This window comes from Euphorbia lathyris, chromosome 4 (assembly GCF_963576675.1).
Source record: "Euphorbia lathyris chromosome 4, ddEupLath1.1, whole genome shotgun sequence".
Taxonomy (NCBI): domain Eukaryota; kingdom Viridiplantae; phylum Streptophyta; class Magnoliopsida; order Malpighiales; family Euphorbiaceae; genus Euphorbia; species Euphorbia lathyris.
Window position 1 is genome coordinate 68,103,059 of NC_088913.1, and position 72,089 is coordinate 68,175,147.

Genomic DNA, 72,089 nt, shown 5'->3' on the forward strand with positions numbered 1-72,089 from the left:
CAGCTGGCTTTGAGACTCTAGTCCAGGCATACTTAAATCCAAATGCTCATTCGAGTCCTCTGGCTCCTATCCATCCTCTAGAGATAAGACTCCGAATCTTGACCCTGAACTGGAAGCAGCCTCCCCCCCAGCACCCTTCTCAATGTCTGGCGGCTTAACCTTGAATTCAGGAGCAATACGAAGAGAGTTCATCTATTTACTGATATCTGGCGAATGATTCCGAGCATTATTTGCACGTGGCCTCCTTCTGATCAACCTTTTGGCCAGCATCCAAGGGCCAAAATTCTTCCCTTCCCCTTGATTCTCCTCATCTTTGCCTATGTTAGGCACCATCACTTCCTCAACCACATTCCTTCTCTTGGGACAGCCATCATAAGTGTGGCCAAACATACCACACTCATAGCAGAAATTGAAGATACCTTCGTATTCAATATGAAAGACTTGATTCTGAATACAGAATTTAGACAGAAGAGGTTTCGCAAGATCAATATCAATACATACCCTGGAAAACTTGCCTCTCTCTGCCCCAATGGTAATTTTGTCTATGTGATGAACTTTCCCAACAAGGCCTCCAATTTTATTGAGGAATCTCTTGTTGTAGTATTCAATGGGCAAACCCGAGAATCTAACCCAAGTAAGGATCCTATTAACCGAGCAGTCATGAGGGTTAAAGTTTGGAACCCATGGCCTTATTGCCAAAACATGGTTGGAAATGATGTAAGGACCACCATTCACAACAACATTAAAGTCCTCTGCACTTGTAAACTTAATGACATAATAATCATTCTCCAGGTCTGTAATCGACACCTTCCCTGTCTTCGTCCATTGAGCCTGGATCATCTGGGAAAAGTAGTTAAAGCTAATCCTTTTCCCCAGAACAGTGACAATTAATGCCAATTTCCACTTGGATCTTAGGACGCGCTTATCCTCAGAGGAAAGACGAATCTTAGGACACAGCGGGTCCTCTTGATCCCCATCTTCAATATCAGAGTCGGAAAAGACTTCCTCCGAATCCTCCTCGATATTATCTTCTTCCAACATGGGTTCCTCCTCGACCACCCCCATCAACTTATCTCTCCAGGAAGAATTCCCCCAGTCATTCTTAAAGTTAAGGTTAACATTTTTAATCGCAGTTTGATTTGGGCCCGGGATGGCACTAGAGCTAGGCATCCCTTCTTGCGCGATATGCAGAGCCTGCATGGCTTGCGCGGGCTGCACGGCCTGCGCGGCCTGCTCGGCTTGCGCTGCCTGCGCGGCCTGCGTGGCCTGAAAGTCTAGCATGGCCTGCGAGCTAGGAGGCCGTACCTCCTTAATCCCCTCATCGGAGCCCCCTTTCTGCCCACCTGCAAAGGAACCCGACACACCACAATATCCAGCCACCACCTGGCCTCCTCCCCCTAACCCGAGCACCGGAGCCCAAACTTTCCGCTCCCGGCCTCCTTCCGCCCCCATCTCCCCTCCTCCTACCAAGCTCCCCGCCAGATCCGGCACCTCTTCCCCTTCCCTAACCGACCGATCCCGCTCCCTGGATCTCTCCCTCACCCGATCCCCACTCCTTCGCCTGTCCCGCGGTGAGATCACTGATCTCCCTTCCCCATCCGCCGATCTACCTTCCCCATCCGCCACCAGCTCGTCCGGCCCTGGATCCGAGTCCAGCTTCCTCTCCGCCGTCTGATCCATCCATCCCTTCTCCAGTCGGCTGCCCGCACCACCTCTTCCCGACGTCGCCGATCTCCCATCCTCTTTCGCCTTAGGTTTTATAAAATAATAAATTAATTTTTTTATAATTGTTTTATAAATTTTATTTTTTTTAATTTTTTTTAATATTTATTGGGGCAATGGCGTGAAGCCACTGGCCCATTTGTGGACATTCCTGTCCACTAGTTCATTAAAAAATTTCAAAAAAATACCATATTTAACCATAGTTAAAAAAACAGCCCATTTAATGAAAATAAATTTCAACTATAATCAACCATGTAATAATCTCTACTTTTGGCCCCAAACAAAGATTTAATCCGTTATTGTGACTATGATATTACTGCATGCAATCGTCCAAGATTTAATTCTTGATGATTTTATGTGGTACTGTTAGTTTTCTCTGTTTTTATTTATTTTGGGGTGTTGGTCCTTTGTAATATATATTACAAAATTGTTTAATATTTTAATTTTAATTTGCAAAGATTATTCGACCTTAACTTTCAATCCACGATTAATATATATTTTAGTAAAAAAGTATAAAAATACACTTTTAGGTTAGACGATTTGTAAAGACAGTTCTTGTGGTTTAAAAGATTGCAAATATGGATCCGTACTTTGTGAATTTTGCAATTAAATGATATGAATCAATTTACCGGTAAAACAATACTCGTGTCTTAGTTAATTTGCAAAGTTCGTTTTCATTGTGTCAAATCAGTCTTTTTTGGAGTAAATAGTCATAGTAACAATTTTTGAAGGAATAATCGAATTTGTAAACTGTAAAAAAACATAGAATACTGTTTGCGAACTTTTAACAACGAAGATTGTCTTTGCAAATCGGTCAAACTACAAAGTTTATTTTATACATTTTCTTATATTTTATGAATTAGTTAAAATTTTCCTTAAAAATTGAAAAGAAAACATAAATATGAGAGGACTTAAATAAAAAAAATTACAAGCAAATACTACATTAATTATTTGAAAATTAAATTTTCATAAGATTTTTCTCAAAAACTGGGCTAAAAGCTATTCTCTTTCTTATATACAATGTTTTCTTAACAAATCTAGATTCTATTTATTTGAAAAGTTTTTAGATTTTCGGGTCAAATACATAAATATTATAATTAAATATAAATTTATAACTAAATCATATCACCAAACTTAATTCTTAATATATCATTAATTTTTATATATTATAATTTTACATCATCATTTAAAAATTCTAGATCCTAATTCATAAATCATAAACCCTATAAAATATATTCTAGACTACTAATTTAGAAATTCTAATCCTTAAAATATATTAAAAGTACCGATTTTATTTGTTTGACATAATTCAAAATCATTACTTAACATAATTGTAGATAGTCTTTTAGATGTGAATTTATATGTAAATTTTCCTACATTTTAATCGACTTTTTTATTTATTTTACTATTAGATTAGAATTTAAAGAATTTATAAATTCACTTTTTAGAATTAATTAAATTTAAGTTTGCTGTATTAAACAATTTAAAGTTTTCTAAAACAAGAGTAATTTAATCTTAATCACTCAATTATATCCTAAATTTTAATAAGCAATTTTACATATATGTAAAAGGGTTGGAAGTGAGAAGGATAGGGTTGTAGAGAGAGAGGTTTTTTCTTGGGTCAATTACATGAATATCATAATGTCACGACCCATCCCACGGACCGTGACCGGCGCTAGGGAACGGGTAAGCTTAAGCTACCGGAACCCGTAGCAAGCCTAAATTAACTTAGTTAATCGATTACATAAATTCATTTTTAAATAAAATATTTAAAAGTATTAAACATTAAGTCATTGCCCAATATAATTTAATAATTACTCGTATATCTGGTACCGCGGTCTAGAATTAGAATTTCATATTAGCTAGAAGGATTAACTAAATAAAAATAAGTGTGCTGCCCGGAAGAAAGATCATGGGCTGCAGCAGACTTCTAGTCACCTGAAAAATTAAAAGAGTCAAACCTCCCATAGTGAATTAATTATATGCAATGCATGAGTAATTTAACATTTATGTTACACACAATAATAATAATCGTAATATATAATATAAATGATCACACAATATGCTTTTTCATAAAATTGTCTTATAAATAAATAGATAGGTGGTTTAATACGTGTGTTGGACCCTAAACCTCAATACACAATCTAATAATCCACCAATAATCACCATTTCACTCATATCCAATAACTGGGGGACCGATAATAACTCAACCGACCACACGCCCAGTTAGCTGGAGGACCGAGAATAACTCAACCGATTCTGTACCCAGCCTCACTTAAATCCAAAATCCACATATCATATAGCCCGAGAATATCTCAACCGAGCTTATCCATATATCACAACATTCACAACATTAGTATCATCAATATCCAATAACCCGATAGTACCTGTGCGCACAAGGTCCTGATGCCGCTCACCAGGAAGCATGTCCATAACACGTATTTATCCACAAATAATTACGTATAAATTATTATAAACAATAACACTTTTATAAGTAAAAATAGTACTTTACTTGAAATACCATGAAATCATTTATTATGAATGCAAATGCAAAATTAAAAATGCATAACATATAATTAACTCACAAATTGCTCATAGCCGACTGTCCTAATTTTCAGGTACTGCTGCTCCTCCTACTGGTTGAGTATCTAAAAGAGATAACACTATTTTTTAGAATTTATATAAGTTTAGGGAAATATTAAAATTTATTTTGTCTCGTTTTACGGACTGTCTACCGAAAATTCGGCAGAGTCTCCCCTATAAAACGAACATCCTCTTAGTAACAACTAGGGTCAACCCTGCAATAAAATACACTTCTATATTCAAAAATATCCAAAGTCCAAACCGGTACCCATAGACTGCAATTATCAACCCGGTTGGACATCAATCATCCGACAGTTCCATAACTGTCAGTAATTCCAATACTTTACTTCCAAAATTACTCATAATCAAATAACATATAAACATATATACTTATAATTCATTTTCATAATACCTATATCAACCAAATTAACTAACCAATAATCTTAAGAGCATAATTAATTAATTATGCTTAGTCCAATCTCCCTTCAACCTTTATTTTTAAAATTATATATTCTGAAATTTATTTAAATAAGGATCCAAAAATCATTTTTAACCCAACTTAATTTATTTTCTTTAATTTCACCCAAATATATACTTTTGTAATTTATAGAAACTAAATGGTAAGGAATTTGACCAAGGTCCAAGAATTAATGTTGCTCCAAATAATATTTAGAATATTCTGGAGTTAACAAAATAATTTTTCTGCACTTATTTCATATATCACCGAAAAATATCACCGGTGGTCGGATCCGCCTATCGGAAAAATTAAAGTTGATTATTTTGAGAAATTAATTAGATCACTTTGTTTCTTATGATTCTAGGAGTCTAGAATCACTCTCAAAACACTCAAATTCGACCGGAAAATTAAACTTTGGTTAGATTTCTTACTTTTTCTAGTGTAGCTCCGATTACACCTCAAAACTCATTGCATGCATCAAAATCTAGTGTATCCATAGGTAAATCGACCCCCTGAGTCCATTTTTGGTGTTAGAATTGCAAAATAATGAACATACACTACAAAAAAAAGAATTATAGGGGACAAGTCTTAGGCATAATTTAAAGTAATTGTCCTTAATTGTATATTTGCAATTACTAATAGGGACTAATTTTAAAAATGTCCCCTTTGCTATTTTAATTTATAATAGGAGACGGAAAAATATATAAAAATATATCATATTAAATTTATAATTTTGATATTAATATTTTGGAGACAAATTAGATAGGAAGTCCTACGCTTTCATTCTAACGGGTTTATTTAATGATCTTTGGGGACAAATCCCTTAATTAATCGAATCTGCAGTGGCTTTTTTATTTCCCTCTTTCTCTTAAAACGTAAAGGAATAAAGGAGGGTTAGGGGATGGCTTTGGAATCAATGACATCAAATCACTTCTTTTGGACTTTCTGGAGTTTGATTCATTGTGCAAAAAACCTCAACAAGCTTTACCTCGATAGTCTATCTAGACTATCTTCTTTCTGTATCAAATGGTTCCCCTGAAGCAAAGATTTGATTTTTTCTTATTATTAGGTCTCGCCTCCTTGGTTTCCTAGATCGATTTTGCAGGTACGAGAATCTGAAATTTTTCATCTCAGTTGTCTTTGCAATCTTAGGGTTTGTGACGAAATCGGTAACACCGAAGGGATTTCAAAGTTAGTTCTTGCTTTAGCGCCTCGTAGTTTCCTCGCGGCTGCCTTCATAAGCACGCGCGGCTTCCTCTGCAGTATCAAAAGTACCTAGCCAGTGTCTGCACCGCCCTATACAGTCACGTATTTCAGCTGACCACCTTCCCCAGGGTCTCTTTCTCACTCCTCTGTCGGTCTTCTGCAATCCAAGACCGCCTCCACCTTCCCGTTTTGCTGCCTTGGATCGGATTCGTTCAGTTTTGTTTCTTTTTAAAGAAGCGGCGGAAGTGGTTCCGAACAAGACGTGTTCGCCAACAACGACGGCGATGCCGTCCAGAACAGGTGGTGTTTGGATTTGAGCCAGAGAATAGGTGGAAATAGTGTTGTAGTGGTAGGCGAGAAGAGAAGAAGAGAAAGGATGTTGTATGGGTGTGTAATTGTAAAGCCACGTCGTGATAGGAAGGAAGTCCAAGGTATCAGTAAATAGAGATGTTTCGGGGTTGTGAAAGAAGGGTAGTGAGAGGAAGTTTTGGTTGTCCATGTGAAGGAATGCTTTTGGAAAAATAATGGAAGGTCTTGTGGAATTAGGACATGACGTTGTGAGGTTGAGTAGTAATTGAAGAGATAAACCAAGTTGGTGGTACAGGGACGTGATTTTCTAATTACAAGAACGTGGCAACAAAGGTGATTTTACTAAATTATATTTTGCTATTAAAAACCTTTATTTTTTTGGAGGAAATAATAATTTGGAGGGAAATTTATCTATTACAGTTATTTCTACCGCCAAAACTTCTATGTCCATCCTTAAAAGGCTCTCTGAAATACAAGTTCAATTTTTGGAGGAGGCTGAGTGCGCAAAGGTTTATCAAACATATCTGCCAATTCATTCAGGTTAGTGCACCAATATAATTTTGGTTATCTGGGTTATTGAATTTGCATCATTATGGTTATATGGTTTCAGATATTAATGCACAATTATCTAATGATTTATTTTGTTTGCCTTTTTTTTCTCTGTTTAACAGAGTATTCTGTATTGAATATTATAAATTTGTTTTGTTTTCATAATCAAGAATGATGGTAACACCTATAGGATTCACATTAAACCAAAGCCAAAGCCAAAGCCTTAGTAGTAAAAGCCAAATGGGTATTACTTGCTCTCACCATATACAGGTAACAATTAAGCCCCCATTATAATGAAATCAGCAGCAATGGAGTATTAGATTGTTTTTATATGGTGTATTAGATCAATGACAATGTTTGTCCCTTATGGTTTAAACCATATTATCATTAATCAATATAACATGGAGTGCATATCTACACAAGGTAAATTAGCTGAAACATTCATCAATGTCTCTTCAGCATTCTAATTATCCATTTTGTCTATGATGCATACCTTAGTGAAAGCCTTTGCCTCTAGTCTTTGTAAAAGAACATTAACAGGACTTGAGATAAGGCCTGCAAAGTAGCACAAACGTTTCTAAGTTCCCTCACAAAATCTGAAAAATTAGAGTATTAAGCCACAAGAAAATGATCCTACAACTTGATTTTGAAGCTTCGTAGAGCTTAAATTACTATCTTTCTTAGTAATGTATCCATGTTTTCAATCAATTATTTCAATTTATCACTTCAAAATCTACCAAAAGTTGCAAAAATAGAAGTTGGGATTGAAGAATCTCCTAGTTGCAAACTAAAAAGTCACTTCCTGGAAAATTGATTTTGTAGTTACTCAAACTAGATAAGGAAGAACAAAACCAGCAATTTTGAATTCATACAAAATGGACATCATTAAGAAGCAACAAAAATTAAAGATGAGTCTGAAACTAGCAGATAGCTAACACTCTTATTGATTCCAAAACTCTTTCAATGAAAAAGCAAGGGAGAAGAAGGGAGAGCAGTTAAGAGAGGGTTGATTAATTATATAAAAATAGTACAGGGACTCCATTGCTGATTTGAGTAGAATGAGGGTTTAATTGATTTTTAGTTCATAGTTTAGGGGCTCAAATGGGATTTATGCCTAACTAATTCAAGAGTAATACTTAATAATGATTGTAAGCCTACTGTTTCTGAAGCTAACTCTCAATAACAGCTTGAGTTGTTGTTTTGTTTTACTAACTGTATTTGGGAATTCACAACTCCGGCTATGAATTGTATTGCTCACAACTTTGAGTTAGGAGTCTTATGTTTCTTGTGTCAGTCATTTTAAATCTACTGGTTCGCTGCCAGTTAACGAGTCAACATGGTAAAGGTGATTATAGTTTTGGAATATAGTTGAGTGATTTCATTTTGTTCATGGAAAATAGGGTCCAAAAACTCATAAGGTGCATTGATTAATTAAGTGATGATTATATTAAAATGTAATGGTTTCTTTTCATTGAATTGTTGAATACGCGATTATTTATTTCAATTGGAAACTTGATTTGACAGATAATGGCAGGCGTTTATACACGCGCAAAGAAGAATAAGAGATTACCTCCAATGTTTAGAGGTCGCCCACCTATCCTTAATGACTATTCTGAGGATGAAACACTTCCACCATCAGAATCTCAAGATTTGAGTAATATGGATGCACCTCAAGGTATTACTATTGAATTACAAAACTATTTACATATTGTTCCTTTTAATATCTATTATATACACTTAAATAATGTTTAACAGTGGGATGGAGATGTATTTCAAGGGAGAACAGTCTTAATGATGAAACTAGAGCTAAAAATACTCTCACACCTACTTCTAGACCATTGCTAGCTGGTATTTTTATATCAAATATTTATTTATCTTATATACTTTATCGGTTACAATATGCATCATATTAAATGGATTAACTTTTTTAATATTTCAGATTTAAGAAATAAAAGAATTAGAGCAAGCATCCTACAAGTACCTGTTCCTAATGCTTCTTTACACCATTGTTCTCATCCATCTGCTTTTGGTATCATTTTTTTATTTAATTTAATAATCATTTTATTTAATGTTATGTATACAAATGTGTAAATTGGTGGTATTTAAATCTTATATTAATTGTGTTAAATTAGATGACATGACGCAAAATTTGAGGAAATCCAATATGTTTGAGACGATTGATGACACTGGTACTCGGCAGTTACAAAAGTCTCGTTCTCTACCACCTACTCTTAATGAGAACAATCAATTTGATGACCCTCGCCAATTAGACATTGAGGCAAATCATTTTAATTCAGGTGATGTTCAATGTTAGTACAACATATAATTGTTTTATAGAGTACGTTGGACCCTTTCTTTTTCTTTATAATTGTTAGTTGTGTTTTGGCATATTCTTTAGGCAGTTCTATTCCGGCAAGGGGGCTATACAAGGGAGCGAATCTTGACAAACTCACAAATAATCGTAAGGATAAGTTAATTGTGTTTATCCCTCCTGGGAAATCTTTTAGACCAATTGGACAACACGAGAGAAAGTTAGCATCATGGTTGGGGTATTGTGCTCGATCTATTAGTGAGTCGTGGGATCAAAATTTAGCCAAGCATAGGCCTCGTTTATGGAACATGATTAAGGTAATCCTATACGTTCTTTTAGATTTGTTCAAAAAATTTAGTAGTTGAATTATTTGATTGTTAGCAATATACGTAATGCCTTTAATTTTTGTTTAGGACTATTTTGATGTTAGTCCTGAGAGTCCTAACAAATGGAAGAGGCTTGAGGAGTTAGGAAAGGTGGAGCAGGATACACCTGAAATGAAAAGATCGAAATTTGAATCTTATTGTTTCTCTGTGATGCGAGTCTTATTTCGCAAGTGGAAACACGAGTTACATAATAAATATAAACAACATTCTAGTGATGAGGAACGACTGAAACATGTTCCTAGAGGCCTTTCTCCAAATGATTGGAAGGACCTGGTGACGTTGTTTGGGAGTAAAGATTTTAAGGTTCAAGTTTATCTATTATGTGATATTTATTTTCAAGTTCTTTTTTCATAACGCAATAAGGTTCTTTAACAATATTTACTTTTCAGGCATGGAGTTCAATTAATTCTGATAATCGTAAATGTCAAAAAGTTGTTGCTTCATCTGGTCCCACCCCTTTTGCACAAGTGGAGTATGATTTGGTAAAAATACATCAACACTGTTAAATATTTTTAAAAGTTGTTGGATAGGTAATGTTCTATAGTTCTTTGATTGATGTTGCAGATCGATGAGGAGACAGGGGAATTGCCAGATGCTTCTGATGTGTGGATGGCCACTCATTCAATATTGGATGAAGAAGGTCAAAATCACTTTCGCGATTCGGAATCAAGAAGGCTATATGTAAGTACATAATTTAAACAATATAGAGTTATTATACAATATTTTAAAGAAATTAGAATTGCATTTTATGTTTTACTAATTGTATGATTTTAATTATCTTTTTATGGCTCATAATTAATAGTAATTTTCCACATATTTTAGGAAGAAATGAAAAGGATTGAGAATGAACCAAGAAATGAAAATGAGTCGGATCCTACACCAGATGATGTTCTACAACAGGTATTTGGAGTTAGGTCCGGATATGTTCGTGGAAAAGGAATGGGATATAAAGCAAGTACTAAGGGAATGGTATGTAGCGCTAGAAAGGATGATGTAGACGAGCTGAAAAATGAGGTGGCAATATTAACGGAGAAATTAAAGGCACAAGAAGAGCGTGAAAAAGCACAAAAAGAGCGGGAACAGGCTCTAGAAGACCGCTTTCAATCATATTTTAAAGTGATGGATGCCATAGCAGCACAAAATAGTTTGGGTACACAAAGTCAGAATTTAGAAAGGAGTTCGCAAAATGGCTCGGTAATAATTCGAAATTACAAATAATTAATACTTACATTTAAATATATCATATTATTGATTGATTGGTTTTGATTTCTACTTTATAGGAGGATTAATATAAATTATGGAACCGTAAAGATTGCCGATTGGAGTGGATGATGAAGAAGGATAATTCAAGCTTTATAAAACTAAAACCGATGAAGGAGAGATTTGCTATGTTCCAAGTATCATTTTATTATTATTCGCATGTGTTTAGGATATTGAATGGTTGCATTATGTTCTTTTTATTCCAAAACTCGTTCTCCCTTCAATTAATACTGTGAAACTATACCAACGCCAGAAAAACAGAATAACACCTTTGTTTTCAAATTCTGTGGTGCCGCCACATCTCATACTCGAGCTATTTAGGCTTAATTTTCCATCCCAAAACTCTGTTCTCCCTTCAATATTGTGAAACTATACCAACACCAGAAAAACTTCAATTTAATTGCTCGGTGGATCCACAATCTGTGAAGAGGATATTCCAGCGGTATTTGACAATCTTCCAACTCTTGTTGAAATTCAGGTTAGTTAATTTTCTTTTCAATAAATTGAACTTTAAATTTGGGGATTATCAATTCAGGACTGTGGGAAACGATGTCAACATTGTGTGAAACCATTTCAACATAATCGGAAATTCATTACTGCGTGAAACGATTTCAACAAGGGGAAATTCAATTCCAACTGCCCAATACTTTATCTGTGGGTTACAATAATTAATTGGGTTAATTTCAAATATAACCCCAGTGGCTAAATTAAATCAAATATATATTTTTAGCATGTATGCATTATGTAGCTGAAAGTGTTAATCTATATTTTTTAGTTTTTTAATTTTTTGATATACCAAAACTTCTCATGTCTAAGCTAGTTAGAAAAAATTTGGCCAAAAATTGATATTGGTATGGGGTTATCCACCTGTATACGAAATGTAATTCATTAGATATGGGGTTATCCATTCTGAATGTCAAGAGAAACTCGGAACATGTTACCTTTTTGCTTTTCCATAGGATCTATTTGATCGATTTGAAGCTGTAAAACATGTTTGGGCTCCGTATTACACTTTCCATAAGGTTAAATTCTGGTTTCAAAAGCTTCAAAAGAGAAAAATTGTTTCTGTTGTGTTTAAAGTTTTAACCTTTCTCATTTCTTAATTTGGCAGATTGGATCAATATATGTTTGTTGATAATGTTCAAGCTTTAAAAATGATGAAATTGATGGTTGATTACTTTTACAACCGTGTTCAGAATGTTGTAACCAAGCACACTATAGAAAGACATTTTCTTTCACTTGGCGGGATGAATGGTGTTATTTATAAGTTATTCAACATAACAATAAGTGATCTAATCAACATAGTTCCCCTAGCTCTTGTTTTATACCTTTTTATAGCAGCTCGTGTGAGTGGTTGGTCTTCCTATCGAATCAATTATTGGGTTAATGTCTAATGAGTCGAACCACAATCCAACCCAGAAAATTTCTTGTCAACACAATCGGGTTTCAGTCAGTTTCATGATCGTGAATCACATGTAATTTGACTACCTCATCCGAGTATAATTTTTACAAGTTTCATTGAGTTTGCATTTTCCCATTGGCAAGATTGAGTCATGTGATAATCTTACATGTAAAATTATCTTGTTTCATGATCTTCATCGTCTGATAAGAGCCACTCTATGCACAGAGATCCAAATCATTTGATATTGCCTTACCTTTTTGACAAGCCATGCTTCCTTGGTTTGCTTGCAGTTCAGGTAATTAATTTGGTTTGCTTGCAGTCGTAAAATTGTGTTATGTTGTCTATATGATCCATGTCATTATGTATTATATAAATGCAACGAAAATAATAATAGTGTCATGTCAATTGGGTTGTCTCTATAAATCATGTTATCCTATCAGAAATTAAAGTAATATTTCTAATTTGTGCATGATATTTGCTCAGGCTGATGACATATCGGGTTTCCATGCCAATACACATATTCTAGTTGTGATGGGGTCACGGATGCTATATGAAATCACTGGTGATTCACTTTATAAGGTATATAGTTTATGTCAATTATGGATCATCTAGCAGGAACTGTGTAATTTCTTGTATTTTTATGATAATTAATGTGTTTTTTTTCAATCGAAATATCATATGCCAAGAAATAGGGACATTTTTTTTAACATTGTTAACAGTTCTCACAGCTATGATACTGGAGGGATGTCAGCGCACAAGTTCTGGTATTTTTCAATAATCTCATTAGAACATTTATATGGTTTTAATTATTATTTTACAAAATTCTGTTTGTGCCTTTTCTATGTTGTTTTGACTTATTTGCTTTGACGTGTGAATAGGTCAGACACGAAACGTTGAGCTGACACATTATCAACAGAGAATGAAGAATCATGCATAACTTATAATATGCTCAAGGTATGATCCCTCTACTTTCTGTTCATGAATGGTGCCAAATAAATTAAGGTTACTTAGATTGTGTTTTGTTCGGATTTTCAGAAAGACTTAACTTAGACAGTGGTTTATCATTGAATACTGATATGAATATTGATCTCTCTGTATTCACATTACAATTTTGATAGCATAAAGCTTGAAACAATTTTGAATATGCAGGTCTCTCATCACCTATTTCCACGGACTAAACAAACGGCATGTATAGACTATTACGAGCGAGCCCTCACAAATGGTGTATTAGGCATTCAAAGAGGAAGTGAATCTGGAAATATGATTTACATGCTTCCACTAAACCCCGAAAGTTCCAAGGCTACAAGTTACGATAGATGGGGAACACCATTTGACTCTTTCTGATGTTGCTAAGGGACAGGTGATTTAATACTTGTGCTGTTATTTATTTTTGCAAGATGTTGAATCATACTTGGTCGAAGTGGAAGAGTGCTACGGGTTTCCTTTGTGATCCCGGCATGCCTAATAGATTGAAGGGAAAATTCTACCGGACGGCAATTAGACCAGCATTGTTATATGGTACGGAGTGTTGGGCAGTGAAACACTGCCACATCCATAAGATGTCGGTGGCGGAGATGCGTATGTTGAGATGGATGTGTGGTCACACGAGAAAGGACCGGGTGCGTAGGGGTCACATCTATTGAGAATAAAATGAGAGAAAACCGACTAAGGTGGTTTGGCCATGTGAGACGTAGAGCGCTTGATGCGCCGGTTAGGAGAACCGAAGAGTGGCAAAGGGATGTAGTGGTGAGGGGTAGGGGAAGACCTAAGCAAACTTGGAGGAGGGTGATCGAGAGTGATATGAGTTTATTGGGAATTGAGGAAAATATGGTAGTGGATAGGACGGAGTGGAGGGAGCGAATCTGTGTCGCTGACACGACTTGATTTTCACGGTTTTATATGATGGTTCATGTTAGCCGACCCCGAATCATTTCGGGACTAAGGCTTTGTTGTTGTTGTTGTTGAATCATACTGAACTATTTCTCACGAGAAGTGTACATGCACATTGCGTTCATTTCCAAGCATGCATTGTTTGTTCTACTTAATTGTCATCTTGTTAATTGAAAATTGGTTGTTTCCTTTCAAGATATGTTTGGAACCATGAAGGCACAGAATAGGTACCAACACTTGTTATCCTCAGGCTAAACCGTACTGCACTTTGTGTGCAATGGAGTCCAAAAAGGTACTGTTATGTAATTAAGATTTTTCTTTTGCCTTCTCACACTGCACAACATTATATTATGACTAATATTTCCATCTGTAACTAGTCAACAATGTCTCTTAAATCATAGTGATCTAATCACATCAATATTTGATGTCGCTCAGTTGGACACAAAGCTCTTTTTTTTTGTTTTTAAGATCTAGTTGTGTAATTGCGTATTTATTAGGAGATAATATTGATATGTCATCTATATTTTCGTTGAGTATGTTCAATTAATTAAGTGACTGATATTGTTGATTCTCTTTTTAATTGTTTTCTTTAAGAACGCCATGGTGATATTTTGTGTTCATTATAAATGTTAATACAAGCTTATGCATTATTGCTTAAAGTATAATTTTATTGGAATTTATGGATTTCTTCTTGACATCTTAACAAAGTAATCTACTTACAAGCATAATACTTATTTATTTTTTCAAAATATTCCCAGAGAATAAGTTTGCTGTTGGAAGTGGGGCTAAAACTGCTTGTATATGCTACTATGAACAAGACAACAACTGGTAAGTACAATATAGCTTGCTACTTCCTTAGCTTATGGGTTTTATGTTTTGACCATTTGATCATATTTTGCTTCAATTCTTCTGGGAAAGAGATTCTGTGCAATAACTTGTATTTCTCTGTCTAATTTCAAGGTTGAATTATTAACTTAATCTAGTTTGTCTAGATTGGCCAGCGAATTGGCTATTATGATTTGGATATGAGTTGCAGGTTAAACAATTCTTTTGTGGTTTTATCTATAAGCATTATGTCTAAACATACTCTAGTTTTCTTTATGAACACACAGTTTCAGTGCTTCTTCTAGTCTCCTCGGCATTTCTTTATGAACATACTCTAGTATTTCTTTTATGTTTTGACCATTTGATCGTATTTTGCTTCAATTCTTATGGGAAAGAGATTCTGTGCAATAGCCTGTATTTCTATCATGTCTAATTTCAAGGCTGAGTTATTAACTTAATCTAGTTTGTCTAGATTGGCATGCGAATCGGCTATTATGATTCGGATAGGAGTTGTAGGTTAAACAATTCTTTTGCGGTTTTATCTATAAGCATTATGAATTGTTCTTAGTTACAAAATCTTAGAGTCCGTGTCTGTTTTATGATCAATTTTATGTGAACTTATAGAAAGAAATTTTATGTTCAGGAAGAAATTTTTTTTATTAATTATATAGAGTTTAGGCCATACGAATAGGGACAAATGTCATCTCCTATTCATGGGGATGACAATTGTCCTTTTAATTGGAGACTAAAAAATGTCCCTTAAGAATAAGGACATAAGTCGTCTCCTATTCATGGGGACGACAATCGTCCCTTTAATTCGAGACAGAATAACGTCCTTTAAGAATAGGGACAAAAGTCGTCTCATTTTTATAGAGACGACAACTGTCCCTTTGTTAGGAGACAAAAAAATGTCCCTTAAGAATAGGGACAGAAGTCGTCTCTTTTGCATAGGGACGACAAATGTCCTTCTTTTTGGAGACAAAAAATGGTCTCTTAAGAATAGAGACAGAAGTTGTCTCTTATGCATAAGGACGACAGATGTCCCTTTTTCGGAGACAAAAAAATCGTCTTTTAAGAATAAGGACAAAAATCATCTCCTTTACATAGGGACGACAATCGTCCTTCAAAACAGGGACGACAATCGTCCTTCGAAATAGGGACGATATTTGCCTCCCTTGTTTGGGACGACAATCGTCTCACAAAATAGGGACGACATCATCCTTTTCGTCCCCTATAGAATCGGGTACGCTCGCATAGGGGACATAACATAGGGACAAAAAAAATTGTCCCCAAAAGTATAGGGGACAATTTTTCTTATTTATGGGGACAATTTTAACCGTCCTCAAAAGTCATTTTTTTTGTAGTAGGACCGAGTAATGGAGAGAATAGCAAAATTGACGAATTTTCTCTCTCTAAACAATTTTTAAAAACTCAAAATCTCACAATAAAACTTACATGTATGCGTAGCTGGAGTTGAGAGCTTCGTTTCGGTGTAAAAATCGTGAGAAATGGTGAAGAAATGAGGAAGAATAGTTTTGATGTTGTTTATATGAAATGAAGAAGAAGAGCTCCTTCACCTTTCAACAATGGAGTCTGTGTATGCATTTCCATTTGTTTAATTTAATATTGTCAAAATTTTCCTATTAGTCCCTACATTTATAATAGCTTTTAAATTTTTTCCCAAAAGTAATTATACTTTAGCCTTAACTCCTTCTAACTAATTCATTTTAGCAAATAGATTAAATATATATAATTTGGGTATTACAATTCCCCCCCCCCCCCCCCCCCCCCCTAAGGTAATTCGTCCTCGAATTTAAAAATTGAAGGACTAACCTTATGTTTGAAATAGATAGGAATAATTGTTCTTCATCTCCAACTCGGATTTCCAAGTGCACTCTTCCATGGAATGATTACTCCATAACACCTTCACCATTAGGATGACTTTTGATCGAAGTTGGCAAACTTGACGATCCACAATTTCCATTGGTTGCTCCTCATAAGATAAACTTTCACTAACTTCTATTGCTTGAGGATGAAGAACATGAGAAGGATCAGAAACATATTTCCTTAGCATTGATATATGGAACACAGGATGAACTTGTGATAAGTAAGGAGGCAATGCTAATTGATATGCAACTTCGACTATTCTTTTCAAAATCTCAAACGGTCCGATGTATCTAGGTGTCAACTTTCATTTCTTTCTAAATCTCATGATTCCTTTCATTGGTGACACTTTGATGAAAACATAGTCCCCATCCATGAATATCACGTCCTTCCTCCTTGGATCCACATAGCTTTTCTGCCTACTAAAGGCAGTTTGTAACCGTTAACGAATGATGGGAATTTTTACAAAAGTTATTTGTATTATCTCTAGACCATTAAGCTTCCTTTCACCAACTTCTTCCCAACATAAAGCAGATCTCGCTTCCACCATATAATGCTTCATAAGGAGCCATTTGAATGCTTGAGTGGTAGCTATTATTATATGCAAATTCAATGAGAGGCAAATATGTATCCCAATGACCACCAAAGTCCAACACACACATTCTCAACATGTCTTCTAGCGTTTGAATTGTTCTTTCAGATTGACCATCTGTCTGTGGATGAAAAGTTGTGCTAAATTTTAACCTAGTGCCTAAAGCACTTTGGAGTTTTTCCCAAAACTTTGAAGTAAATACCGGGCCTCTATCTGACACAATAGACACTGGTACTCCATGTAGGCAAACAATTTTATCCACGTACAACTGTACCAATTTTGCCACTGAATATGTTGTCTTTACTGGAAGAATATGCCCTGACTTGGTTAATCTATCAATTATGACCCAAATAGAATTATATCCGGTTAAAGCACAGGGCAATCCAACTACAAAATCCATGGTTACTTGTTCCCATTTCCATTTTGGAATAGGCAATTGTTGTAATAATCCTGAAGGCTTTTGATGTTCGAGTTTCACTTGTTGACAAGTCAAACATCGAGATACAAACTCTGCTACATCTCGCTTCATACCATTCCACCAATACAGCTTTTTAAGATGTTGATACATCTTTGTAGAGCCTGGATGCACATTATAAGTTGCAAAGTGTGCTTCTTCCATGATCTCTTTCCTCAATCATCTACATTGGGAACACAAAATTGGTCTCCATATCGTAGACATCCACCATCGTCAATTCTAAAATCTTGAGCCTCACCATCATTCAATTCATCTACAATCTTACATAGTTGGGGATCTCTTGATTGAGCTGCCTTGATTCTATCAAGTAATACCGATCTAACCTTAAAGTGAGCTAAGAATGTGCCATGATGATTCAACTCTAGTTGCACTCCAGAATCATACAGATCGTTGCATTTCTTTAATCAAAGGCCTTTTTTCTAAGCTAAACTTCCTGAAGATTTCCTGCTTAGAGCATCTGCCATGGCATTAGCTTTACGAGGATGATATAAAATGGCACAATCATAATCTTTCAAAAGTTTCATCCAACGTCTCTACCTTAAATTCAAATCCCTTTGCTGGAATATGTATTTAAGACTCTTGTGATCAGTGTAAATTTCACAAGCTTCTCCATACAGATAATGTCTCCAGATCTTTAGTGCGAATACTACTGCTGCCATCTCTAAGTCGTGAGTTGGATAATTCTGTTCATGTTTCTTTAATTATCTCGAAGCATAGACTACAATCCTACCATTTTGCATCAAAACACAACCTAAGTCAACTCTAGAAGCATCACAATATACAGTGAATCCTCCTGATCCAGATGGTAAAGTGAGTACCGGTGCTGAAGTCAAACATTCCTTTAGCTTTTGAAAACTATTCTCACATGCTTCTGACCATACAAAAGGAATATTTTTCTGAGTTAGCCGAGTTAAAGGTGCAGCTATCTTGGAAAAATCTTGAACAAATCTCCTATAATAGTCGGCTAAACCCAGAAAACTACGAATTTAGTCATAGTGGTATGGGTCTCTTCCAGTTGGTGATTACTTCTACCTTTTTATAATATACTTGTATTTCATATCTGGACACCACATGTTATAAGAAAGACAGACTTTCCAATTCAAAATTCACATTTAGTGAACTTGGCATAAAGTTGTTCTCTCAAAGCATGCAATACCATTCTCAAATGGTTGGCGTGTTCCTCCTCGCGTCGTGAATATATCAAGATATCATCAATGAACACAATCACAAAGCGGTCTAAGAATGGTTTAAACACCTATTCATTAGATCCATAAAGGCTGTTGGTGCATTGGTTAAGCCAAACGACATTACCAAAAATTCATAATGGTTGTATCGTGTTCTAAATGTTGTCTTGGGTATATCTTCGCTCCTGATTCTCAACTAATGATACCCAAACCACAAATCAATTTTAGAGAAGTGACACTCACCTTGCAACTGATCAAATAAATCATCAATTCGAGAAACAGGGTATTTGTTACGGATTGTCACCTTATTCATCTGTCTATAATCAATGCAAAGCCGAAGCGATCCATTTTTTTCTTAACGAACAACACATGAGCCCCCCAAGGAGACACACTAGGTCGAATGAAGCCTTTATCAATTAAATCTTGCAACTGCTCCTTCAACTCCTTCAATTCTGCTGGTGCCATCCTGTAAGGTGGCATGGATATTGGGGTAGTACCAGGAACTAAGTCAATACAAAACTCAATTTCTCTTTCAGGAGGTAACCCTGGTAATTCCTCGGGAAAAACATCTGGGAATTCATTAACAACAGGAACATTCTCTACTTTACCCTCATCTATTATTGTATCCTTTACTAAGGCCAAATATCCTTAACACCCTTTATGCAATAACTTTCTAGTTGTTATGGCTGATATCAAAATCGAAGAGGAAGTATCCTTAGTGCCTTTGAATTCGAATTCAACATCTCTCGGTATGTTAAATCTCACCACCTTTCCACGACAATCTAAAGTGGCAAAATGTTGAGATAATCAATCCATTCTTAAGATGACATCAAAATCAATCACATCCAACAGAATAGGTAGTTAGGGTGGTAAATCACTACCTTCTTAACAAATCTAGATTCTATTTATTTGAAAAGTTTTTAGATTTTCGGGTCAAATACATAAATATTATAATTAAATATAAACTTATAACTAAATCATATCACCAAACTTAATTCTTAATATGTCATTAATTTTTATATATTATAATTTTACATCATCATTTAAAAATTCTAGATCCTAATTCATAAATCATAAACCCTATAAAATATATTCTAGACTACTAATTTAGAAATTCTAATCCTTAAAATATATTAAAAGTACCGATTTTATTTGTTTGACATAATTCAAAATCATTACTTAACATAATTGTAGATAGTCTTTTAGATGTGAATTTATATGTAAATTTTCCTACATTTTAATCGACTTTTTTATTTATTTTACTATTAGATTAGAATTTAAAGAATATATTAAATTCACTTTTTAGAATTAATTAAATTTAAGTTTGCTGTATTAAACAATTTAAAGTTTTCTAAAACAAGAGTAATTTAATCTTAATCACTCAATTATATCCTAAATTTTAATAAGCAATTTTACATATATGTAAAAGGGTTGGAAGTGAGAAGGATAGGGTTGTAGAGAGAGGTTTTTTCTTGGGTCAATTACATGAATATCATAATGTCACGACCCATCTCACGGACCGTGACCGGCGCTAGGGAACGGGTAAGCTTAAGCTACCGGAACCCGTAGCAAGCCTAAATTAACTTAGTTAATCGATTACATAAATTCATTTTTAAATAAAATATTTAAAAGTATTAAACATTAAGTCATTGCCCAATATAATTTAATAATTACTCGTATATCTGGTACCGCGGTCTAGAATTAGAATTTCATATTAGCTAGAAGGATTAACTAAATAAAAATAAGTGTGCCGCCCGGAAGAAAGATCATGGGCTGCAGCAGACTTCTAGTCATTTGAAAAATTAAAGGAGTCAAACCTCCCATAGTGAATTAATTATATGCAATGCATGAGTAATTTAACATTTATATCACACACAATAATAATAATCATAATATATAATATAAGTGATCACACAATATGCTTTTTCATAAAATTGTCTTATAAATAAATAGATAGGTGGTTTAATACGTGTGTTGGACCCTAAACCTCAATACACAATCTAATAATCCACCAATAATCACCATTTCACTCATATCCAATAACTGGGGGACCGATAATAACTCAACCGACCACACGCCCAGTTAGCTGGAGGACCGAGAATAACTCAACCGATTCTGTACCCAGCCTCACTTAAATCCAAAATCCACATATCATATAGCCCGAGAATATCTCAACCGAGCTTATCCATATATCACAACATTCACAACATTAGTATCATCAATATCCAATAACCCGATAGTACATGTGCGCACAAGGTCCTGATGCCGCTCACCAGGAAGCATGTCCATAACACGTATTTATCCACAAATAATTACGTATAAATTATTATAAACAATAACACTTTTATAAGTAAAAATAGTACTTTATTTGAAATACCATGAAATCATTTATTATGAATGCAAATGCAAAATTAAAAATGCATAACATATAATAATTAAATATAAATTTATAACTAAATACATAAATCTAGATTCTATTTATTTGAAAAGTTTTTAGATTTTCGGGTCAAATACATAAATATTATAATTAAATATAAATTTATAACTAAATCATATCACCAAACTTAATTCTTAATATATCATTAATTTTTATATATTATAATTTTACATCATCATTTAAAAATTCTAGATCCTAATTCATAAATCATAAACCCTATAAAATATATTCTAGACTACTAATTTAGAAATTCTAATCCTTAAAATATATTAAAAGTACCGATTTTATTTGTTTGACATAATTCAAAATCATTACTTAACATAATTGTAGATAGTCTTTTAGATGTGAATTTATATGTAAATTTTCCTACATTTTAATCGACTTTTTTATTTATTTTACTATTAGATTAGAATTTAAAGAATATATTAAATTCACTTTTTAGAATTAATTAAATTTAAGTTTGCTGTATTAAACAATTTAAAGTTTTCTAAAACAAGAGTAATTTAATCTTAATCACTCAATTATATCCTAAATTTTAATAAGCAATTTTACATATATGTAAAAGGGTTGGAAGTGAGAAGGATAGGGTTGTAGAGAGAGAGGTTTTTTCTTGGGTCAATTACATGAATATCATAATGTCACGACCCATCCCACGGACCGTGACCGGCGCTAGGGAACGGGTAAGCTTAAGCTACCGGAACCCGTAGCAAGCCTAAATTAACTTAGTTAATCGATTACATAAATTCATTTTTAAATAAAATATTTAAAAGTATTAAACATTAAGTCATTGCCCAATATAATTTAATAATTACTCGTATATCTGGTACCGCGGTCTAGAATTAGAATTTCATATTAGCTAGAAGGATTAACTAAATAAAAATAAGTGTGCTGCCCGGAAGAAAGATCATGGGCTGCAGCAGACTTCTAGTCACCTGAAAAATTAAAAGAGTCAAACCTCCCATAGTGAATTAATTATATGCAATGCATGAGTAATTTAACATTTATGTTACACACAATAATAATAATCGTAATATATAATATAAATGATCACACAATATGCTTTTTCATAAAATTGTCTTATAAATAAATAGATAGGTGGTTTAATACGTGTGTTGGACCCTAAACCTCAATACACAATCTAATAATCCACCAATAATCACCATTTCACTCATATCCAATAACTGGGGGACCGATAATAACTCAACCGACCACACGCCCAGTTAGCTGGAGGACCGAGAATAACTCAACCGATTCTGTACCCAGCCTCACTTAAATCCAAAATCCACATATCATATAGCCCGAGAATATCTCAACCGAGCTTATCCATATATCACAACATTCACAACATTAGTATCATCAATATCCAATAACCCGATAGTACATGTGCGCACAAGGTCCTGATGCCGCTCACCAGGAAGCATGTCCATAACACGTATTTATCCACAAATAATTACGTATAAATTATTATAAACAATAACACTTTTATAAGTAAAAATAGTACTTTATTTGAAATACCATGAAATCATTTATTATGAATGCAAATGCAAAATTAAAAATGCATAACATATAATTAACTCACAAATTGCTCCTAGCCGACTGTCCTAATTTTCAGGTACTGCTGCTCCTCCTACTGGTTGAGTATCTAAAAGAGATAACACTATTTTTAGAATTTATATAAGTTTAGGGAAATATTAAAATTTATTTTGTCTCGTTTTACGGACTGTCTACCGAAAATTCGGCAGAGTCCCCCCTATAAAACGAACATCCTCCTAGTAACAACTAGGGTCAATCCTGCAATAAAATACACTTCTATATTCAAAAATATCCAAAGTCCAAACCGGTACCCATAGACTGCAATTATCAACCCGGTTGGACATCAATCATCCGACATTTCCATAACTGTCAGTAATTCCAATACTTTACTTCCAAAATTACTCATAATCAAATAACATATAAACATATATACTTATAATTCATTTTCATAATACCTATATCAACCAAATTAACTAACCAATAATCTTAAGAGCATAATTAATTAATTATGCTTAGTCCAATCTCCCTTCAACCTTTATTTTTAAAATTATATATTCTAAAATTTATTTAAATAAGGATCCAAAAATCATTTTAACCCAACTTAATTTATTTTCTTTAATTTCACCCAAATATATACTTTTGTAATTTATAGAAACTAAACGGTAAGGAATTTGACCAAGGTCCAAGAATTAATGTTGCTCCAAATAATATTTAGAATATTCTGGAGTTAACAAAATAATTTTTCTGCACTTATTTCATATATCACCGGAAAATATCACCGGTGGTCGGATCCGCCTATCTGAAAAATTAAAATTGATTATTTTGAGAAATTAATTAGATCACTTTGTTTCTTATGATTCTAGGAGTCTAGAATCACTCTCAAAACACTCAAATTCGACCGGAAAATTAAACTTTGGTTAGATTTCTTACTTTTTCTGGTGTAGCTCCGATTACACCTCAAAACTCCTTGCATGCATTAAAATCTAGTATATCCATAGGTAAATCGACCCCCTGAGTCCATTTTTTATGTTAGAATTGCAAAATAATGAACATAGGACCGAGTAATGGAGAGAATAGCAAAAGTGACGTATTTTCTCTCTCTAAACAATTTTTAAAAACTCAAAATCTCACAATAAAACTTACATGTATGCGTAGCTGAAGTTGAGAGCTTCGTTTCAGTGTAAAAATCGTGAGAAATGGTGAAGAAATGAGAAAGAATAGTGTTGATGTTGTTTATATGAAATGAAGAAGACTTCTTCACCTTTCAACAATGGAGTCTGCGTATGCAGTTCCATTTGTTTAATTTAATATTGTCAAATTTTCCCTATTAGTCCCTACATTTATAATACCTTTTAAAAATTTTCCCAAAAGTAATTATACTTTAGCCTTAACTCCTTCTAACTAATTCATTTTAGCAAATAGATTAAATATATATAATTTGGGTATTACACATAATTAACTATAAAATTACAACTAAATCATATCATCAAACTTAATTCTTAATATGTCATTATTCTCTATATATTATGATTTTACATCATAATTTAAAAATTCTAGATTCCAATTCATAAATCATAAACCATAGAAAATATATTCTAGACTTCTAATTTATAAATTCTAATCCTTAAAATATATTAAAAGTATTGATTTTATTAGCTTGACATAGTCCAAAATTATGACTTGACATAGTTGTAAATAATTTCTAAAAAATGAATTTCTATGTAATTTTCTATTTTTTTCTTCTCTCTACATTTTCTTTTTCTCATTTACTCATTCTTTTCAAGCTTTTCGTTGTTATCGCCCTGAGATCTTGCTTTCTATTCAGGCCCCCTTAGAGGAGGAAGAAGAAAGCTTGTTTTCTTTATTCCTCCTCCCATTTATGTTTTAGCTTGTTTTTTTTAATTTCATATTTACCTTTTCTTGTTAGATTCAAGTCTCTATACTTTCTTGAATTTCTTTTCCATCAGATTTACATCTGTTAGCTATACTTTTTTTCTTTCATTATTTTTTCGGTCTTAGCAAGAGCGGAAAAGGTTCACGAGGCTAAATGATAAAGAATGGATTACAATTGTTTTTCAATGGGATTCGACTTACGAGGAGTCTATGATTTCTATGTTTGTTGTATTTGTACCTTTTATGGTTTTTATTGCTCTTTGTAGTCTATTTCTTATAATGGTTGTAGCCTGTATAGATGAGAGGTTTTATCGTGCTGTATATGTACTTTATGATTTAATGGAACGATATATGACATTTTTATATAAAATAAAGCAATTTCACAAAAAAAAAAATTTGTTGGTTATTTGTAACTATATTAGTAACTCAATAAACATTTTAGACACATTGATACAAAATTGTGATTAACTTGTGTGTGTTAGATTGTTAGCATTTTAATAGATTTGTAACTGTGTTAGTTACATATTACATATAGTATAATTGATATTTAGAAGGTATGATGAGACCATTAAAATAATAGTCAAACAAGATTTTTCAAATTTTTGGTAATATATCTAAACTTGATCTTATTTGGAAACATTAGGTTAAATTTGAACATTTGATACGGAATTAAAATTAAATCTAACCAAAAACAACAAAACATCACATACATTGAATGGAGAGAATAATTTTAAGAGAAAATTATATGGCGGGAAAAGAAATTATGTAATTAAGCCAAATGAACAAACGTCAAACATGGGAGGAATGACCTTTTAGCTTCTGCACATATACATAGACAGCATTAAAGTAGAAGAAAGAAAATTCTTATGGATTCTGGTGCCATGGCGAGACAAGGAGACGAAGAGGCGATCGGAATAGATCTTGGCACTACCTACTCATCCGTCGGTGTTTGGCAACATAACAAAGTTGAAATCATTCCCAACGATCAGGGGAACAGGACCACTCCGTCTTGTGTTGCTTTCACTGATACTATGCGTTTCATTGGCGATGCTGCTAAGAATCAGGGCGCTTTAAACCCTACCAACACCATTTCGTGTATGTTGTTCATATATTTTAGCAGTAGTTATTGTTTGTTTAAATCATTCTAAATAGGAATCGATTCCGATTATATATCGAACATTGGTGTTAATTAATCTTAAGTGCTTTTGGAAATTAAGATGTTAAATCAAATTCATTTTGCTATTTTGCTTAATTGATTATGTATTGGGACACAGATGCAAAGCGATTAATTGGTAGGAGATTCTCAGATCCGACGGTACAGGCTGACATGAAGAATTGGCCATTTAGGGTAGTTGCTGGTCCTGGTGACAAGCCTTTGATTGTTGTTACATACAAGGGTGAGGAGAAACTGCTTTCTGCTGAGGAGATTTCGTCTATGGTTCTTACTAAGATGCGTGAAATTGCTGAGGCTTATATTGGTTCAACTGTAAAAAATGCAGTGATCACTGTCCCTGCTTACTTCAATGATTCTCAGCGTCAGGCAACTAGGGATGCTGGTGTAATTGCTGGTCTTAATGTTATGCGTATTATCAATGAGCCTACAGCCGCAGCAATTGCTTATGGTCTTGACAAGAAGGGAGGCGGATTTGGGGAGAAGAATGTGTTGATGTTTGATTTAGGTGGGTAATTTTGATGTCTCATTGCTTACAATTGAAGATGGTATCATTGAAGTGAAATCAACAGCTGGTGACACCCACCTTGGAGGTGAGAATGGTGAACCACCTCATTGAAGAGTTTAGGAGGAAGCATCAAAAGGAATGCTCTGGAAATCCTAGAGCTCTTTGGAAATTGAGGAGCGCCTGGGAGAAGGCTAAGAGGACTCTCTCATTTACAGCTCAGACAACTATTGAGATTGATTCTTTGTTTGAGGGTATTGATTTCTATACAACCATCACCCGTTTGAGATTCGAGAAGTTGAACATGGATCTTTTTTGGAAATGTATGGAGCCTGTTGAGAAGTGTTTGAGAGATGCCAAAATGAAAAAGAGCAGTGTTCATGATGTTGTTCTTGTTGGTGGTTCTACCAGAATTCCGAAGGTACAAAAATTGCTGCAAGACTTCTTCAACGGGAAGGAACTGTGCAAGAGTATAAATCCGGATGAAGCTGTTGCATATGGTGCAGCTATTCAGGCTGCCATATTGAGCGGTGAAGGCAATAAGAAGGTGCAGGATCTTGTGGTATTAGATGTTACCCCTCTGTCAATTGGAATTGAAACTGTTGGAGGTGTTATGAATGTTCTGATACCAAGGAACACTACCATTCCTTTAAAGAAGGAGCAGGTGTTCTCCACTCACACTGACAATCAGCCGGGTGTCTTGATAAAGGTATATGAGGGTGAGAGAGCAAGAACAAAAGACAACAATTTACTTGGAAAATTTGATGTTTGGGGCATCCCCCCATCTCCAAGGGGTGTCCCCAAGATCACTGTGTGTTTTCACATAGATTGGAATAGTATCTTAACAGTTTCTGCTGAGGATAATAACAAGATAACAATCACTGACCACAAGAGAAGATTGTCAAAGAAAGAGACTGAGAAAATGGCAGCGGAGGCTGAGAAATACAAGGCTGAAGATGAGGAAGTTAAAAAGAAGATTGGTACTAGAAATGCATTGAAGAATTATGTGTATAACATGAGGAATACTGTGAGACATGAGAATATGAGCTCAAAACTAGCCCCAAATGACAAAAAGAAGATTGAGGATGTCATTGAACAAGCTATTGAACTGGTAGATGCAAACCAGCTAGCTGAGGTAGATGAGTTTGAGAATAAGATGAATGAGTTAGAGAACATATGGACTTCTATCATTGCCAAGATGAACTCGGATAAATATAGTGGCATGATGGATGAAGATGTTTCCAGTTCTGGTGATGAAGTTTTCTCTACTGCTAGAGAATTTTATTCTAGTTATCGTCCATAGAACTATTTAATAGTAGTAGGGATCATGACATTATTATCTAATAGTACTACATAGTAGTTTGTCATTATTCAACATTTGTTTGTAATCTGATTGAAGAAACAGAGGTAGGTAGTATTGGACTTGATCCTCTTTGAAAGAGCTGTGAGAAAATCCATCATTGGAACACATCCAAATGGAGGTACATTTGTAAGCACCACACTGTCATGCTGGCTGCACAATAATGGTCTTCTCTTTCTTGAGGAAAACTTAGAGCTGTAAGAAATGGAATTCATGAAGTATATCCATGCGGGTAATGGTATTCAAGAAAATCGTTTCAGCAAACTTAGAGCTACAAGAAAAAGATGGATCTTTCTCCAATAATATAAGCAAAAACTGTCAATACATTAATACTTTTTTTTTTTTTTTGGTGAACCGTTTGTGAGTAGCTCATTAATTTTGTTAATGAATTTTTTTTTCGAACAACTCGTTAAGTTCACAAATTACTTAGTTTTATTAGCTACGAAACTAAAATTTTTCCTTTATAGAAATATTATTATTAAAAGACTAATTGAATCAAACTTATTCACGAGAACTTGTTTATGAACATTATAATCGAGTTTGGTTATGAGCATGTTCATAAGTTTGTTGATGAATTTATAACTGAACTTACTCGCGAGCTTTCAAGTCAAGGTCATGCCCAAATTTGGTTCACTTACGAATCGAGCTTTAAAATCATGCTCAACCTTGAATCATTTATAAATCAAACTGAACACGTTTGTCGAACCAACTCATGAGCAAATCGGCTCATTTACTACCTTATGCTTCGTAGGAAAACCCAAATCCACCACTAATAAATTAGCATACTTGTGACGTTTTTTTTTTTAAATATTTTGCCCATAATTTATATGTTTTCGTGGCAATCTCCAACTCGGTGGCAAAATATGATTTTTTTTAGTTTTTATTGATAATAACTCATGTAAACTTTCTTGATCAGAATTCCCTCCCTATAAGGTGTCGTTGGTTTCGGTCGAGAACACTTCGGTACCAAAAGATATTTGATAAGAAAAAGGGTAATGACAATGATTTAATAGAAGTTATCCAACATACCTCGAATACACCTTAGCTAGGATATTTATACATACTTTTATAACCTTTCAGCATTAATGGTGCTCTAATTGAACGATTATGTCATTACTCCTCTTAATGACCATTAATTGTCATTTAAGTATATCCATTCCCTTTTGATGAAGATATAAAGACGCCGTTTGATTTTCTCCAAAACCGTCAAGACGAGATACGGACAGATGCACGTTAAGATGAGATGAGTTGGCGGATCCTCCTCATCCAACTCATTTCGTCATATCTCGCCTATGTGGCGTATCTCGCCTATGTGACATAGTGATGTGAGCTTCTTCTCTTTCCATATTATTACATATTTGCCCTAGTAATAAATCTGGATGTTACCAATTGATATGAAAACATTTTCATATCATATAAGTAAACAAGGTGAAATATTTTTCAACATTGTAGTTAAACATCGAAAAATATTTTATTTCACAATAAAATAAGGGTAAATAATTTATTAGTCCCCTAGTTTTTACCTAACACACTGTTTAGTCCTCCTATTTTGAAAAACACATTTTAAGGTCCCTATCTTTTACCAATATTAACTCTGTGGTCCTTTTATCTACTTTTTTAGATTTTTAACCAAACATATCTTAGCTTTTAGGACAACCACAGTACAATACAAATTGACCATGTTACTCTGTTATTTCATATATGTTTATTTATGCTAAAATATAGCGGTTACAAGTCTAAAAAAACTAGACAAAATGACCAACGGGTTAATATTGGCAAAAGGTAGGGACCTTATAATGTGTTTTTCAAAATAGGGGGACTAAACAGTGTGTTAGGTAAAAACTAGGGGACTAATAAATTATTTACCCATAAAATAATATCTTTACCTTAATAAAACACAATAGTTTTCTACAAATAAACATGATTTTACTTTGGATATGACTTTCACATGGTCAAATTTGACGATAACACTCAGACAGGGATATGGTGGCTATAAGAGGTATTTGGCTAGTAGAGGGACTTTATCTAATAATAAGACATGCTATCCAAATATTGTTCCATCATATGACGAAGTTTAGTGGCCGTTCGGTTCACATGTTGATATTCATATTTGTTACTCCATCTGTTTCATATTACATGTCTTTTTAGAGAATTGTATAGAAATTAAGGATATTAGAAAGAAGACATTATTACCCCTTATTTATTGATTCCAATATTTATTTATTCTAGGGTTAATTACAAAAAACTACCCTGTGGTTTGAACTTTTTGCGATGTGGTACCTGTGGTATTTTTTGTTACAAACACAATCCTGTGGTTGTCACCGTTAGACAAATAAAGGAGACAGTCAAAATTCTGTTAAAAAGGTGACGTGGCATGAGGGTAATTTAGGAAATTTGATTTTTTTTATTTTTTTATTTTATTTTTTCTTTCTCTCTCCTCCTTCATCGTGTTCTTCTCCTTCTCCTCCTCCACGCACATGTCTTCCTCAACTTCTGCAAATACTCATAAACCCTCCCCTTTTTCCCTGTTTCCACACTTACTTTCAGCAACGCTGCCATTTCAGGCTCCTCCAAACTTACCCCCATTTTCCCCATATGTTCCTCCACTTCATAAGCCTTATCAGCCTCTAATTTCTCACAAAAACAAAACAAAACAAAACAGGATCGCAAGTCCTCAATCGCGGCAATTCATTGTAAACCCCCATGCTTTTCATCAAATTGAAAGCGTATTCTCCATCCTCTTTCGCCGCAGCTAGTCTCGCAATAGCAGTAATCGAGGCTTCGTTCGGTTTGATGCCGTTGGAAACCATGTGGTCGAATATGCGAAATCCGTATTGAGCGAGGTGTTTAGTAGTTGGGTTTGAAAGAGAGAAGGAGCAGAGGTATAAGAGAGTGTTGAAGTGGTTGTTGTTGAGACGAATGTTGTTTGAAATAGCATCTTCGTAGAGAGAGATAGCAGTGGAAAGGTTTTTCGATTTTGTGCATGAGTTGAGATTCTGATAGAATTGGGATTCTTGGGTTTGATTCTTACTGTGTCGCTGCTTTTTCTTGCTTGTTTCATTTGCCATGGCTGCAACAAGGAAGAAGAAAGTTGAGATTTTTAGGAGGTAAAATATGAGAGAAAGAGGAGAGAGAAAAAATTAAAAAAATAGAATTTCCTAAATTGCCCTTGTGCCACGTCACCTTTTTAACAGAATTTTGACCGTCTCCTTTATTTGTCTAACGGTGACAATCATAGGGTTGTGTTTGTAACAAAAAATACCACAGGTACCACATCGCAAAAAGTCCAAACCACAGAGTAGTTTTTTTGTAATTAACCCTTTATTCTATAATAAGTCCATTATTTTAATTAATTTTCGTAAACTCATGTTTTATAGCAGAAAAAAAGATGACTTAACGTGTACTGATCATATAAAATAACGTGTAATATGAAACAAAAAAGAATCTCTAAAAAGATATGTAATATGAAACAGAGGGGTAAATTTCACTCGTGGTGTACAACCTTTACCCTAAATCAGATTTTGGTATACAACCTTCAATTTGTCTCACTAATATGTACCAACTTAGGGGTGACCTCCCAATGTGGTGTATAGCGGGTGAAAATGCCCGATCAACACGCCACGTCAGCAGTTTGACCGGTTAAAAAGCTACAAATTGACCTTTCATATATATAATTACTAAAATACCCTCCTTTCTCTCCTTAACTTATCTCTCGTTATTCTCTTTATTTCTTTCTCTCTCTCTAACTCATCTCTCTTTCTAACTCCTCTCTCTTTAAATTTCCTTCACTCTCTAATTGAAATTAGTGTTTTCTTTCATCTGAAATTATTTGACGCAGCAAATCAAATTGAGTTTTAGCACCAGAGAAATCAAGCAGATGACAATTGAAGCCAAGGAAATGAAACTCGAATATAACTGTGCAATAAGAAATTGGAGAAAAGATTAACATATTGTCCCTGCTTTCTAATTTCTCCATTTAATTCCACATTGAGAAATTAATGGAAAGATGAAGAAGAGAAAAAAAAAAAAAGTAAAACCCGATGGTAGTCAAATGGCGGAAGTAAACCCAGAGAAAGGAAGAGGTGGATTGAGATTGAGAAATTAACGCACAGATGAAAAAGAGAACAAAAAAAATACTCCTTCTGCGGACACCCAAGCATCAACACAAGCCTTGGGCTTTATGGCACGGGATTCAACAACTCTATCTACAACACGTAGAAATGGCTCACCGTCACAAGAGCTCTGTGAAGTTTCACTGCACTGGTTAACTTTCTAGTTTTTGAGATGGGTATATATAATGGTATCTCAATTCACTTTTTTTTTTCTTTTGCGGAACTAAACATCGTCATGATTCCATTTTTTTTTAAAAAAGCTTTATTTTCTCCGGAAGAAGGACATAATACTCCCCATTTCTCAACCTCCCAGACCTTTTTTTTTAGTTGAATCGGAATGAAAAGGAGGGGATATTACATCGAAACGATTGATTTAGGTGAAGAAGGAAAAGAATTAGGAGAAAGTCAACGCCTTTTACTTTACTTTGTTTTTTAGTTGCATCGGAATGAAAAGGAGGGGATATTACATCGAAATGATTGATTTGCTGCTTGGTTTATGGAAATATAGAAATTAATTTGGAATCTATGGTTTTGTTTAGAAATGCAAATTAATGGACAAAAATGGTTAAAAAATCATTAAAAGAAAAAGACAATGGAAGATGAGAGAATGGGAGAAAATGGCTGAAGATGATGAAGAAGAACCTAATGGAGAAGATGAAAGAGAATAGGGTATTTTAGTAATTATATATATGAATGGTCTATTTTTGATTTTTTAACCGGTCAAACTGCTGACATGGCGCATTGACCGGTCATTTTAACCGGCTATACACCACATTGGAAGGTCATCTCTAAATTGGTACATATTAGTGAGACAAATTGAAGATTGTACACCAAAATGTGATTTAGGGTAAATGTTGTACATCACGAGTGAAATTTACTCTGAACGGAGGTAGTAGTGTTTTAGAGGAGCAGTTATTCTCCTTGTCGTTTTGTCTGCTTGTTGGCCTTTATAGTTTATGAGCATAAAACTTTTTGTGTGAAATTCCTTCTTGCTTATGATTTTTGGGCATTTTGCTATTTATGTATCAGATCCCAGACCAATATGAAAAGGAATAAGGGTTTTTTCTGTGTTAATTTCGTCACTTCTTCTTCCTCGACCTAGGATCATTTTCTTTTAATTTAATTTATTTTATTCTTGGAGTATTTCTTAGGTTAGTAACTTTTTTATCATCATAAACTGAGGGAATTTTAAGGTGTTTTTTTTATTTCCAACAACTGTTTGATTTTATGAGTCCGTAGGCACACTCAGTTTCAGTTCAAGAAAACTATAATTTTCTGGTACGTTCGTATTTTCCACAAAAGAACCAAACAAGAAAAAATAGAATTTTGTGGATGAATTAAAGATGCAAAATTTAGTTTACTATCTCTAATATATGTGATAAATGTATGTTAAGTTTTGAAGTTCAGTGATCATAGAGTTAAAAAAAAAAAAGCAAAGTTCAGTGGCAATGAATGTAATTTACGCCTAATATATGTGTTATGTAAAACATGTAATAAGTCCATGTTTACAGATATGGTTAGGGTAAATATGGTAACCAGAATGATGTACATATTCAAATTATTATTATATTCTCTTATATTTTCTGTATAAAACTTTTTTAGAGGTAATAAAATTAAATTTGTCAACAATCAACACCACTTAAAATTTTCATATTCTTATCTAACATTTTTAGGGCTAGTTTGGTTCAACTGTTTCAGTTTACTGTTGTTTGCTTTTATTCAAGAACGAAGTTAGGGACCTGGAGAGGTCCAGGCCATCCTCCGCCGCCAAAACCACCCCTATCATTGATGGTTTCCAACTACCTGACGGTTAGAGCTACCCCTATTATGGATGATTTCAACCGCTTGTTTCTGAAAAATTAAGGTACATATTGATTAATTAACTTATTGAGTTTTATCGCTCAATGGTTGAAGAACAAAAGGTTGTGGTTCAAATATGGATTCAAATCTCACATCTTATACCTAAAAAACAATAATATTTTTTAATATGTAAAAGGTTATGACAGGTAACGGATACTATGTGGGTATTTCCATAGTTGCCTCATTACCTTAACATGTAATGGTTTTGATTTCATACATTTTTTTATATAGAGTACAGATAGTTTAGGATCGGATAATGTCGGATATCCGCGGATACAATACTCGTTGTCATCCCTAGTAACGTCTTACACATTATACGAATTAAAGATTTTTTAATAATTCATTATCAACATAAAAAATTTAAAAGTAATGTTTTATATTTTTAAATTTACAATTAGCACAAGTACGAAAATTATATATGACTTGCTAGACATAATACATAATTTGAAAAAAATGAATCTAATTGAGTTTTTTTTTTAACTCATGGTTTAGAATTTTTAAACAGACTTTAATTTTAAAGAAAAATATAATTTTAACTCTTTTTTAAATAAAAAAGTCATCACACATGAAATGCATAAGAAATTTCAATCAAAATTTATAAGTAAATAATACAATATTTACAAATTAAATTTTCATAAAAATATGTTTTAAAACAAAGCTAAATATGTAAATCAGCCTTTCATTTAGACCAATTTTATAATTTTCCTTAATTAATTTCTTTTTTATTCACTTACTTACAAAAAAAAATTGAATTATTTCCTTTTTCAAAAAAAGGAAAGTTCAATTAAATTTTTTTATTTTTGGTAAAGTAATTTCTACATGGCGGGAAAATGAGAGAAAACGGTCATGGAACAAAAATTCTTACATATATATAGCACTGAGGTAAAGAGCAAAAATTCCGGAATCTGAGTCACTGAATTCTTCTGCCATGGCTGGAAATGGAGTAGAACTGGCGATCGGAATCGATCTCGGAACCACCTACTCATGCGTCGCCGTTTGGCAACATGGCAAAGTGGAGATCATAGTCAATGACCAAGGGTTCCGAACGACCCCTTCTTATGTTGCTTTTACTGATACCGCGCGTTTGATCGGCGATGCTGCTAAGTATCAGGTTGCTGCGAACCCTATCAACACTGTTTTTGGTACGTATCTCATATCTGATTTCTTATTTTCTTAACCTATGGTTATTCTCATAATTGAGTGTGTATCAAGTTATTCTAATGCTTTTTGTTTTCTTGTGTTGTTGCTTCGATTTCGATTTCGTTGATGTTAACGGCTTATTAGATTTTAAAAAAGAAAACCCTAATTTTTGGGATTACTCTGGAAATTGATGTGTAGACACATATTTGTGTTGTTTATTTGATGAGTTCAAAAGCTTTCTTACTCTTATGGTCTACAACTGTACATCTCACACAGATGCGAAGCGATTGATTGGTAGGAGATATTCTGATGCCTCTGTACAGAGTGACATGAAGATCTTGCCATTTAAGATAGTTGCTGGCCCTGGTGATAAGCCTATGATTGTTGTTACATACAAGGGTGAGGAGAAAAAGCTTTCTCCTGAGGAGATATCGTCTATGGTTCTTACTAAGATGCGTGAAATAGCTGAAGCTTATCTTGGATCAACCGTTAAAAATGCAGTCGTTACCGTTCCTGCTTACTTCAATAACTCTCAGCGTCAGGCAATCAGGAATGCTTGTGCGATTGCTGGCCTTAATGTTATGCGTATTATCGGCGAGTCTACAGCCGCAGCCATTGCCTATAGTCTTGACAAGAAGGCAAGCAGCGGTAGGAAGAAGAACGTATTGATATTTGATTTGGGTGGTGGTAATTTGGATGTCTCGCTGCTTATTATAGAAGAAGGTATCGTTGAAGTCAAGTCCGTTGATGGTGACCCTTATCTTGGAGGTGAAGACTTTGATAACAGAATGGTGAACCACTTTGTTGAAGAGTTCAAGAGGAAGGATAAGAAAGATATCTCTGGAAATGCTAGAGCTCTTAGGAGATTGAGGACTGCCTGTGAGAGGGCTAAGAGGATTCTTTCATCCACTGATCAGACAACTGTTGAGGTTGATTGTTTGTTAGATGGTATTGATTTCTATGCATCCATTACACGTGCCAGATTCGAGGAGTTGAACATGGATCTCTTCAGAAAGTGTATGGAGTCTGTTGAGTTGTGTTTGAGAGCTGCCAATATGGACAAGAACAGTGTAGATGATGTCGTTCTTGTTGGTGGTTCTTCTAGGATTCCAAAGGTACAGGAGTTGTTGCAGGAATTGTTCAATGGGAAGGAGCTTTGTAAGAGCTTAAATCCGGATGAGGCTGTTGCGTATGGGGCAGCTGTACATGCTGCAATTTTAAGTGGAAACTTGCAGGATCTTCTGCTCTTCGATATCATCCCTCTGTCACTTGGAGTGGGAGTTGTTGGAGATCTTATGAACGTTGTGATACCAAGGAATACTACCATTCCTACAGAGAAGGAGAAGGAATTCACTACTATATTTGACAACCAGACCAGCGTATTGGTAGATGTATACGAGGGTGAGAGCAAAATAATATTAGACAACAATTTACTTGGAAAACTTGAGCTTTCTGGCATTCCCCCATCTCCAAAGGGTGTCTCTAAGATCAATGTGTGTTTTGACATAGATGTCAATGGTATCTTAACTGTTTCTGCTGTGGAGAAAACAACAGGGAGGAATAACAAGATAACAATCACTAATGACGAGGGAAGCTTGTCCAAAGAAGAGATTGAGAAAATGGTAAAGGAGGCTGAGAAATACAAGGCTGAATATGAGGAACATAAAAAGAAGACTGATGCTAAAAATGCATTGGAGAATTATGCGTATAGCATGAAGAATACTGTGACCGATGATAAGATCAGCCCGAAACTAGCCCCAGAAGACAGAAAGAAGATTGAGGATGCGATTGAGGAAGCTCTTGAATGGTTGGAAGCAAACCAGCTAGGTGAGGCAGATGAGTTTGAGGATAAGATGAATGAGCTAAAGAGCATATGCACTCCTATCATTGCCAAGATCGATGAATGACGATGAAGTTTTTCCCACTGCTAGAGAATTTTTTGCTAAATATTAGTCCAACTTTTTCATTAAGGATGAAGAAACAGAATTTTTATCCTCTTTCTTCAGTTCTCTGTTTAGTAATTGTGTGGAAATTTTACTCTGTTGTTTACTGAAATTTGGTTGTCATTTATATTTTCATTATACTTGCATAAGTGATTTTGGGGTGGTTGCAGAACACATTCAAATGGTGGTTGATGTTTTTATAGTGTTAGACATTTCAGTTCAGATAATGTTTGACTAACTAGATATATTTGATATTGATAACTCAAAGGATATGCCATTCATCCATGTACTGATGTTGTTGATAGCTACTAGCAGAGTTAAATTTTGCTATGAAATACATTGAAGAACATGGTGTCACTTGTTGTTGATCAGAGCACAGGATACAAATTGAGCTTGTCTTACAAAGGCCATAAAGAATTACGTAGATAATAAGTTGTGTTAGAGTAGTTTATGTCTGGGATAAATACCAAATTTAAACAAAAGTTTTAATATATGAAATTGTACAAATTAATTATAACGTTTCCAAACTAGTTTGGTTTTAGTCATACGATATCGAATATTAAAAATAACTAGTTTAACCAGTATTTAACTGTACTCAAAACTTTTCAAGTATTAATTATGTCTAACAGGCCGGCTCTAGGGGGAGTTCCCTAGGCCGATGACTGTGAGCCCTAAAATTCCAACTAATGACATAATATTAATGAATAAAAAACATCTATGATTCATTAATTTCATGTCTGTAATCAATATTGTAAAAAATATCAGACACTAATTGGACAGATAGAGCTCTTGAGGATTAATTAGAAATTAATTGGATTTTTATTTTTATATTTTTTATTTGTTAATTAAAAATTATTATATCAATTAAATTAATATATGTATTATATTATCGAAAAATAATAATATAGAATAGGAATATTTTTTGTAATATATAAAATCTTTTACAATGTGCGAATATCATTGAAACAACTCAAGCAAATAAAGTATAATGTTCAAAAGTAATATAATTCACCAAAAACTATGAAATAATATCATTAAAGTATTAAACCATATCATGAAAACAAGTAAAAACGTAATTAAATTAAAATATCTGAAAATAATAAACATAATTTACGTATAACCATGCGACAATATCTAAAAGTGAATCACAATAAAGAAAAAAATAATAATAAATATTTTTGTTCATCATTGCTTAGACGGTCTAGACGGCTAAAATTGCCTAGGTGCTAAAAACGAGGGAACTAATCGGAAAAAATTGAAACGGATTCTCAATTTCAAGTACTTAGACGAGCCGTCCAAATGACCTTTGTTTTGAACATTGACAATTGCTAAGTGATGCTCTTTATCTATAACTTGAAACTCCAAAAACACAATGTGAAAGTACCAAAGATTAATAATTTCGTGAACTGCAGAAATGAGAACTTTTTTTTAGTTTTAGGTTATTATTATTATTATGTGATTTTGATCATAATATTAAGGGTTAAGGTGCAAAAATACCCCTAACGTTTTAGGTCAGGAGCAATTTTACCCCTAACGTCTAAAATGGTGCAATTTTGCCCCTAACGTTTGTAGCCAAGAGCAATTTTACCCCTAACGTTTGTAATTTGGGTCAATTTCAGACACTATTATAAAACACATATATTTTTATTCATTATTTTGCACCAATTGCATATCAATTCATTCTAAAAAAAAGATTTCATGTTTTTTTGTAATTTAATAATAGAATTGGAGATTAATATTTATAAATTCGGTGAATTTTTTGAATTTTTTTGTCTAATTCGTACAAAAAAACAGTATATTTTTTTATTTTTTTTACATCCCAACATATGTTTATGATTTGTTACTGATAAAATGACGTATATGTGAAATGTAGATGATAAAATTCATGACCAAGAAGACAATTTGATGAATTATTTCTGAAATTGACCCAATTTATCAACGTTAGGGGCAAAATTGCTCTTGGCTACAAACGTTAGGGGTAAAATTGCACCATTTTAGACGTTAGGGGTAAAATTGCTCCTCACCCAAAACGTTAGGGGTATTTTTGCACCTTAATCCTAATATTAATATATTGTTTGAATTATATTCTTTTAGTTTATATTATTTGTCACCTTTATATTAAGAAAATGGTTGATTTGTATTAAAGTTATAGAAAATAGGCTAATACACCCCTCTCTTTTTATTAATGATCATTATTTTCCGTAACATTCATTAAGTTACATTCATTAAGTTACAGTATTCTTCATATCTTGAAACCATAAAATGATAAAAAAAAAAGTAATTAATGTTAAACCCATTAATAAGGGTAAAATATGGAAAATTTATATAAAAAAAAATTCCATCTTTAACAAATAACATGAACCGGAGGAAGTAATTATTAATAGGGTAATTAATTTATCAGTCCCTGTATTTTGATATAACACACTGTTTAGTCTTTGTATTTTAAAAAACACACAATAAGGTCCCTAATCTTTTTCTGGATGGACTGTTTAGTCCTTAACGTTTTTCTCAGTGAACTGTTTAGTCCCCGTTAGCCAATTTGGATTTGAGTCAAAATCTATTTAGAATAAAAATATAATGCCTTAACTACCCTTTACCACAAAATCAAATATGTAAGACTATTATCTTCATTGTTTCTCATCTATGCGTTCTTCTTTTCCTTTATTTTATTTTTCTTTAGACTCTACTGCATCTAAAATCAACTTTGAGTGTTCTTCTTCTTGATATGCGTGTTTTCCACCTTCAATTCGAAAGAGTAAGCGAGCGAGGTTTGAGTCGATTTCTACCTTCCATTCAAACAAGAAGAGTGAGCATGAGCGATTCGATTATGGGTTAGGGATTCAATCCTTTCTCCATTTTTTTGTGAGCGCGAGTTGTGAGAGAAAGATATAGAGATGTGAATTGATTTTGACTGATAAATAGTAAAGGGTAATTTAGTCATTTCCGGATTCATAAACGGTAAAAAATCTAACAAACAGACAGAAGGACTAAACAGTTCACCGAGAAAAAGGTTAGGGACCTTACCGTGTGTTTTTGAAAACACAGGGACTAAACAGTGTGTTTTATCAAAATATAGAGACTAATAAATTAATTACCCTTATTAATATACTCATTTACTATTTTGTATTTATTATTTTAAAATAATATCAAATTTAGATGTGCAAAGAGAGTACAAAAATTGTCTAGGGCCTCCAAAATGCTGAAGACGTCCATGATGTCTAAAATATTTAATGTATTACTAACAAAATTACAAAAAAATCGGTTATAATGCTAAAAACTAAATCTACTACATATAAGTGTTGGGAATAAACGCGAAAAATTTATTCCGTAAATATATTGACGAGCAAAATAATCAATTAAAAGGACACCGATAATTTTAAAGAGACTACGTCCACGAACAAGCTTGAGAGTAAATTCTTCCACTATAAAATAGTAGGCGTACAAAGAGGGTGTTCTCTAGAAATCTTCTAGAGTTACAATGAGATAAAACCAAAATAGCAGCACTCAGGTGTTTCCCAAAAAACCCCCAAAATAATTATCTTTACTATTTTGTCTCTCCCCGAAAACAATTGCACTACCCTCAAACAATCACTAACTCTCAATAAAGCTCTCTGCCTCACACCCAATTTTGAGAACTCAAAATTGACTCACCCTTAAATCTTCTATACTCCCTCTCTGGATTTTCATCCCTCAAAATCCAAATTATTAAACTATCTCCTTGGCTTTTATAAGTTAAGGAGTTGAAAATGTCAGCAACAATTGTTGCTGGCAATTAATGCCAGCAGCAATTGTTGCTCAGCAGCCACACTTCGGTGGTCAAGCTCAATAATTGGACTACCCATTTGGATGGTCCAATTTCATTAATATATATATATATATATATATATATATATATATATATATATATATTTTAATATTTACAAATTGCACAAATGAGTCCCTAATTAATACAAATTACAAAATAGCCTCTCATTAATCGGGATTTCACAACAATTCTCCCCCTCCCGATTATATGAGGACTTTTGTTACCCCTACAGCCATTCGACAATATTCGAACTTCTCCCTTGGTAAGATCTTCGTTAACATGTCTGATCCATTTTCATCTGTATGTATCTTTTCAAGTTGTAATAACTTCATCTCTAGCACATCCCTGATCCAATGATATCTCACATCAATATGCTTTGATCTGGAATGGAAAGATGAATTCTTTCCAAGGTGAATAGCACTCTGACTGTCACAAAATAACTGATATTTTTCCTGACGGAAGCCAAGTTCGTTAAAGAACTTCTTCATCCATAATAGCTCTTTACACGCTTCCGTTGCTGCAATGAATTCTGCTTCAGTCGTGGAAAGTGCGACACACTTTTGTAATCTTGACTGCCATGACACAGCTCCCCCTGCAAATGTAATCAGGTACCCTGATGTAGACTTCCTTGTGTCAGTATCACCAGCCATATCCGTATCTGTGTAGCCAACTAGTACTGGTTCGGTATCTCCAAAACATAAACACATTTTTGAAGTACCGCGAAGATACCTAAATATCCATTTAACAGCTTCCCAATGTTCCTTTCCTGGATTTGAAAGGAATCTACTTACGACACCAACTGCATGTGCAATATCCGGTCGTGTGCATACCATGGCATACATTAGACTTCCAACTGCTGAAGCATACAGGACTCTGCTCATGTTTTCCTTCTCTTTATCAGTAGAAGGGCTCTGCTTGGCACTGAGTTTAAAATGATTAGCAAGAGGACAACTAACCATTTTAGATTTATCCATATTAAACCTTTGAAGTACTTTCTCAATGTACTTCTCCTGCGACAACCATATCTTCTTGGCGCTTCTGTCTCGAATAATTCTCATGCCAAGAATTTGTTTTGCTGGCCCTAAGTCTTTCATGGCAAAATACTTGCTCAACTGTTTCTTCAGATTGTTAATTCTGGAGATGTTCCTGCCAACAATCAACATATCATCCACATAGAGCAATAAAATAATGAAATCATCATCAGAGAATTTTTGAACGAAGACGCAGTGATCTGAAGTAGTCTTCTTGTAGCCTTGCTCCCCCATAACTGACTCGAACTTCTTGTACCACTGCATTGGTGCCTGCTTTAAGCCATAGAGACTCTTCTTTAGCTTGCAAACATAATCCTCTTTTCCTTTCTTCTTGAAACCCTCTGGCTGCTCCATGTATATTTCTTCTTCCAAATCGCAATGTAGGAAGGCAGTCTTCACATCCATTTGCTCAACCTCCAGGTTCTGACTTGCTGCTAACCCCAGCACAGTACGAATGGATGTCATCTTCACCACCAGTGAGAAAATCTCGTCAAAGTCGATGCCTTTTCTTTGACTGTATCCTTTCACAACCAATCTGGCTTTGAATCTTGGTTGTGAGCTAGCTTCTTCATTCTTGATTCTGAACACCCATCTGTTCTTCAAAGCTTTCTTGCCTTCAGGCAACTTTACCAGCACAAAAGTTTTATTCTCATGCAAGGATTTCATCTCATCTTGCATGGCCTCGAACCATTTTTGCTTGTGTTCATCATCCATGGCTTCTTCAAAGCTTTCTAGTTCTCCCCCGTCAGTCACTAGGACATAATCATTTGGAGAATATCTGGTAGAACGTTGAATGGCTCTACCGGATCTTGTTCGAACTGGAGAACGTTCTGCAACTGGTGGTTGATGGTGAACTTCTTCATCAGAATCAACTGGTTCATTCTGAATGGGAGCGTCTTGAGCAACTATCTCTGGTTGATCAATTTGAATTTCTTCTCCAACCTGTCTTGGCACCGTTGTTGGAGGCACTAACTGAAGGCTTGGTGAGCTAGTTTCAGGTCCAGAAGCATCTTTTCCAGACTTCTCAATGTCTTCAATTATCTGGTCTTCCATAAAGACCGCATCACGGCTTCTGATTAATTTCTTCTGGACTGGATCAAAGAACTTATAGCCAAATTCATCTTGGCCATAACCAATAAATACGCACTCTTTGGTTTTGACATCAAGCTTGGATCTTTCATCCCTGGGAATGTGGACAAAAGCTTTACAACCGAACACTCGCAGATGTTTGTAGGAACAGTCTTTTCCAGACCACACCTTTTCTGGAACATCGTAATCCAGCGGGACACATGGTGAAAGATTCAGAATATAAGCTACTGTGACTAGAGCTTCACCCCAGAACTCCTTTGGCAACTTTGAATGTGAAAGCAAGCATCTGACTCTTTCCATTAAAGTTCTGTTCATTCTTTCAGCCAACCCGTTCAACTGCGGTGTTTTTGGAGGAGTTTGTTGATGTCGAATACCATGATCCTTGCAGTACACATTAAATGGACCAGTGTACTCTCCACCATTGTCTGTCCGAATGCACTTCAGCTTCTTGCCAGTTTGTCTCTCAACCTGGGCTACAAAGTGCTTGAAAACCTGTAAGACTTGATCTTTTGATTTTAGAGTGTATACCCATGTTTTTCTAGAGTGGTCATCTATGAAAGTCACAAAATAATGAGCACCACCAAGTGACTTTGGAAATGGACCACATAGATCTGAGTGTACCAGATCTAATATATTTTCCACTCTAGAAGGAGAGGAACTCTTGAAAGCAACTCTGTTTTGTTTTCCGGCCAGACAGTTAGCACATTTATTTAAATTAACATGATCCAATCCAGTCAGAATATTTTTCTTGGCCAATTTTGTCATGCCTTTCTCGGGCATGTGTGCGAGGCGTTTATGCCACAATTCAATTGCGTTTTCATTCTCCACTGCGTTGATCGCTTCTTGGGAGAGCTTTGTCTGTATAAGATACAGCCTTGAATATTTTCTGCCTCTTGCAACCACCATCGAACCTTTGGTGAGCTTCCATTGGCCATCACGGAAGGTATTACAGAAGCCTTCTTCATCAAGCTTGTCTACGGAGATCAGATTCAGACGCATATCTGGAACATGCCTGACATCTTTCAATACTAGCTTCATGCCATTCTCATCTTCTAGGTGAACGTCACCTTTTCCCACAACTTTGGAGAAGTTGTCATTTCCCATCCTTACAACACCAAAATCTCCTGGTGTGTAAGATGAGAAAAATTCCCTTCGAGGCGTGGCATGAATAGTAGCACCGCTATCAATCACCCAACTAGTCTCCTGGGTCACAAGATTGATAATATCAGCATCGTAGACAATATTGAACTCGGCAACAACATTTGTTCGTTCGTCATCGGTACTGTCATCTCGCTTCTCTTCATTGCCTTTGCCTTTCTCTTGCTTGAGCTTCCTGCAGAATCTTTTGATGTGACCTTTTTTCTTGCAGTGATGGCATTCAACATTGGCATACTTGTTGGATTTTCCCCTGCTCTTGCCTCTGTCTTTGGATCCTCTAGCTTCGCTCCTTCCTCTGGAATTTACAACCAAAACATCTGATTGTGGTGTAGAGGCTCCTTGCATCCTGTGCCGCATCTCTTCATTTAAAATTCCACTTTTGACAAACTCCATGGAAATTTTGCCATCTGGTGCTGAGTTTGAAAGTGAAATTCTTAGAGTCTCCCATGACTCCGGTAAGGAAGCCAGTGTTAGTAAAGCAGTGAGCTCATTTTCAATTTTAAGCCCTATGCTAGAAAGTTGATCCACAATCCCTTGAAACTCGTTCAAGTGATCTGCGAGAGAAGTACCGTCTCGATATTTTAGTTGAATCAACTTGGTCAAATAAAATAATTTGTTGTTGCCGGTCTTTGAGGCGTATAAATCCTCAAGCTTATTCCACAACGTCCGTGCATGAGTTTCGCCAGCAATGTGATTATACACATTATCAATTTTAAAGAAGCCAGTGTTAGTAAAGCAGTGAGCTCATTTTCAATTTTAAGCCCCATGCTAGAAAGTTGATCCACAATCCCTTGGAACTCGTTCAAGTGATCTGCGAGAGAAGTACCGTCTCGATATTTTAGTTGAATCAACTTGGTCAAATAAAATAATTTGTTGTTGCCGGTCTTTGAGGCGTACAAATCCTCGAGCTTATTCCACAACGTCCGTGCATGAGTTTCGCCAGCAATGTGATTATACACATTATTGTCAACAAACTGTCGGATAAATCCGCAGACTTGCTCATGCTCGAAACCCCAGTCTCCATCCGACTTGCCGTCGGGCTTGTCTGTCCCGAACACCGGAAGATGCATCTTCGTCACATATAGGAGATCCTTCATTTTGCTTCTCCATATGTGGTAGTTTGAACCATTTAGACTGACCATTTTGCTTGTCAATTTTGCCTCCATGTTGACTAGGCTCTGATACCAGTTGTTGGGAATAAACGCGGAAAATTTATTCCGTAAATATATTGACGAGCAAAATAATCAATTAAAATGACACCGATAATTTTAAAGAGACTACGTCCACGAACAAGCTTGAGAGTAAATTCTTCCACTATAAAATAGTAGGCGTACAAAGAGAGTGTTCTCTAGAAACCTTCTAGAGTTACAATGAGATAAAACCAAAATAGTAGCACTCAGGTGTTTCCCGAAAAACCCCAAAATAATTATCTTTATTATTTTGTCTCTCCCCGAAAACAATTGCACTACCCTCAAACAATCACTAACTCTCAATAAAGCTCTCTGCCTCACACCCAATTTTGAGAACTCAAAATTGACTCACCCTTAAATCTTCTATACTCCCTCTCTGGATTTTCATCCCTCAAAATCCAAATTATTAAACTATCTCCTTGGCTTTTATAAGCCAAGGAGTTGAAAATGTCAGCAACAATTGTTGCTGGCAATTAATGCCAGCAGCAATTGTTGCTCAGCAGCCACACTTGACCACCGAAATTTCGGTGGTCAAGCTCAATAATTGGACTACCCATTTGGGTGGTCCAATTTCATTAATATATTTTTTTTTTAATATTTACAAATTGCACAAATAAGTCTCTAATTAATACAAATTACAAAATAGCTCCTCATTAATCGGGATTTCACAACAATAAGTTAATCACAATTTTTTTTATCAAACTGTCTAAAATATTTACTGGTATTAATATAGTTATAAAAAAAACCACGAGCTAGCATTATTTACTGAGTTATTAAGGTTTTGTATACATATTTTTTAAATACTATATATACATCATTATTTATTTTACGGTGATAAACATACTTTCTTTTAAAAGCGGTGATAAACATATGCAAACTACTTGAACGTCATATCTAAAGGGAAATGTTTTTCTTTAAGAAACAAAAACTATATAGTTCAAACATTTACGGTGTTTGGTGTCGTTAATAAGATGAGAAATTAGTGAATTTTAATGACGTGACATGTAAATACTTATTTTTTATTTGGGGCTTTTTTATCATTTTTTAAAAACAAATTTTATTAGAATTCCTAACAATTCATGAATTATGTTAGAACGTACCATGAGAAATAGTTTGGTGACAATTTTATTTTGAATTCAAGTAATGCTTAACGAAGATGTGGAATATTCAGAGTTGATCGGGTAAATAAGGTAGAGTTGATGTTATTTCGATCGTTCGACCTGCATCGGGAGAGGCTCTCGTGTACACTCTAATGATAAAGCTAGTAGTATTACATGATTAATAGATACAGTAGAGAGAAGAAAGGATACTCACATATATTCCCTTTATAGGGGCATTTGTAGTGAATGTGCTGGATTTTATGGGTTTTTACCCACATTCCTCATCAGATGTCCCCCTTCAAGGGTTTTTTGAGGATTCTTGTGATGTTCGAAACATTCTTAGAACGGTAATGAATGTAATTGCGCCGTTTGGGACAATTAGTGGATAATAGTTATATCTCTTTGAACGGCTTGTAAAATAATAATGATATCTCCAACACATCCCTGATTCAATGATATCGCACATCAATATGCTTTGATCTCAAATGGAAAGAGGAATTCTTTCCAAAATGAATAGCATTCTGACTGTCACAAAATAGCGTGTACTTTTCTTAGTGAAAGCCAAGTTCATTGAAGAACTTCTTCATCTATAACAACTCTTTGCACATTTCCATTGTTGCAATGAATTTTACTTCAGTTATGGAAAGTGAAACACACTTCTACAGTCTTGACTGCTATGACACAGCCCCCTACAAATATAATCAAGTAACCTGATATAGACTTCCTTATGTTAGCATCACCAACGATATCTGCATTTGTATAGCCAACGAGCACAGGTTTAGTATCTCCAAAACATAAGCACATTTCGGAAGTAACACAGAGATACTTGTATATCCATTTAACAGCTTCCTGATGTTCCTTTCTTGGATTTGAAAGGAATCTACTCACGACACCAACTGCATGTGAACATAGCTAAAGGTGGAGTTGTTACGTCGAGAAAATGTAAGCAATGCGCTAACAACCAACAAAGTTCCGCCAAAAAGGCAATCATCAAGGAGATGGTGTTGTTGGAAGCTCTAGTTAAGAGCTTGAGCGAACTAGCTAAGTTAGGGAAGGCTTGGAAGTATTGGATAGAAGATCGACGACAACAACCGAATAGAGATTACACGTATGCGTCGAGGCGACGTAGGTCGAGGGAGACCAACAAAGAAGAGTGTGGAAATTCCAACGGAGTGGAAGAATATATCGTGTCATAAACGACAAAGAAGAGCGTGAACAAGTCGTATTTGGTAAAGGAATATAAGTGATTGAAGGAGTTACAGTAAAAAAAAAAAAGCCTACAACACTTAGAGAAGCATCTTTAAGCAATAAATAAAAAAGTGCTACGAAATAAAATTTCAGAAAAGCTGTTTGGAATGATTAGCATGGACGAACTACTAAAAATCGATGTTGAGGTGAGTATTGAAAAATTTTCAACATCAATTTTTGAACATAATTATCTAGGGATTGAAAGAGTATTCTAGATGAGACTAGAAAAGAAAAGACAAAAAATTAATATTAAAATTGATTGGGTTGATATTTTGACAACCGACATAATGTGTGGTCTTTACTTAATAGGTGACTAAATATATTAGACTATAAATAGGTATGGATATATTGATTGTGTGTAACAAGAAAAAAAAAGGTGTGAGTAAATAAAAACAAATAAATTGTGAGTGTGTGTAATGTGTAAGTTTCTTTTTCGAATTTAATAAAAATTATACTATTAAGTCCTCCAATAATTAATATATATATATATATATATATATATATATATATATATATATATATATATATATATATTATTGTGTTCATCCGATTTGGTCAATGCGACTTCACGGTTTTATATTAGAAATACATCTTAGTCCAACTACTTCCTCTCTTTTTTTTAAACGTCATGGTTTGAAGTTTTTAATTAAAGTTTGATATACATGTTTTTTAAATGCTATATATAGCATTATTTATTTTATGGTGTTAAAACATATACAAATATATAAAAAAAAATATACGAATTACAAATTACTTAAAGGTCATATATTTAAAAGGAAACATTTAAAAAATAAAAAAAAAAGAAATAAAAAGTTTGGTGCATTTGCAAATAGAGAGACATTGTTTTTTTATTTAGAAAATAAATCATATGTTTTATGGTGTTAGCAAAATGAGGAATTCAATCATTGGTATTATTCTTTGCCAATATTATATGCTCACTTTCTTTTTATATAGCACATTGAATTAGTGATTTTTAATGACGTGATATGTGTAAATATATTCATTTTTGTTTGGGGTTTTTTATCATTAAAAAAAAGGTTTTTATTAGGATTTGTAACTATTTGTAAATCTTTTGATACATTGTACTGGAATTTCCTCTTTGGTTTTCTTTTCTAATTAATTCAGTCCACTTTGAATCCTATATCTTTTTATTTATTAATCATATATAATCACTTTTATTTGTGTTTTTTTTGGGTAAAAAGGGGAAGGGCTATACACCGGCAACAAAAGAAAATCACCAAAACAGAAACACTATCCTGTACGAGTCATCCTAGGCCGATAAAGTACCACATAAATCAAAGTACAGAATATATTGAATGCCTGCAGGAGGCACCTCACATTCGTGAAGTCCTAGCACCAAATTCCCTGCGTAGATCGCCATCCAGTCCGCGACCTTATTACCTTCATGTAAAACATGAACAAGCTTGACCTCTATAGTTTCTGGCACTCCGAAATTAGCCAATAAAAACTGTGCTTGTAACCCCCTCATTTGGATCACATGATATCTCACACAATATCAGTCATAGACATGTTTTCAATTCTCAATCATATAAACTGCAATCTCATATAAATTTTACATATTATACATAAGAGAAAGCATTTATAATTTACAATACACGTTTAAGTCATTATCCTACACAGAGGATTTACAAAACAAAAGTACATTCACAAGACTCCAAAATGCCTAGATGAGAATGGACTGACACTGCTGGTGCGACCTTAAGCAAGAAGAACTCCACCTAACCTGTAAAATCTGTTGGCAAGGGGTGAGCTGCCTACTCAATAAACATATTACACATATATGTATATACAAGTAATGTAAAGAGCACAAACCAAAATAGGTCATCAGTACCAAGTTAGAATTTATTCATTTAGAATAGTAATACTGATTTTAGAAAGGCCTTGCTATACTTAGACAATATATATAAAATGGTCCTTGGACCCAATCTGTATTCCGGCTCACTAAATTCGGAATACAATCATATGTGCTACGGAGGAGTTACACTCACTCACGTACTCATATATCTCAACACATGTGCTTCCGGCTCACAATATTCGGATAGCACTCTCAACTTGGACCATTTCACATATCCATCTAAGCAAGCTCATATTCATTTATAATCCAACCATTATTTAGTTCCAGTATGTGCACAAGGCTTAACATGCCGTATTTACGCATAACACTGCAACATACTCAATCATAACACTTTCTTATCAATCATAACATATCACAAACACTCAAACATTATCCACATCATTCACATCAGATTCAACCACATCTCACACTCAACAAGTCACAAGGCACAATACAGTCATACACATATATAAGCAATATGCTTACCGTCGCACTTGGTTCGATCTATTCAACACGATCGGGTGTGCGTTCAATTGCACCTTGCCCTCCTAATGTCACATAACATTGATCCAATTAGCCTTAACATAAACTTAATGAAAATATAAACTAAGGAATGCTATATGATTTACAAGACACTAATGTCACAAAGTTCATGCAATCTAATCCTTTTGTCTTAGATCATCACATGACCTACTTGCACACATTCTGCCATAACTTTCTGTATATGAATCCAAATGCCCTGATTCTTGAACCTACTGAAACTAGACATATATGGATAGAACATATCCAAAATTCACTTTAATATCACTTCTACACAATATATGGCATGCAAAATGATTCGGTCCTGTTTCCAGCCAAGAAACAGACTATCCAGATTTGTATCTACCATAATTCACTCAACCTAGCTCATACTAAACACAATGGATTGCCAAATCCTTTTACATACATATACTTCAAGTAGTTAGAAACACTTTTGTATAAATAAACTTTCTCAAATTATGAATCTAAGGTCCTCAAAATGCTACATCAACATGGCTGCCTCACATGACATTCAATTTCGAGGCAGTCATGTTCCATCTAGGTTTTCTTCATCTATATATGGAATTAAAGTCCCATATTTTACAGAGGGTTTCATAACACATATAGAAACATATATTATTCTTTATGTATCTTCAAATTCGAAGAATATCAATATGAAAAACATGCTCCAAAATGACTGAAAGCAGTACCCTAGATTTCTGTTTAGGGCACTTGATACATATCTTTCATTTGGACAGCCTATAACCACTTTAAACAACACAAAAACTCAAAAAACTCCATAACAACTCATCCACAACAAATCCTATGATCAGACCTAGGTATTTCAGAATCTCAAACTCATAGAAAACAAGCTAAAACAACATACTAACCTTCAACTCGTGTCTATCACCTAGTATGCTTCCTAACTTGACTTGTTTGACTCGAAAATGGAAGAAATTGGTTCTTTGGAGAGGTTTAGGGTATGAACAAGGAAGGTTTTGCTGAAGCTTTGGTCGAAATTGTGGCTGGAATAGATAAAGAATGAGTTGTGCACATCATTTGGCAAATGAAGAGGTGTATTTTGTCTTAATATTGGGGTGACACCTCGTGCTTGCTCACAAACCTCAAATTCAGCCCTCCTAAAGTGTAACTTAATCAATTTAGGACATATGAATTCATTCATTCATTCATTTAAGTCCTAACTCAATTAACCAATCGTTACATCTTAACGATACACTAATCGTCTACTAATCGCACGGTAATCGCATTATGCATACAAAACTTCTACTGACAATGAGATGAATCTAAAATGTATGTATTCAATCATGAAAATATATATGAATGTGGGAAGACTCATATGTTAGGGTTTTGGGGATGTTACAGTTCTTCCCCCCTTAAAGAATTTCGTCCCCGAAATTCACTTACCAGAAGCTTCAAATAGGTAAGGATATTGTGTCCTCATATTTTCTTCTACCTCCCAAGTTGCCTCATCAAGTGTTTGATTATGACTCCATCTCACCTTAACCATTGGAATTTCACGGTTTCTGAGTCGTTTCATTTCTCGTCCCAAAATCTCTAAAGGTTGCTCACGAATAGTCAAGTCTGTGTTCACTATTGCAATCTCAGGTTCAGGAATCATATGACTTGGGTCTGATCTATATCTTCTTAATACTGACACATGAAATACATCATGTATTAAAGACAATTCTGGTGGTAGAGCTAACCTATAAGCCAATGGTCCAACTCTCTCAATGATCTCATAAGGCCCGATGTATCTTGGATTCAACTTCCCTCTTCTACCAAAACGAACTATTCCTTTCCATGGGGATATTTTTAAAAACACTTTATCTCCAACTTTATATTCCATCTCCCTTCGGTGCTGATCCACATAAGCTTTCTGACGTTCCTGTGCAGCTTTTAAATACTTCTTTATGACATTGATCTTCTCAACAGTTTCCTGGACTAACTCAGGTCCTTCCAATTGTCTCATTCCTTCAACATCCCAACATATAGGGCTTCTACACGGTCTTCCATATAGTGCCTCATAAGGTGCCATGCCTATACTTGAATGATAACCATTATTATAAGCAAACTCCATAAGAGGTAAATGTATATCCCACTCACCTTGGAAATTAACAACACAAGCTCTCATCATATCCTCTAAGGTCTGAATAGTTCTTTCCGATTGTCCATCTGTCTGTGGATGAAAGGCTGTACTGAAATGCAATTTTGTTCCCAATGAGTGCTGTAAACTGCCCCAAAATCTAGATGTAAATCTAGGATCACGATCTGAAACAATAGATATAGGTACTCCATGCAACCTCACTATTTGTTCCACATAAAGTCTAGCCAATTTATCCATCGAGTCTGTCTGTTGAACCGGTAGAAAGTGAGCAGATTTCGTAAGTCTATCCACTATCACCCATATACTATCGCGTCTACGCCTTGTTCTTGGTAATCCCATCACAAAATCCATAGTGATCCTCTCCCATTTCCACTCTGGTATGGTTAAAGGTTTTAGTTTTCCCACGGGAGCTTGATGCTCAGCTTTAACCTGTTGACATGTCAAACATTTGGAAACAAAATCAGATACATCTTTCTTCATTGTAGGCCACCAGTAAAAAGGTCTCAAATTTCTGTACATCTTTGTCATTCCTGGGTGCATAGCATAAGGAGAATTATGTGCTTCCTGTAGAATTTCTGATCTTAAATTTGCTACATCTGGAACACATAATCGACTACCTATCATCATAGTTCCATCATCTTCCACAGAAATATCAGGTCTTTTACCTTGTTGTACATGATCTCGCATTTTCTGTAAATAAGGATCATGTCATTGTGCTTCTTGGATCCTTTCTTTCAAATCTGGTTTTACTCGTAGTGTAGCCATCAAACCTGTTACTTCATTTACTTCTAACTGCACATCCATGGCTCGCATCTCCACTAGTGAATTTAAACTATAACTCTTCATACTAGCCACAATATCAACACTCTTTCTACTCAAAGCATCTGCAACCACATTAGCTTTTCCTGGATGGTAATCTATTGTACAATCATAATCTTTTAATAGCTCAATCCATCTCCTTTGTCTTAGGTTCAACTCCTTTTGTGTAAAGATGTACTTCAAACTCTTGTGATCAGTGAGAATCTGAAATGTCTCCCCATATAGGTAATGTCTCCATACCTTCAATGCATGGATGACTGCTGCCAACTCTAAGTCGTGTGTGGGGTAATTCATCTCATGAGGTCTCAGTTGCCTAGAAGCATATGCAATGACTTTCCCATTTTGCATTAGAACACATCCCAAACCTTGTCCCGAGGCATCTGTATAAACAACAAAGCCACCACCTTCAGAAGGTAACACTAACACTGGTGCAGAAGTCAATCTCTTCTTTAGTTCCTCAAAGCTTTGGTGACATTTATCATTCCACTGGAATACAACTCCCTTTCTCAGTAATTTAGTTAATGGACCTGCAATCAGAGAAAACCCCTCTACAAATCTCCTATAATAACCAGCTAACCCAAGAAAACTCCTAAGCTCTGTAACGTTCTTTGGTGGTTCCCATTCATCAATGGCTTTAATTTTGGAAGGGTCGGGTTGAACCCCTTCACTTGACACCACATGACCAAGGAATACAACTTCATCCATCCAAAATTCACATTTGCTCAGCTTTGCATACATCTGATTATCTCTCAAAATTCTCAAAACAATTCTCAAATGTTGTTCATGCTCACCCACAGTTCTTGAGTACACTAGGATATCATCAATGAACACCAAAACAAACTTATCTAGATATGGATGAAAAGTCTTGTTCATTAATGCCATGAAAGCCGCAGGAGCATTAGTCAAGCCAAAAGGCATCACAAGAAACTCAAAATGACCATACCTTGTGCGAAAAGCAGTTTTAGGTATGTCAGCTTCTGCAACTCTCAACTGCCAATAGCCAGATCTTAGATCAATCTTTGAAAAATGACGAGCTCCTCTAAGTTGATCTAGAAAATCATCAATCCGAGGCAATGGATACTTGTTTTTCACTGTCATTCTATTTAATTGTCTGTAATCGATACACAGACGCATACTACCATCTTTCTTCTTCACAAATAATACAGGTGCTCCCCACGGTGAAGTACTAGGTCGTATAAACCCCTTCTCAAGTAGTTCTTCTATTTGTTTCTTCAATTCTTGTAATTCCATTGGAGCCATTCTATATGGAGCAATTGATATAGGAGATACTCCTGGCATGGTCTCAATAGGAAAATCAATCTCCCTATGAGGTGGTAATCCTGGTAGTTCATCTACGAATACATCTGCAAAATCTCTCACCACTGGAATATTCTCCAATTTGCCTCCATCCTTCCTAGTGTCCACAACATGAGCTAAATATGCCTCACACCCATTTCTAATCCATCTAATTGCTTGAATTGCAGATATTAAACAAGATGGCACAACCTTTCTCTCCCCAACAAATAACACAGTTGATTCTGAATTACAATGTAACACAACTTCCTTTGAACAACAATCCACTTTAGCTTCATATTTACACAACCAATCCATCCCCAAAATAATATCAAATTATCTAAACCCCATAACTACTAAATCTATAGGGAACTCACTTCCCCTCACTTTTATAGGACAATCTCTCAGAACCTGATTTACAATCACATTATTCCCAACTGGCAGGATAACTCCCACATCATATCCTAATGGTTCTACCTTCCCATTTATTTTCAATATAAACTCAGGTGTTATGTATGAATGAGTGGATCCAGGGTCAATCAAAACAAAAGCTAAGGTATCAAGGATAGAAATTGTACCGGATATAACCTCTGGTGCTGTTTGAGCTTCACCTCTCGTCATATTGAAGGCTCTATTTCGTGGTAAAGTTTGTGTCTGTCCGCCCATAGGTGCATCATGTCTACCCCATCTACCTCCTCCTCGACCTCTGCCTCTGCCTCTATCCACTCCAGCTGTACCACCTCCTATATTAGACTGAGGTTGAACTCTCTCTCCTCTATCAACTAACAAGGGACAATTATTACGATAATGGCCTGTTTCTCCACACTCAAAACATGTACTCTTCTTAAATGAACCATAACACTCTCCTGTGTGAGATCGGCCACATCTGCCACAAACCAGGGAAGGTTCCCAACACTCACCTCTGTGTACCCGTCCACATGTCTGACAAGCTGGAAAAGATGTTGTTCTCGCTCCTCCTCTATACCCACTATTAAACCGACCACCTGAAAATCTGTTACTACCCACAGATGGAGCATTACTCAAAACATCTCCAAATCCGCCCCGTGATCTAGTCCCACCACGATGGATACTACTACTACCTCTAAATTGTTGAGAATAGCCTCTAGAAGAAAATGAGAATCCACCTCTCTTTGATGGCCTGCTAGACTGGCCTTCTGTATCAAATCTAGCCCTTTTAGTTACAAAAAGTTGTTCTTTATCTTTCACAATTTCCTCCGCTCTGAGTGCAGATTCTACTAACAATCTAAAGCTCGTTTCATGTGCATGAATCCCCATTATAACATCTGGGTGTAGACCATGTTCAAACCTGCGACATTTTGCTTCTTCTGTAGCCACATTTGCAGGTGCATATTTGGCTAAAGTGTTAAACTTAAGCTCGTATTCAGCCACAGACATATCCTCCTGCATAAGGGTCAAAAACTCTGTTTGTTTCCTATCTTTGTATATCTTTGACATGTACTTATTAGTGAACAACTTCTTGAAAATATCCCATGTTATTTCAGTTCTAATTCTTGTCCTTTTTATAGATCTCCACCATTCTAAAGCTTCACCAGTGAAAAGATTAGAAACATATTTGACCATTGAGTCCAGACGACACTCTGTGTTCTCAAGTACATCTTCAATCTTGGCCCACCATTTATCAGCTATATCAGGATCTGTGCTACCCTCAAACTCTGTTGCACCCATCTTTTTAAGCCTTTCAAAATTTTTATCAAAGATTGGCGCATCTCGACGAGCTTGAACACGTGGCTGAGGCTGACCTTGAGCCAAATAGATTCCCATCATTTCTTCAAACTGGTTGTAACCCTGTGGATAACCTGCATGTCCTGAAGCTCCTATATGTTCTGAGCCCCCAGACTCATGAACATGACCAACTGAACCATGACTAGACACATTATCGGATTGTCCATTTTCACCATCAGACTCCATAACCCTACATGAAACATGACCATGTTAACATGCTTTAGAATAAGAAAACATGATTATGTGGTCTTAACCTAGGAATCCAAAACAAGTCATACACAACCTAATCCCTAGGAAAGTAGACCCGCTCTGATACCACTAAATGTAACCCCCTCATTTGGATCACATAATATCTCACACAATATCAGTCATAGACATGTTTTCAATTCTCAATCATATAAACTTCAATCTCATATAAATTTTACATATTATACATAAGAGAAAGCATTTATAATTTACAATACACGTTTAAGTCATTATCCTACACAGAGGATTTACAAAACAAAAGTACATTCACAAGACTCCAAAATGCCTAGATGAGAATGGACTGACACTGCTGGTGCGACCTTAAGCAAGAAGAACTCCACCTAACCTGTAAAATCTGTTGGCAAGGGGTGAGCTGCCTACTCAATAAACATATTACACATATATGTATATACAAGTAATGTAAAGAGCACAAACCAAAATAGGTCATCAGTACCAAGTTAGAATTTATTCATTTAGAATAGTAATACTGATTTTAGAAAGGCCTTGCTATACTTAGACAATATATATAAAATGGTCCTTGGGCCCAATCTGTATTCCGGCTCACTAAATTCGGAATACAATCATCTGTGCTACGGAGGAGTTACACTCACTCACGTACTCATATATCTCAACACATGTGCTTCCGGCTCACAATATTCGGATAGCACTCTCAACTTGGACCATTTCACATATCCATCTAAGCAAGCTCATATTCATTTATAATCCAACCATTATTCAGTTCCAGTATGTGCACAAGGCTTAACATGCCGTATTTACGCATAACACTCCAACATACTCAATCATAACACTTTCTTATCAATCATAACATGTCACAAACACTCAAACATTATCCACATCATTCACATCAGATTCAACCACATCTCACACTCAACAAGTCACAAGGCACAATACAGTCATACACATATATAAGCAATATGCTTACCGTCGCACTTGGTTCGATCTATTCAACACGATCGGGTGTGCGTTCAATTGCACATTGCCCTCCTAATGTCACATAACATTGATCCAATTAGCCTTAACATAAACTTAATGAAAATATAAACTAAGGAATGCTATATGATTTACAAGACACTAATGCCACAAAGTTCATGCAATCTAATCCTTTTGTCTTAGATCATCACATGACCTACTTGCACACATTCTGCCATAACTTTCTGTATATGAATCCAAATGCCCTGATTCTTGAACCTACTGAAACTAGACATATATGGGTAGAACATATCCAAAACTTCTACACAATATATGGCATGCAAAATGATTCGGTCCTGTTTCCAGCCAAGAAACAGACTATCCAGATTTGCATCTACCATAATTCACTCAACCTAGCTCATACTAAACACAATGGATTGCCAAATCCTTTTACATACATATACTTCAAGTAGTTAGGAACACTTTTGTATAAATAAACTTTCTCAAATTATGAATCTAAGGTCCTCAAAATGCTACATCAACATGGCTGCCTCACATGACATTCAATTTCGAGGCAGTCATGTTCCATCTAGGTTTTCTTCATCTATATATGGAATTAAAGTCCCATATTTTACAGAGGGTTTCATAACACATATAGAAACATATGTTATTCTTTATGTATCTTCAAATTCGAAGAATATCAATATGAAAAACATGCTCCAAAATGACTGAAAGCAGTACCCTAGATTTCTGTTTAGGGCACTTGATACATATCTTTCATTTGGACAGCCTATAACCACTTTAAACAACACAAAAACTCAACAAACTCCATCACAACTCATCCATAACAAATCCTATGATCAGACCTAGGTATTTCAGAATTTCAAACTCATAGAAAACAAGCTAAAACAACATACTAACCTTCAACTCGTGTCTATCACCTAGTATGCTTCCTAACTTGACTTGTTTGACTCGAAAATGGAAGAAATTGGTTCTTTGGAGAGGTTTAGGGTATGAACAAGGAAGGTTTTGCTGAAGCTTTGGTCGAAATTGTGGCTGGAATAGATAAAGAATGAGTTGTGCACATCATTTGGCAAATGAAGAGGTGTATTTTGTCTTAATATTGGGGTGACACCTCGTGCTTGCTCACAAAACTCAAATTCAGCCCTCCTAAAGTGTAACTTAATCAATTTAGGACATACGAATTCATTCATTCATTCATTTAAGTCCTAACTCAATTAACCAATCGTTACATCTTAACGATACACTAATCGTCTACTAATCGCACGGTAATCGCATTATGCATACAAAACTTCTACTGACAATGAGATGAATCTAAAATGTATGTATTCAATCATGAAAATATATATGAATGTGGGAAGACTCATATGTTAGGGTTTTGGGGATGTTACAGTGCTGATTCTCTGTATCATCACGTACCAATCGTATAACCATAAGCGAATCCATCTCGAAAACCACTCTTCGTATATACTACTTTTATGATGATTTTGGTAATACAAATATATATATATATATATATATATATATGGGTGAGATCTAGCGTGACAATGCCTTAAATTGTGACAAGGAGCTTATTGTGTGACATAACAAAACTACGTCGTTTTGGCAATAAAATTCAAAAAAAAAAACACGCGTCAATTCTCCTCTGTTCCTCACAGAAAAAACGCGCGAATCAAAGATCATTCTTCAACAAACTTGATCGATTTTATTCTCTCACAATCATCGATCGATTTCAAATCTCTATAGAGATTAAACTCTGATTTTCTTCTCGGTTGAATTATCGATCGATTTTCTACTCTCAACATTACTGATCGATTCTCTTCACATCAACATTATCGATCGATTTCTCATCTGCATTCATATAATTCAATCTGAATATGGAATACGAACACGAAAATATGGAATCTGAAGACCACAATCAGTGCAATATGGCACACAGCACAACATCATCTCCAGGTATTTTGCTTATATCTGAAACTTTACATTTATCTGATATATATGGATTTGTTGATAATAGATTTATCTGAAATTGATCTGATATATATGGATTTCTTGATAATAGTTATTCTAAACTTATTCTCAAACTTGAAATTTATCTGATATATATAGATTTCTTGTTCCATGTCACTATATCATTTGTTCCAAAATCTTATATTATTTGTTCAAAGTAGATATACTATTTGTTCCGAACTAATGTACCATTTGTTCTAAGTACATATTTCTCCTTATATATGAAACTTTACTGTTATCTGATATGGTTGGATTTGATGATAATAGATTTATCTGAAATTTATCTGATATATATGTATTTCTTTATAATAGTTGTTCTAAACTTATTCTCAGACATGAAATTTATCTAAGATATATAGATTTCTTGTTCCATGTAACTATATCATTTGTTCCAAAGTAATATATTGGTTGTTCAAAGTGGATATACTATTTGTTCCGAACTAATATACCATTTCTAAGTAGATATTTGTCCTAATATCGATTCTCTTACCTGTTTTGTAGATTTGCTTACGCCTAGTTACTCTTCGACTACAATTGTACCTTACACACCAGAAGTAATTACAAGACTCAGCCCTAATGGAACAAAATTATGGATTCCTAATTGTTCAAATGAGTTAAAACCTACTCTTGGAATGATATTTGAGAATTATGATAAAGCTCAAGAATTCTACAAATCATATGCATGTGCTGCTGGATTTAATAGTAGGATATCAACTTCAAGAAAGAAACAAGGTGTTATAAAAGAACATTTTTTTGTATGCAATAAAGAAGGTTACAAATATCACAAAAGAAAAGAAACATCCAGTGATATAAAAACCAGAAAAAGGACACTCAGTCGCGTAGGATGCAGAGCTAAAATGATTATCAAACTTTCCGACAATGGAAACTATGAAGTGACACAGTTTAAAGAAGAACATAATCATCTTCTATACACTCCAGGATGTGTACAATATCAAAAAGAGGGCAGGAAGATGAATCTTCTACTGAAAAAAATGGTAGTTAATAATGCAAAGGTAAAAAATCTTCTTCATAATTGTTATGCATTATAAATAATGTATTCTGTTTACTTATAGAATTTTACTCATTTCATCTAAAAATAAATGAATTCTGATTTGGTTGAACAGATGAATGTTGGTCCTCTAAGAACTTATAGACAAGCAAAGGAACTTTATGGAGGATATGAAAATATTGGTGCATCGAAGATAGATTTTAAAAACTTCCAGAGAGACTTGAAAGCATATATTAAGGATTCAGATGCACAAATGTTTGTAGATAATTTTCAGAAAAAAAGGAGTTATGGAGTGCATTATTTTTCGAATTTAAAGTAGATCAAGAAGGCAGACTCTGTAGAGCTTTTATGGGCAGACCTTGTATGTATCAAAAACTACGCTTTTATGGCGATATGGTCTCATTTGACACAACATATAGCACAAACATGTACTACATAATAATCTTTGGCATAAAATTTTAGCTTTCTGCATTTCATATACTAATTTTGAAACACAAAAATTGTATCATGTTCTTCAAATAGAAAACTTATTTTTATGTTACAATGAACAGGTATAATATGATATTTGGACCATTTACTGGGGTTGACAACCACAAAAAATGTATTACATTTGCATCTTGTTTCGTGGCTAACGAAGATATTGCATCATTTGAGTGGGTTTTTAAAACATTTCTGAAAGCAATGGACAACAATGAGCCGACTTGCTTGATAACAGACCAAGATCCAGCAATGATAGTTGCAATAAAAAATGTTTTTAAAAAAACAGAACACAGATTTTGCATGTGGCACATTATGAAGAAGATGTCAGACAAAATAGGTATGAAAAATAATTCTATACTATTTATTTTCTATTGTCCCATTCAATAAATACAATGTTCAAATATAATACATGTCTTGTTCAATATGAATACATAAAATGTTCCAAAATGATATATGTGTTGTTCAATACGCATACATTAATTATATTCTAAACTCTATTCTTACAAATACAGGAAGACAAATAATGCAAGAAACAGATTTTATTACAAAGATAAATTATTGCGTGTGGAGTGTAGAATTGGAAACAGAAGAGTTTGAACAAAAATGGATGAAAATTATTTTGGAATTCAATTTACAAGAACATGGATGGCTGAAACACATGTATGATATAAGATCAACATGGATTCCTGCTTATTTCAGAGACTCATTCCTAGCGGGCTTAATGAGAACAACCTCAAGGTCAGAAAGTGAAAATAACTTCTTCACTTCTTTCACAAAAAGTCATTTGACTCTCATTGAATTCCTCCTCCGGCTTGAGGGTGCAATGGAAGCACAAAGACATGCACAAGGAAAAAATGACAATGATTCTAAACACTCAATACCTATGACTCAAACACCAATTCCTATCGAAAAGCATGCATCATAAGTATTTACAAGAACAATTTTCTATGAATTTCAAAAACAAGTGATAGATGCTTCATTTAAATATGGAGTTGATGATATACAGAAACAAATTGACAAATGCAGAATCACTGTAAGAGAAAAAGGTAAAAAAACAACATATCAGGTTGTTTATAATACAGAAAACAGTGACACAACATGTTTGTGCAAGATGTTCAATAGAGCAGGAATTCCCTGTAGACATATGGTGCTTGTATGGAAGGATAGGATGCTGGAAAAAATTTCTGACCAGTATGTGCTAAACAGATGGAAAATATTACCAGAGATAACATTGCAAAATAATGTTATAGAAGAATGTGCTAGAACAATGGGAAAGAAAATAATGTTGAATAACTTATGGAGTGAGATTCACATGACTGTGTGTTTGGTTGAAGGGGATGAAGAGGACCTAAATAATCTCACAAGAAACATTCAAACATTGAGGACAGAGCTGGAAGCAAAGAAAAGAAAGAACATCAATAATTCTACTAAAATTCAAGACATAGAGATGTTGGTTGGAACAAGTCGGCCCTCTGAAGTTCTAATCAAAGAACCTAAAATTTCTAAAAACAAAGGAACTGGGATTCAGCTTACAAACAGTGAGAAAAGATTGAAGGGAGAAAAAGAGAAAGCAATTGAACAATCACAAAAAAAAACAAAGGATGTGCAAAGGATGTCACCAATTGTGCAACCATGACATTAGAAACTGCCCAGAAAAAGCAAAGAAATAAGGTAAAATCCCTATATCTAAATTTTCTTTACTCTAACAGTATATTTTGTTATTTCACTTCACTTTGAAACCTGTGATTTTTAATTGGAACAACTTGTTATTATATGTCTTGATAATACATTTCTTACAAAGATCAAATAAGATCATTATTGCAACCTAAAACATCATTGTTACATTGCTCATTCTTGTCTTTCAGATTCTTCTTCACTTCCTTCAGCTTCTCCTTCAATCCACTTTCTTCTACTCTCGTTTCAGAATAAAACACATCACATACACACAAAATAAAGAAATAAAAGCGTTTATGCCCTTCAGCTTCACCATGATGCAATCAATATTCCCCTCCATAAATGTTTCCTCCATATCAACAATGACCTTAAAAAGTTCATCAGGAATATAACTACCTCCTTTACGTACTGAACATGTGTGTTAATTTCAAACAACATATCTTTACACTAACAAATATATGAACATCAATAATATATATCAGTATAAAAAACATAACCAAAAAAATATATCATTAAATAAAAAAAAACATACAAACATAAACAGAAAAAACATAAAAACATAAAAATAAAAAAAATTGTTCACAATTATAAAAAAAAACATTAAAATAAACCATCATTAGGATCCGTAATATCATTGTTATATTTCTTAATCTGGTCCTGCAGATTCATCTTCACTTCCTCCAGCTTCTCCTGCAACTCCACCTTCTCCTCCACTTCTTTCTCAATGAAACACATCATTGAGTCACAAAATAAAGACATGAAAGCCTTCATGCCCTTCAGTTTTTTATGATGGAGTCAATATCCCCTTCCATAAAAGTTTCCTCCATATCTTCAATAACTTTAAATAACTCATCAGTAATTTCACTCCGTTCTTTAGATACTAAAGGTTGAATAGGAGAAGAAGACTTCGATCTCTTAGACGAACTGGAACTGCTTCCTGACATATTTCCTTCAATCCAAATTCTACTAAAAAAATACGATCAATAAAGAGAGCAATACTATTTATAGAATTTTATTTAGTCTCTTCAACTTCATACTATCAAACACACTTTCTTTCATTCAAATGATTATCTATTGGGAAACTCAAAAGCTTTTATTGATTTAGACTCTTCAAATTCTACTTTTCCTGCAATGAAACACGCATTTTCATTAAAAGTAAATGTATATTGTAAATCTCAACAGTATTAAGAATATTGCGTAGATGAATATATTTATTAAATACAAACTAAATTAAAACTGTGAATCACTCTCTTAAACTATTGGTATTATTTCCTATATAAATATGTAAATCAGTCTCTTAAACTATTCGTATCAGAATCAATAAGTATTTTCTCATTTATTTATTATTGCAAAGGGGATGAATTAAAATCAGATTAAAATAAATCTGTATTCATTTTATTAACAATTATTCATTACAATGAAAGTATTTTCTCATTTATTCATTAAAACTTTAATGAAACATATACCATGTATTAATTATATTCAAACAAACATTGATTACTTATTGATCCCTTATTACTGAAAAAAATGTAACTATATGATTTCATTTTCTATTTTACAGGGTGAATCCTCAAAAGCAAACTTACTGATCAATTGGATTCTTATATTTTTCCAACGGTATACATACTATGTTCCATTCCATGAGCTGTATTGTTCAATCTGAATACATATGTTGTTCCGGAATAAATATTACATTGTTCCATCAGAAATATTTACATTCTGCTTATTTACTTTAATGTGATCTAAACTCATTTCTCATTCCAAAATAATTACTACTATGATCCAACACAATTTGTTTAAATGGCTAATGTATATAAGGTGGTTGTGAGTCCAAACCATTAAATATGCTCTTATATTGATCCAAAGATATACATAAATTGTACAAATTCTTTAATATAACTATATCATTTGTGATGAGTATTGAAAAATGATCTATACTGAATTCTACAAAATTGTACCACTTGTTCAATGTAACTATATCATTTGTTCAGAAATATTTAACCATTTGTTCCATTCCATAAACTGAATAGTTCCATCGGAATACATATGTTTTTCCGGAATAAATATTACATTGATCAATAAAAAATAGTTACATTCTATTTATTTACTTTAATGTGATCTAAAATCATTTCCCATACAAATATATAAAGTGGTTGTGAGTATGAACCATTGGATATGCTCTTATATTGATCCAAAACTATACATAAATTGTACACATTGTTTAATATAACTGTAAAATTTGTTCAAACTTAATGTACCATTAAGGGGTTGGAAGTATTGAAAAAAGGCTGTGGATGAATTCTACAAAATTGTATGACTTGTTCAATGTAATTATATAGTTTGTTCCGAATCAATATACCATTTGTTCAAATAAAATGTAACATCTGTTCCAAATGAATTATATCTCCTAAATATTGAATATATTGACATCTATTAAGAATAAAGAAACATAATTTGAAAAACCTTTATAAATGTAAAATTTTATATACAAATTCTAAAGTACATTTACAAATTCTAAAATATATTTACAAATTTAACATACAAAATATGTTATTCGAAATTTAAACCAGCACCAACAACCCATTCTTTTGACTTCTCATCAATTTCTTCAATAAGTTGGTTTATTGGATTCAAAAGAATGCTCCAGCAATAAAAAATTCTAAGCTTTCTAAACTCTTTTTCCTGCAAAAAAAAATGATAGAATAAAATAGAATAATAGTAATACAAACTGTTACATAAAGAATTTACAACACATACCTTAGAATTCTTTGTCAATCCAATATTCCACTCCTTCACACTCTGACCAATGTAAGTTTCCATATGCTTTAAAAGAAAAACACCACAATCATTGTGGTTATTATTGCTTCTCCACTTCATCATCAGGATTTGCACTTTGTATGCACACATTTGTTTTAATGAAGAAGCATCATTTTTTAAAACAAAATGAGCATAGGATTTTAACTACAACAAACAAATCAGAAAATATGTTATCACATATACAACAAAAACAAAGAATGACGTAAATCAAGTTACAACATACCAATTGTTCTGGACAATTATCATACTTATCAGCACGACTGATTTTTTGAGGAAGTGTCATATTATCCAATATTTGAACACTCTTTGAAAGATTGTTGACAACAATCAGATAAAAATGTCCTTGAGAAATAACAGGGAAAAACACATAATAAACACCAAAAAACATTAGTATCTCAATACATTTAACAGTATTCAACAGCTGTTGTTCCACCATAAAACTTATCAATTCAACATTAGCCAAGTTTTTAAATTTGAAAAACTTAAGGTCATTCTGAAGCCTTTCATGAAAATTATATTCTCTTGTTCTACTAGCTCCAGAAAACAGAAGATTCTACAAAATAATCAAAACAACATTTAGCAAAACAATTATTTACAGAATGAAAACAAAAAACAAACTTACAAAGTTAGGAAACATACAAAAGCATATGTACTGAAAAAAAATCTTTTCGGTTTTCCATTATATTTTTTCAATTCTTCAGTGTTCAAAATTGAACTCCAAGCATCCACAATATTATTGACAATATGATCATGACCAGACATTGATAAAATCTCTCGTTTATCAATAAATGTTTGTCCGTCACTAAAAAATACATCACTTCAAAACAAGGAAAAAAACTATCAGTATATGCCAAAATAACATATAAATTCATATAACAAACATAACTTCAACTTCTTACCTGTTTAAAACATGACTCAGAGCATATTCAACAATCCTCCTTTTACGACTATCCATGTTATCAACCAACTTTGGATGCCGAGAAATAAAAGGAGAACGGAGGTACTTCGATTCCTTAACAATCCTCCTTAAACGATCTCCTCCACAACTTTCATTATCAACACCATATCTCAAAATAATATTTCCCAAATCTCGACGTAATTCATTCATCACATCTACACTGAAAGATGACCTCCTAGCATACTTATCCCACTAAAAAACAAATCACAATTAACATAATCCATCAAAACTAATTGTTCCAAAAATAAAAACCAATTGTTCCAAAAATAAACACCAATTGTTCAAAGAATAAACACTTACAATATTGTCAATTTTCAACACTTTCTCAGGCACTATATCATACATATACTTCATTACATAATACTCACAGCTTTTTGTATCTTTCTGAGTTGGAATATTCTGCAAAATAAAATACAAACAACTTAAAAACAATAAAAAAAATTACACAAATATACATACAAATTAAACACGTACCACAGGGCAAATCCAATTTACCAAAAACTTCTTATGATAAAAAGAAAAAATAGATCTGCAAAACAATATCATATATATGTCAAGCTATTGCATTCAATAAATAAAATACATTATAAAAGGGCATTTGATTATTAAACATACTCATCAACAACATATCTTCATTCATCATTTTCCACGCCCAAACGAGTTTTCAATGGATCCAAAAGAAAAACACGTTTCCGCTCAAAATCAACGACAGTCAAAGTCCAATGATAACTGAATAAAACAAACACATTAGCAAAACAATAATACATTATTAAACAAATAAAATAAATCATCAGTATAGACAAATAATGCATACCGTTTGTTTCGTGGTATCAAATACAAACATTTATTGCCAGACTGTTCATATCTCTCTGTCAAAAACTTGATCTTCTCCCCAATCTCATGAACTCTTTCAAAACGATTAGTTATGTTTGGATCAACAAGGGAGAATGTGGTATCCAATCTATCATTATTCACAATCACATCATAAAGGTGCCTGTAGAAAACACACACAAAACATATACACTAAACATGTCATTCAAAAAAATAAAATAATATAACCACTAATACAAACATGCAATTATAGACAAAAAAAATACCTCATGTAATACAAAATTGGGCCACAGCCTATTGGATCTAGATCAGCCAATTCACGAATATCCTTCCTAAATATAACTGCTTTCACCGAATGACCAAAAATGTAATCTTCAAACGTGGTAAAAACTGTCCTCCCATTACATAAATAATTGTTAGCCCATCTACACATATCGGCAAATTCATCTGGAACATCTCCAGGCAAACACTCCAAGTCTATATCATCATCAGAATCAGAATCAGACACTTCTGACTCAATCGCATCATCGATATCACTGTGTGAAAATATAAAACAACTTAAATATATAACAAAAAAAATAAAAAAATAAAAATGTTCCATACATATACAAGAAATGTTCCAAAAAACTGAACCATTTGTTCAACAAAATAATAACTTACACAATTTCATCAACAGGATCAATAAACTCATCCCCTTCATCTTGATTTACACAAACTAAAGGACCAGCCCCAGAAACTATATCAGCAGCCCTACAAACAAAAAAAAAACATCAATTAAGCCACAAATATTAAATGACATGATCCAAAACAAAAAACAGGAATTATTCAAACATAAATAAATTACATTTCAGATGAAACAGATTGATCAGCCACACTCTGGCTTAACAACTCAAATTGAGGAGCAGAATTCATCTTTATTCTCAACCTCAGACTTTCAGATGACCCTACTTTCCCTCTAACTTTCTTCACTACTCCTCTCTTCTTTTTCTTATCCTTCTCCTTCTCTGCTCCTCCTCTCTCTTTTTCTAAACCTTCAGCTATCTTTCTCTCTACCTGCTTGTTATATTCTTTATTAACAGCATTATATTCTTCCCAAAAGCCAGGCAGATTAAAAAATTGATTATCCTCATCAGATTCATTAGATAATCTTCCCGAATGCTCACTTGCTGGCATTCGCTCAGAACGTTGGCTCATCTTCTCTTCCTTACTAACTCTGTACTTAGTAAAAATGTTTTCAACAAATGTATTCATCCGTACAGGTAAGTCATTCTCATCAAACATATTTTCAGCTTCATCCACCAACATAAACATCTCAGTTACAGCATTAGCTAACTTTCTAGCCACTGATTTAAACCTGACAGTGAATTCCTGCATTTATAAAAACACTATTTACTAATCTATCAAAACGAAACACAAACTTCTATATAAAAGAAAAACACATATGCATACCATGAAGGGACTGGGACAGCGACTGGGACAGCCAGAAACTCCTTCTTGAGTATCTTCTTCTTCTCCTTCTTCTACATGCTTCTTCTTCTTCTTTTCTTCTCTCTTCTTCTTCTCTTCTTCTCTCCTCTTCTTCTTCTTACCTTCAACATTAGGGACTTCACATTCTACATCTGCTTCAGATGTAGATAATCTCTTTAATACAATGCCCTTGCCAAAACCACTGGCATTTCTAACTTAATTCTTTCAGAAATAAGAACATTATTCCAAACAGAAGTTAGCGAAAAGGAATGTGGCCTCAAATCAACCCCACGTTGCAACCGATCAAAATAACATATCTACAATAAAAAAATGAGAAAAACAAATTATAAGCTAATACATAAATTATTCAAAATAAATTCAAACATATTAAAACAATTACCAGAATAAATGGAAGAGGGCATGTGAAGAAATATGGATTGGAATCGTTCTTGAAAGAACGAACTGAATCGATAAGATGCTTAAAGCAAAAACGGCTCCAATCTAACTTTGAAATTTCATTCACATTCATACAACTAAATAAAAACTTATGGTACAATGCCCTGTTCTTGTTTGAACGAATGCAAGAATTAACAACAATAACGATAAAGTTCCAAATGAACTCATCACAAACATCAACTTCCAACAGACTTTTCAGCCTACAAAGCACATCCTTATCCTTCGGACTGCCAGTACTTAAACCAAAAGACTTCCTCCAAGTGTTTAAAAAATTACACCAAACATCCCCACTCTTACTATCAGCTTCCAGAATTTCCTTTCCTCCACAAGGCAGACCATAAACACAATTAAAATCCTCTGCACTCAAATCAATCCGGTCATTACCAGAAAGAATGAAACAACATCTATCAGGATCAACAGAATCCACAACCTTGCCACAAAAAATTCCATTAAGCTTCCCAATATCCAAACACAAAAAACCACCAAAACCTATCTTCCTAATGGCAGCTTTGTGTGTCTCTGGCATAGTTTTCACAAATTTAATAAAGGCTGTTGGACGAACCCTTTGATTCAATACTACACCAGATAAACCTTGCTCTATCCTTCTTCCACAATCATTGTTCACAGATCTAGCAGAACCAACTCCTTTCACAACCTCAAATTTATTCCTTCTCAATCTAGAAGCAGCAGATACATTCAAAAAATCAACATTCTTCATCTTCAACCTAGAAGAAACATCACCCTTCAAACTAACTCCAACTCTTCTTTTCTTTGCAACAGAACCAGAAACAGTATATTCATCATCTGCTTGTTCTGATGGTGTACTTGCACTGATAACAAAATCAGAATCATTAATATTATCACGATCATCAGAAGAAGTCTCATCAGCATCAGAACAACTTTCAACATCCTTGAGAGCATCAGAAGAACTTTCATCAACACGAACACAACTATTTGATTACTTCTTCTTTAAAGAATGAGATTTCTTGACAAATTTCTGTTTACTTGCTCCTTCAATATTCTTTTCAGAGACCCTTGAAACATAAAAAATAACAAAATTAACAACAATACTAGATAAACAAAATACATATATAGTTACAAACGAACTTTACAAATGTTCCAGACGAATACATATATTGTTCAAAACGAATACATATATTATTCGAAACGAATACATAAATAGTTCCATACAAAAACATAAATTTTTCCAGACGAATACATATATTGTTCATAAAGAATGCATATATTGTTCCATAAAAACATAAAATAGTACATGTCGTTATCAACCTTCATATAATCAGAGTTTATAGCACGAAGCAACGCAGGATCAATAACATGATCAGGCAAAATATCTTCCCTACTAGAAGTAGCTTTCGACATTCTGATATATACTGAAAAACAAAAAAAAAACACATATACAAGTCACAAAACTAACAAATAATAGACGCAAAGAATGAAAAAACACAAAAAAATATCGTTGAAACCCTAAAAACAACAAACAAAACAAAAACAAAATACAAAACCGAAACAAAACATATAAACAAAAAAACGAAGAACATGCATAACACAAAATCTAAAATGAACAAAGAAAACACAGAGGAACTCACTGATAACTTCAAAAATACACAAACAGAGAGTCGAACCTACCGATAAAGAAAAAAAATATAGGAAATCAGAGCCATAAATATTCAACAAAAAAAACGAAGGGAAATGAAAAAACATAAAAACGATCAAAACAAACAAAAAAACATACAGGAACTCACCGATATATTCCAACAAACACAAAATGCGAGACGGAACAAAGAAATCCAACCAAAAACTCAACAAAAACACGATCGGAAATGAAATAGCGAAACCGAAAAAACGAGAGATATATCAGAGAATCACCGGAGAAGAAAGAACGAGAGAAATATATGAGATTACAAATTTACCCCTAACATAATAACTATTTATACTAGCGCGTAAAATTACAAATATACCCCTCCGTTTTTTACACAATTACTAAAAAGCCACTGTTGTCACACAATAAGCCTTGTCACATCATAAGCAATGTGTCACTCTATATATATATATATATATATATATATATGGAAGAGTTTTCAACGGTGAGTCTCCATCTATGGAGACTATTATATTTTGGATAGGTAACCTACTATAGTAGGTTACTAAAAGATTAACAGGTTACCCAATGTATATTTCTCTCTATATCCACATTTCTCAAAAATACTCTCTCTCCATAATAAATCCCTAAAAATAATTGCTAGATAAAATTATTTAAAATCGGTTCTCTTCACACCGGTCTCGTCACCGATGTCGATGTCCGATGCTGTGGATCTCCTGCGCCGCTCAACTCCCCACCTCCTCTTTTTCTGCTCTCCATCACATCTTTCCACTGTCATCAATCCTTTTAATTGTTAAAAAGGCAAATTAAAAATGTCAAAAACTATTGCTAGAAAAATACCACCAATCAAGTGCTCATTCTCCATCTTCCTGGTAGATAACTCAAATGGCTATAAATATTAATCTTATGGGTAGAAATTTCAAAAATGTCCAATGAAAAATAATATTGCAATAATTCAAAATGACAATCATTCAAAATGATTCAATTGAAATCAAATTAATCTGACCAAATAGCATTTGGAACTTTGACAATAAATAGTGCTGCCACTTCTAATGGCTTTTCTATTGATGATGGTGAATTTGATTTGGATTATGTCAAAGAAGGTTTTTCATTGCAGAATCCACTATTTTATGCAGATGGTTGTTGTTGACAGAGAAAATGAAGGGAGTTTACAATGGTTGCAGAATTAGAAGACCGGAAGCTATGGCTTTTATTGATAAGCATGGTGCCGATCGATGGTGGAATTTGACCGGCTACGAATGTGGTGGAGAGGATAAACAATGGAGGCTGAGTTGAACGGTGGTTTTGTTGTTTTCTAGGAATCCTATTTTCCATTTTTAATTTGAGTTTTATGAACTAAAAGAATTATTTTCATTGACATGTGTCCATGCATGGAGGGTCCTTTTATTAGATGGAAGATCGACACTAGTGCCGGAACTAGGATTTCGGATGATTCGGGACTCAAACATATTAGTAAAAAAAATTCAAAATGTAAAAAAAATCGAAATTAACTGTGCAGTTGACGGTAAATTTTTAAAGTCCAGCCCGTTAGGATTGGGTAAAATTTTTTTAGCCTCCAACGTA

The 72,089-nt window shown here is 34.1% G+C and overlaps 1 protein-coding gene and 1 pseudogene across 1 annotated transcript; both read left to right on the forward strand.

Moving 5' to 3' along the window:
- Positions 1–5,600: 5,600 nt before the first annotated feature.
- LOC136226695 (uncharacterized) lies at positions 5,601–11,007 on the forward strand. The gene is made up of 12 exons (XM_066015319.1): positions 5,601–6,610; positions 6,698–6,817; positions 8,351–8,501; positions 8,582–8,674; positions 8,766–8,855; positions 8,959–9,123; positions 9,225–9,454; positions 9,551–9,826; positions 9,913–10,005; positions 10,088–10,204; positions 10,346–10,717; positions 10,804–11,007. Exons 3-12 carry the CDS (start codon positions 8,354–8,356, stop codon positions 10,810–10,812), a joined length of 1,593 nt encoding a protein of 530 aa, XP_065871391.1. The 5' UTR covers positions 5,601–6,610; positions 6,698–6,817; positions 8,351–8,353; the 3' UTR covers positions 10,813–11,007.
- Positions 11,008–11,121: 114 nt separating this feature from the next.
- Positions 11,122–37,122, forward strand: LOC136226699 (heat shock cognate 70 kDa protein 2-like; annotated as a pseudogene).
- Positions 37,123–72,089: the final 34,967 nt, after the last annotated feature.

What these genes read in the sequence shown, in the direction of transcription:
- LOC136226695 (XM_066015319.1), top strand. Translation starts at nt 8,354, where the DNA reads ATGGCAGGCGTTTATACACGCGCAAAGAAGAATAAGAGATTACCTCCA. An exon ending in GTTTATGGAACATGATTAAG is followed by an intron (nt 9,455 to 9,550) that starts GTAATCCTATAC and finishes ATTTTTGTTTAG; the next exon opens with GACTATTTTGATGTTAGTCC. An exon ending in CGGAATCAAGAAGGCTATAT is followed by an intron (nt 10,205 to 10,345) that starts GTAAGTACATAA and finishes CACATATTTTAG; the next exon opens with GAAGAAATGAAAAGGATTGA.